The sequence below is a fragment of the Puntigrus tetrazona genome, chromosome 20 (assembly GCF_018831695.1).
Source record: "Puntigrus tetrazona isolate hp1 chromosome 20, ASM1883169v1, whole genome shotgun sequence".
NCBI classification, from domain to species: domain Eukaryota; kingdom Metazoa; phylum Chordata; class Actinopteri; order Cypriniformes; family Cyprinidae; genus Puntigrus; species Puntigrus tetrazona.
In genome coordinates, this window is record NC_056718.1 from 21,373,126 (window position 1) to 21,445,214 (window position 72,089).

The window sequence follows — 72,089 nt, forward strand, 5'->3', positions numbered from 1 at the left end:
TCATCAAAAACACCAGATAAAACACGCACACAAGAACAGAAATGCACTAAATGTCTGTGTTTAAAAACCGCCACCAAACAACTCACACACACCTGGCAGAAAGCGACATGTTCCTCTGCCGCTTCTGTGTGTGTGTGTGTGTGTGTGTGTGTGTGCGTGCGCTCTCGCTCAGATCTCGCTGTTCAGGTAACTGTTGTTTTGCTGCATACGCATGTTTACTCGTTTTCCTCTCCCTCCTCCTGTGGCAGGCCTGTCATCCCTCGCTCCGTGTTAAAAGCGCTCTGAGAGGCAGCTAATGCTGCTCAACAACACGCCTGAGCTTTGAAGAGACACACACACACGGTCCGGGTTACATCCTCGCTGCCACAGTTAGTCACACACACACACAGCGCTGGTCTCCAATTACTGCTTCCACCATTGTTTCTTGTTGATCGGCCGGGCCTTGATGCCGTGTCACAGAGTGTGTATGTGTGTGTGTGTGTGTGTGTGTGCGAATTCCTCCCCCGTTTGTGCTGACAGACGGCCAATTTATGCCGCAGTTACCCAGCATGCATCGGCGGATTAATCAGTGCTCTTATTTGCATAAATCAGCAGTGGAGGCGGGCCTTTGCGTGGCATCGTGCTCGTGGGTTTGCTGGGTGGATTCGGGGGGTCTGATTTGATTGGTTGATCTGGCTGTCAGTATTTGTGTTGCCCTGCAGGTCCCCCCTCCCTCACCGTAGTGTGCAAACCGCACACACACACACACACACACGCTCGCGCTCACAGACGGAATAGGCCTCCTGTCAGAGGCTCGTTTGGAATTCCCTTTAAAGCCGGACGGAGCGTCTGTACCTGTCAGAATGCCTGAGAAGAGATCTCTGTGACTGACTCATACACACACGCACCGGGCTGTACCTCACCCACCCTCCAGACAAATGCCTTCATCTAACACTTCAGAGAGAACCGGCCAGCCAGAGGAGAGGAGAGGAGAAGAGCAGAAATATTTAAGTCCATAACGAGTCCAGCATGGTTGACCCTTTAATTGAGTGTGTGAATCAGTGATTGGTTGTGCTTGGAGTTTGAACAGCGGTTCAGTTTTTCTAGAATGAGAGATTTAACGGCGTCTTTAAGTATTAAATTTAGTCTCCGGATAAATTTACTGAACAAAAATACAATTTAGGTAAATGTTGTTATGCACTACCATTTAAAAGCGGTGTTTCTTCTTTTGTCCTGAAGGGTGCATTAAATTGGCCAAAAGTGACTGTAGAGACATTTATACTGTATTTCATTTCAAGATTTCTCTTTCAAATAAATGCTGTTCATCAACTTTCTATTCAGTGAAGAATCCTGAATACAAATCCCAGCAAAAGGGATCGTTTTCAGAACATTCTGGCCAGGCTCTCTCCAAGTTATGAAGAAACGTTCTTCAAATAATGTTAATAGAGCATTTGTTCAATGTTCACAAAGCACTGGCACAAACAGTTAAGTTCATGGATCATTTAAATTGGATTTGTGTATAATGTTTTTTAATGTAGTTTCTCCAAAATGTTCAGAGGACATTTAAAAATAAAATAAAATAATGTAAAATAAAAATAAGCAGCAGCACAATGATTTCTGAAGGATCACTGGAGTAATGATGCTGAAAATTTTGATGAGATTTTGGTATGCTGATTAAGTACAGAGAGGGATGAAATTAATGTAAATTTGGTCTTTTATTTGAGGTTGTATTGAAACCTATGCCATTTAGCTGCAGTCTATTCCACATAGCATTTTAATGCCCAGAAGTTGCTCTTTAATAACTATTAAGAAACTATTAGTGTTTTTTTCACTATATTTCATGTATGTATCAGTTGTGTCTCAGATGTTTCTCATAATTTAATAAGCACAATACAGCATAACATGCGGTACGATAATAGATCCATAAAAATGAAATTAATTTGAGTAGCACATTTGATCTCTGAGTTCATATTGAAATTGCAGGCATTAGACATTTAAATTGCTCTCTAATAAATACTGCTGTTGAGGAGCAACAGTCGAGGTACTCGAGATATAAAGCTCCTGTGTGACTGTTCTTAGCAGACCTTGTGAAAGCTCTAGATCAGGTGTTTCAAAGGTTTGTTGTGCAGATTCTCAATTAGCTGGGCTGCTGTTCTGGGCAGCACTGCAGTAGGGCAACAGAACAAAGACAGATGCACTGTGGGATACCAAATACTGAACACGCACACACACAAACCTTGCTCAAATAAACATGGAACGTGTGTTTCTCTGCACCAAAGAGAATGAGGATGTTTTTCTTACCTGTGTGCTTCTATTTAGGTGTGTGTGTGATTCGGAACATAAATGTGTATTTCACTGTAACTTAAAACTATATAACTGAATTTTTTGCTAAAATTTTGCTATGCAGTTTCTGAGGTGTTCTGAATTGTTGCTAGAGCGTTGCTATGTAGTTTGTGAAGTGTTCTGAGTGGTTGCCATGGTGTTGCTATCTAAATCATTATCAGGGCGTTCCTATGTAGTGTCTAAGACGTTGTGAGTAGGGTGTTGCTATCTGAATTGTTTCTAGAGTATTGCTATGTTGTTACTGAGGGGTTCTGAGTGGTTGCTTGGATGTTACTATTTGAATTGTTGCCAGGGTGTTGCTTTGTAGTTTCTTAGGTATTCTGAGTGGTTGCTAAGATGTTACTATCTGAGTCTTTACCTGAGTGTTGCTATGTAGTTTCTAAGGTGTTCTGAATGGTTGATAGGGTATAGCAATCTGAACTGTTGCTAGAGTGTTGCTGTGTATTCTGATGTGTTGCTAGGGTGTTGCTAGGTGAATCATCACATGGGTGTTGCTGTCTAGTGGTTGCTAAGATATTACTGTCTGAGTCTTTACCTGAGTGTCCTGGGTGGTTGCTAAGGTGTTGCTATGTGAATCATCACATGGGTTTTGCTTTGCAGTTTCTGAGGTGTTCTGAATGGTTGTTAGGGTGTTGCTATGTTGTTGTTTACTGGCCCCAGTCCCTCAAGTAATTTCTTTTGTCATTTTATCACCCACCCAGCAAAAAACGTGTATCTGATCACAACCCAGCAAACAGCACTAATAAAACAACCATAATAACAATGTCAAAATTGTACAAACCTGCTAATACATCGGCGTTTGTTTGATGTAGCTTGTGAAATGGATCACCATCACCATGTGAAAATCTCACAGGTTTCCACTGTATCAAACACACATGAACACACACTGATTGAGTTTGCAGGAGTTTGGATTGAATTTGAAGGTGTTATTGCAAACAGAGATTTGAATTTCCATCCGGAGCAGCAAATAGGAAATGAGACCAATAACCTTGACTGGCATTTGCTCCTGTGTGTATGCGTGTGTGTTTTATATGCATGAGGATTCTTTCATTTGTGTTTTATTTGCGCTCTTCGGTTGGGGAGATAAAGCTATTAATATATATGGCGATGAGAGGAGAGAGGCTGTGGCATATGCCTGCGAGCAAGAATATTAAAACTAAGAGAACTATAGTGATATCCAGCCCAGCAGTACACACACACACACACACACACACACACACACACACACAAGTCATTTAGGAGACACGCACAATCTGGTGCTGGTTATTGTCGTGTGTAATCGATTTGCTTGGCCGTCTTAGGTCTTAGATCTGAGTTTTTCAGAGGTCTCACATGATCTGACTTTTACCTTTATTGACATGGTAAAAAATGACATTGGCAAATAATTGCATTGTATATACAAACGTTTGAAATATAATTTGTAATTCACTATTACTATAATATGATTATCATTATTAATGATAAATGTTTGTATTATTGTATTTTTTTGTACAATGCAACATTAAATGCTCTGGGAAATACTATAAATATAGTATATATATATATATATATATATATATAGAGAGAGAGAGAGAGAGAGAGAGAGAGAGCATAGAGTATATAAAGAGTAATAACAGTCCTTTTTGGAACTCACTCTTCACACTGTACTTATTTATTTATCATGTTAAACAGACAAACATTGAAATGTGTTTTAAATGGCTGTGTGTATTTTAATCTGATAGATTGAGGTATATGCTGCTGTTAACATTCATAACTCACACTCACTGAAGTATGAATGAGTGAGTGTGTGTGTGTGTGTGTGTGTGTGTGTGTGTGTGTGTGTGTGTGTGTGTGTGTGTGTGTGTGTGTGTGTGTGTGTGTGTTGTGAGGAGAGCATGTGGTGTTATAGAGGGATTAGTGTTTTAATGAGGGGGTGTGGCCAGGGTGGGCGGGGTCAGCCACTGCCTCAGGCAAAGAGCAGAGGGTCACACACACACACACTGGGATGGACACACTCAGGGGGCCTCAATTAGAGGATGGAGGATAATTCCCCCCACCTGATACCTGCTGTCGTCCTGCGCTGTCCTTTTTCTGCTTTTTTGCCTTTTCTCTTTCTTTAACATTCTTGCTTTACCCCTCTTTACCCTTTTACTGTCTGTTTATCAGTCTGTCTTCTCGACTGGAGTAACAGGGAATAGTATTATTAAAGCATCAGTACACACACACACATATATATATATATATATATATATATATATATATATATATATATATATATATATATATATGAATGTATTGTTATATTAAATATATTAATTATATATTCATTTTGTTTTTAATTTCCTACATTAAATTTTATTCTTTTATATAAATATACAAAATACACAGTGTTAATAAGTATTCTATTTAGATTTTAAAAGTCAGTCTGAATGTGATTCATTAGATCAAGCTTCAATATCTCTTTATTTTTAAATGCTGCAGGATCGTTTCTCTTAACCAGCTTTATTTTTTTTGATTGATTTTGTTCAGTGTCATTGAATCATCAGTTTTGCTGATGTTTAGTGGGTTTATGAAGTCACGTTCACACAGGTGTTCACAGGTAACCACGTGTGCTGTTTATAATATTGGTTATTAAGGATTACAGTGAGAATGAATGAAATTAATATATGACCGTTTATTTAGTAACTTGTGATTTTCAGTGTACTTACACTGTTATAATTTATACTATTTCTAGTTTAAAATCACAATTATTAATTAGACTCTGAAAAATGTCCATAAAAGCATGTGTGTATATCTTTGTTGTGTGTGTGTGCACATTTCCTAATTTGCATGTCTGTTATCTCAGGTTTCTTTGAATTGTTTCCGTCCCTCTGGAGTTTGTGTTTGAAATGCTCCCAGATTCTGTTCCTCTCCTTCCTTTATAGTCTGTAACTCTCTTTTTCTCTCCCTCCTCCATATTTTCTGGTCTCTCTCTCTCTCCTCTCGCTTTGCACCTGTTTCCCGCTCTGAACAGCTGCTAATTGGGTGAATCTAATTAGTGATTACCCACAAACCTCAGCGGTGTTTGATAGGTTTGTTCCTCGACCCATAAAATAATCCATCACTGATATGTGTGTGTGTTTGTCTATGTGTCCCACTCCCAATCTGCGTGTAGAGAAAAAGCATTGTACCATCAAAACATTTTGTTCATCTTTAACTCATTAGTACCAACAAACCGGTTTAACTCAACATCTACCTGATGAAATATAGCACAGAATTTTCATCGTTTCGATCATTGTTGTTTTCTAATGGAGCCCTGTAAAGTTCAAAGGTCACTGAGGGGAAATGCAGCATCTGACCTTCATTCTAAACTCTCTTAAATTTCTTAGTTAGCCATTTAAGCAGCAGATTAATAGATTATTAGATAGATTAATAGATTTTACATCCCAAAAATGGGATGTGCGCATTTGAGTTATATATACAGTATATACATATTCCAATTGCATTGCATTCCAAAAATATATATATATATATATATATATATATATATATATATATATATATATATATATATATATATATATATATATATATATATATATAGGATGTGCAATCCCTTTAAACATTTTAAATTCCAGTGTGATAATTTTTATAATTTCTAGAATTAAATTCTGAATTATAATTTATGTTTATAATTTTTTTTTCACTTGTAATTCTTATTGTAGATGTTTTGGGAAAAAATATATATTTTTTGTGGGTGTCCATACAATAAAACTTTGTAAGGTCAGATTTTACACACTGACTGAACAAGAAAAAGTTATTTTAAACGTTAGTGCTGTACCTTGTTTTACAGCATGAATCCATAGACGTTATTATACTCATGTACTCTAATCAGTATCATTGTAATATGATTAAACCGGCTCTTGAGAGACACTGCAGCCTTCCATTTCTGTGGAGAGAGTTGCGTTTGCACACAGCAAAGCATGATGGGATGGATAAAACTGGGACTATTAATCCAGAATGCCCCAAATGAGACAGAGCGAGCGAGCGAGAGTTTTTAAGACTCGTTTTGCTACAGGAAGCTGTCACAGACGTTTACTTTCGTGCCGTTTGCTGCAACAACTTTCTTCCATAAGCCCCCGTGACCCCAGAGACAAACTCACTACGCCTCCATACCCTAAATAACTACAGATTAAAATTTTACACACTCTCTCCCTCTCATGTTCTGACAAAGAGCAGTGTTGGCCTGTCATCTCCGATCTCATCTGCTGAGGAGACATCGCTGTGCCATCGCTCCTCAGTAAACACAAACACACACTCACAAATACGTTCGCACAAACCTTCATCATTCTCGGCACATGCATCATGCTGAACACGCAGCGAGTCTTAAAAACGCTTTAATAAAACCAAAAGAATTAAATGAGAGTTTAGATTAATTCTATACTGATGCACCAGCCGTGTTAAATGGTAAACAACCAACTATATTATTGAAAATTATTTATTTTGATTACTATGCATGCATGCATTTAACAAAAAATACATATGCATCAAAAACATTAAACTTTTATGGTATATGTTACTATTCCTATAATAATAAAAAAAAAGAAATTCATGTTTTTTGGAACTGATTTATTGTAGGCCTCATTGATCTGAACGTATGCACCCCTGTTTTTAAATTATTATTATTTTTTTTTTTTTTTGCAATGTTCACTCAAAAACTGAGCTGCATGAAGTCAGGTCAGTGTGGTATATAACCAGGTACAAAAAGAAATACAAAATCTGAGCTGCTTCTTATCACTAAAAGGAAATAAACTCATAAAAAGACTGAATCCAGTATTATTACAAGACATTATAACAAGAAATTCATTAGCAGTTGTTCGTAGGCCAGTCATTTTTGATTGAACATGTTTAAGTCAATAAGTTTAAAAAGTCCTAACAATAATTAGCGTATTTTTGGAGTTAAAAACACCTGATCTGAAGCTTGTAATTTACTTTCCATAGTCATTACAGCAATCTTTAAACATGCTAAGATCACTGTAGTTGTTGTGTATCATATTTAGTCATTTTTGGGACTATAATGTTTGAAGTTTGAAGGTCATTTAGGTCAATGAACGTGTTTGTTTCTTTAATAGATCGACTTGTCCTTATCCTGACTCCTGTCACTGTCCATTCTAATGCAGCGGTATGGATTTATGTATGAGGAGAGATCTTTATGTTTAATTTATCACTCCTCTCATCCTTTTGCTCTCTTCTCAATGTCTGTAATTTTTTGTAATCATAAAGATGAAAGCACCGATGATTTTTGCCCTTAAGTATAAACAGAACTGGCTGACGACATCAATATCCACAAATCTAAACAAACGGGAGGAGCAGCAAACTTCACAAAAGTGCCTCTTCAGCATGTGTGTGTGTTTGTGCGACGCGTGAACTGTGTAGCTGACCAATTAGACTACAAATTAGACCGAAATCAAGGCTCGGACGGGATCTGGATCGATAACGCTTTTTTATTTATTTACTTTTTTCTTTTTTTTTTTTTTCGAAACCCTGGGATGTTCAAAATCTCGGACTTAAAGCGAAATGAGAGTAAAACTGATTTGAAATGGAAACAGACATCAGAGTGGTTCAGACACACGCGCGCGCAAATTCACCGTGACGTTCAGACGAAGCTGATTCTGCTGGGACGGGGCGCTCTGCTCTGTCGTGGAAATAAAGACGCAACGATAACAGACTCAATAAAACACGAGTACAAGAGAAACAGATAAACATAAAAGACAGAGAGAGTGTTTTAGGGTAAGGGACATAACCTAAAAGCAACACAACTCTACATCTGTGTGTGTGTGTGTGTGTGTGTGTGTATGCAGAAATTGATTGCTCTTTGCTAGTCTGCAACGTCTCAAGACATTGTGAACGCTCCCTTTTTCAGCTCAATAACAATAAAACAGAAAGTCTTCGGATAAATAAGTGCCTCACGCGGGAGGAGCGGGCCATTCTCTTTATTTTTACTGTTGTTTGTCCATCAAACTCGTTTTTTCCGTGGTTCATTACTCCTTCTGTCAATGGCTTCAATTTTCCACTCCTCTGCCCTGACGCAGGGCGAAGGACCTGCACCGGGCTTCACTGTCACTGCCTGTCTGAAAAAAAACACACACGTGAAACTGGGCATAAAATGTGAGTTTATACGTTTATGTAGTAACTTTAAATTTAAGTATGGGTTTATTTAGCTACATTAAATCGCACAAAACCAACCATAAAGGCAAAGTAGCTGTTCTTTTGGGGTTTTTTGGCATTTTTTACATATATGGTTTGCCTAAAGTCAGTCAGTTGTCATTATATTGGGCTTTATGAGAGACGGGGCTAGTTGTCACGCAGGAAAGCTGTTTTGAGGCAGTATTTCAAATCCTTGTTTTGTTCTATGATTTTTTTCCCCCTTGAGTTCTTAAATTGAAAATGAAAATATGAATATTTCTGCTAAAACCACACTGCCGTATGTTCAGACAAGTTTGAGATTGGTAAGATGTTTCCGAAAGATGTCTCCAAAAACAAATGTGAAATATTATTACCATTTTAAAAACTGTTCAGTATTTGAATACATTTAAAATATAACAAAGTAATGCGACGCAGCACTGAATTTTCAGCACCATTTCTCCAGTGTTCAGTGTCATGTGATCTTCACAAATCGCTAATATGCTGATTTGCTGCTCAAGAAACATTTCTGACCGTGATCGGTCTCGAAAACATTCATATTTTTGTAGAAATAAAGATTCTTAGATGGATATGAAGTTCAAAACGCAAGCATTTAGCTATCTGAAATGTGTTTTGCGACATTATGTGTCTTTACTGTCGCTCTAGTGTCCTTCCTGAATAATTAATTTCTTTTGTCTTTTTGCATGTATGCTTTCTAAATATTTGTATCTTAAAATGACATGGCCCACACAACATTTTTGCATGTTTTCCCTTTAAATATTTTTGCTTGTCATTGATCTTTTTTTTCAGAATTGCTTCACTACTGATAGCAATTTAGCTTTTTTTTATAGAACCGTACGCTTTTGAGCAAAGCAGAAAAAGGGGTTTTCGGTCCAGGCTTTCAACAATAAGCCCACCTCAGGAAATCCGCGCTTGACAGCTAGCCCCAGCTCCCCTGCATTAATAACAACGCCAGCCTATGGTTAGTCCTCATTATCCGGATGAGCGTGTTTGCATCGATTCGCTATAAGAGGAGCTGGCGTTGTCTGACGTAAAACGGTTATTGCGTTTAAGAGAGAACGAGAGGAAACGTGGGAGAAGCGAAATGCAGGGAGATGGGTGCTGGCAAAGAGCAAGCGAACTGAAACATGAGGTGAGACAGACGGGGAGCAGGTAGAGAGACGGATATTCTCTCGCTCTCATTCATTCAGAGCAGATCTGATAAACACACGCGACCTCTCCGGCTGTACAGACGGAAAGAGAAGAGCGGCTCTCTCCTCCCACTAAACTTGTCACATCGCATCCGCGGTGATGGGGGGGAGGGGTCAGGGTTGGGGCGTCGCCTCAGGGCTCGTCGCCGAGCAACAAAAGACCACTCAGCTCGCGTTAGCCCTCCCGTCGGCCAATCAGGACTGACGGAACTCGGGCGCGGTCCGCGGCTAGCCTTCAAATGCTAAGTGCTTCATTAGCCACCTTTCATATCGCCGTCGCCCCCGGCAACCCACTTTACACTCACCATCCCTGGGAGCGCGGCAAAACTTCAGACCGCCGTCAGGCCACACACACACACACGCTGTCATCAGTGAATTTTGTGGTTTGCAGAAACGCTCACAGTCACACAATCACAACGCTGAACTCATCACGCGCGCGCGTGACAGCAGAGTACGGGCGTGAATTTGTTGTTATGTGTGTGTAATGTGGTTAGACACCACTGTGTCTGTGTGTGTGTGTGTGTGTGCGCGTGTGTGTGTGTGGCCTGAAGCTCAGCAGATGCCTGAAGCCTCTCCTGTCAGGATGGAGAGATCGGACGGAGAGGGAAACAGGAGAGAGCAGCTCCATCGGGGTATGGCTGTCTGTGTGTGTGTGTTTCCTGTTATCTTCCTCTCAATGTCCTCCTCTTCCTCAGTATGTCACGGTGAAACCTTGAGTCAAACACGCTCTCTTTCCTCAAGACTGAAATCTGGGAAAGCAGCAGCACTTACACAGCACTAAAAAAAGCAGCCTACCTGTATCTTTCCGGAGGTGTACTGTGTGCTAGTGTTTAATGCCATTATATATGAACTTTATAAATAATGTTAAATTAAACATTTTACTCTAGTATTATACTACTATTTGAGGGAAACTTAGGGAAAGCTTTTTACTGCAAGCATACAGGGTTTGGTTGCCGGATTAAGATTTTACATATTAAGTGATCACTAAATAGTTTAATCTACAAACACTAAACAAAATTGTGCTTAACATCATTAACATCACCCAGCAATATGTGAAATTAGCAACATGAAATGTGTAATTCAGGCAACGGCATAAAAATCGATTTACAAGCGAAATAAACAAAACAACATGAGTTTAACTGTCACATTAGAATTAAAGAAATTAACAAGATGTTTGGATGCAGGACTATTGACATCAGCAACAAGACAAATGGTAATTTATGGTATTTTTTGGTAAGTCAAATCACAAGCTAGAATATTTTGCTGTCCTAACTTTTTAATATTTAGCATTTTAATATTTAGCGTGTGTCACTGTCGTTACGTTTCTCAGAACAAACCTTTAACTATTGATTCTTGATCGTGATTAACATAATTAAAAATAGATTATTCCGAGATGACATAGCAAAAAATATAATATCTGACCTGATGTGAATTACCACAGACAACAAATAAAACAAAAAATACACAAAAGTTTGTGAAATAAAATAAAAAATATACTAAAATTTAAGCAAATATATTATGAATATGGGGCAGTCCTTTTGTATAGTTTTTAACTCAGAATATTTTGTTCATAAATAGAAAATCTGTTTATGATGAGGTAGATGAAGTCAGCATCATCTGTTTTTCATCTTTACAGTTTCGTGCTGGTTGTTTAGGCCTGTTGATCTGTTTAATGGTACTTTGAATCTGTCTGAGATTTGAACTATTTCAAATTCTATCCAGGAGATTGTTCCCCGTATTTGTCTACATAGAAATTCTGGGCTAATTATAACAGTCCAGTTTCTCGCCCAAGATCTCGTGTTTATGTAATTGTTGAAGTTAGAGCAGTATGTAAAGAATAAGACGAACGCGCTCAGTCTTTTTGTATTTAGAAATGAGGAACGAGTCTGTGGTCGTGGCAGAAAACTTGTGTTGAATACAGAACGCTGCTTTAGTATGAGATGTGTTTTCTGGGTAATTTGTCAGAGATTTTCTAGACGGCACGTCTGTCTAGAATATGATGAAGAAATTCTTGAAGTGTTCAATAGGCCAAAGATTAGAGTGAGTGTGTGTGTGTGTGTGTGTGTGTGTGTGTGTGTGTGTGTGTGTGTGTGTGTGAGAGAGAGAGAGAGAGAGGGAAGGAGAGGGTCAGTCATACTATATTCCCAGTGCTCCCTCTAGTGGTCTGATTGTTTTACAGCTCAGTCAACAATCCCAGCGTCACTCACAGACTCTCTCATATGCCAGAGCACATGTTCATTCAGCTATGTGAATGAAAACACTTTTTGGAATACGTCTACTTTTATGAAGCTAACCATGACTATTAAGTCAGTATAGATTTTTGCATTTTTTGCAGATTTTAAAAAAATCGTTCTTTGTGAGTTTTTGACCAAATTAGGGAGGTTTTTGTCAGTTTTCTAGGGATGAGTTGTCACTTCTAGGGATAATTTTGTTCCCAAAGACCTAAATACACACACACACATTACACTATGATTCCTAATGTTATTGTTATACCTTATATTTGATGTGTCTGTGTTTGTAGTATATTTGTGTATAGTGTTATAGGATGCATATAGCTGTGAGTGTGTGTGTGTGTGTGTGTGTGTGTGTGAGTGATTCTGTTCCCCTGTGTTGGCCTGAGGGCACCTTCACTTCACAATTAATGGAGAGAGTCTCATGGGAGCTTCAGTCTCCCTCTTTTACATGAAACCTTCCCTCTCCTCTTCCCTCCATCCCCCTCTCCTCATCTTCTCTTCTCTTCATTCTCATTTAGTCTCTTATTTTCTTCTCATTTCGTCTCAACATTTCCTTCGCTTTTATCTTTTATCCCTTCTCCTTTTCTCAAGTCATTTCTCTTCTATTTATTTTTACAGGTTTTCAGTTAATCTCTCATGTTGTCATGGTGTCTCATCTCTTCTCATTTTCCATCTTCTCCTCATTCAGTCTCTCCCATAGTCTCCCTAGTCTCATTTCGTGATTTCTTAGGTTCTGTATCAGCTGTCATTTTCCGCTCATGTTTTTTTTTTAATCTCTTCTATTTTTATTTCATCTCTCATTTCATTCTCTTCCATCTCTTATTGCTTCAGTTTTACCTCATCTTTTCTCAACTCTTCTCTATATTTCCTCTCGTCTCGTTTTGTCCGGTTTCTTCTCATTTAGTCTTTTTCTTTTCTCTGATCGATTCACATTCTTTTCTCAGCCCCTGCTCTTCTTATCTTATCTCATCCCCTCTCCTTTTTTTGTCTCATCATTTTCTTGTTTCCTCTTAATTCCTTCTCATCCCTTTCATTTCATCTTTTCCTTCTTGTTTCATTTCCTCTCATCACTCCTTTCCTCTTGTGTTGTCTCTTCTCAGCTCATTTCTCCTCTTCCTCCCTCTTCTCGCCTCTCAGCTTTTTCCTTTCATTTAATCTCTTCTCTGTTCTCGTTTCTTCTCAGTTGTCCATTTCTTAATTTGCTCATTTATCTTGTATCTCTTATTCGTGTACCCATTTTAATCCGTATTTATTTATCAATTACATTTTTCCCTTTTTTAAATCTATTTAGTCAACTCATCTATTCTAATCGTATCTATTCATTTTCATTTTGGTTTCATCTCTTACATTTCTTCTCCTCTTGCCATTTCCCATTTCACCCTCTTTCATCTTTTCCCACTACTTCCCTTTTCCACTACTTCCCGTTTCACTGTCGTCTAGCCTAATCCCGTCTCATTTGTTTTTTTTTTTTTTAATCTCTAAAAAACGGATAAGAGAACATTTTAACTCCAGAATATCATGAATCTCTCCTTCCACAAAACACACAACAGCACACAACTAAAGAGCGCGACAGGCCACATCACACTACATCTTATTTTATTATTTTTTTTGCATGCATGTATAAAAACACCTTTTCAGCTTGGCGCACGTCTCTGTAGGCCGCATGCGTCTAGTTTGCGTTTGTTATACTATATTAAAGCGCACGTGAAACCTTTTGGTTTATTTAGATGAAGACATTCCCAAAACCGCACCGACGGATCTCCTCAGAACGGAACGCAATCTCTTGGAGCGTTTGATAAGGAGAGGAATGAGGAGAACTCCTCCTCTTTAAACGATTGCATCACCTCGTCTTCCACCCCGTTCCCTCGTTCTCCTTCTCTGCCTCTTGATATCTCCTTAAATCCGGAGAGAACTGACGATTTCATTTCTTCCTCCGTGTGTAATCAACATCAAACGCGCGCACACACTTTGTCTCACCCGCGACGACACTTTCGATCACCTCGCGCAGTCTCACCTGTGTCATCAATTAGAGTGTCTCTCCGCACAATGCATTATGGGAAGGAGTTCAGAGCTGTCAGGCATCATGAAGCGTATCGCGCGCGCACGCAGCAGGAGTAATGCGAGGCGTCTGCGGTGTCAAGCGCTCTGTTTAATGTGATTCTCTCTCTAGTATGCCGCGTGTGTAGCTTTCCGCGGCTGCTGTTTACCATGCAATAATACAACAAGTGTGTGTTTGAAGTGTGACTGCGCTGTGCTCTTGTGCAGGCAGAAGGGGACGGCACGTCACCCCTCATAAACTCATTTCAGACTCAAACCGTGTCTTGTTAAGAAAGACATTGTGTTACTGCGTTTGACCTGGAGCCGGTTAGATTGACAGAGTGAGTTTTATCCTGCAGGTGCGGCTGATTCGGGGAGCCTTTCGTAAAGGTAACGCAACTTGATTCTGGTATGGGTCAAACACGGGGCTACCTTATTTTGCTCTTGTCTGTGAATGTGTGCGAGACTTCCATCTCATCATTCGCTAAACAACCCGGAAGAATAACAAGTGCAGTACAAACCAGTATATGAGCCAGAGGAGAACTGGCCTGGTTTCTCCCAAGGCTTTTTTCTCCATTCTGCTACAGATGGAGTTTTGGTTCCTTTGGTTTTTGCTCAGATTTGCGGCGACTATCATCGCTTGATCGATTACACAGATACTATTTAAACTGAACTGAGCTGGACAATGATGTCTCTGAATTCAATAACGAAATTAAGTGTTTAATCTTGCCATTATACATTACTGACACTCTGTTTTCCTATTTGGTACTGTTAAGTGCTTTGACACAATCTGTATTGTTAAAAGTGCTATATAAATTAAGGTGGCTTGACTTGACTGTGATTATGATAATACCTTAAAGTGCCCATATTTTGGGTTATATTTTGGTTTTTGAGAGTCCCAAACGACAGGTTGACATGCATGCAAGGTCAAAAAACACTTTGATGTTATTATAATATGCATTTATTTTTACCCTATACGTTCAACGACTCCTAAACGTTTAATTCAACTATTTGTTTCTCCAGTCAATTTCATTTAAAGCAGTGTTTTTGAGCTTTTACTGCTACAAAAGTGGCACCTAGTGGCAAAGAATCAATGTACATTTTCATTCAGACCAACGTGAAAAGACCAAGAAGTTGGAGAGCAATATGCAAATTATTAATGTTGACGTCAGCATTAACCCGGCTTGGGTTAAAAATGACTCGTTTCAAAGATTCAGACTGTTTACTGATACCATAGGAATGAATGGGTTAAGACTAGAAGGAATACAGCTAAATCTGCTGGGCATGTACACATTAATAGTCAAAAAATTTTTACACTGTACAACAATTACTGTTTTTCTATAATTGTAAAGGGTAGATTTAGGGTTGTGGTCAGTGTAGACATTAATAAAACACAGTTGAATGGGTTGAAAATGTATTGTTAGCTTACAGTTTTAGCTGTAACCCTTTTGTGCCATCCGCTGAATCCCACCTGTCGCAAATCAATTAGTAAACCCCAAAAGTATTGTTTAGTTTAAAGCTTGTTGTAGATGATCTGATAGGCTGTCAGTTTATTTAATGATAAGCTGATCCTTGTAATAATGAATCTTCTCCATCATTGACCTCCATTAAAAAATAACCTCTGGTCTCCTTTTTCATGCTCTGTGAAAGCAGAAGCGTTAGCATTAGCCATTAAAATGTTTTGGCTAAGGTTGCAGGGTTGACATAAAAAACGAAGTGGATAACACCAGAAGCCTTGCACGTTCTGTTATAAATGGCCGTACCCGCTGTTATGGTAAAAGTAAGGTGGATTAATGTTTGTCCACCAATCTGTTTTTGGAGACTGTTTATAGCCTACTTTTCAAAGTTTTTTTCAGTCTCTTTTTACTTTTTAATAAGTTTGGTGCTTTTGTGAAGGATTTATAAGTGCATGGTATAATAACTTTCCTCTTCAGCTGAAACTATAGACCACACAGCTGTTTAATAGTTTTTAGGGGTTAGGGCTCTTTCTGAAATCTTTAGTCATCACAGTAATTTAATGTAGATGTGTGATGAATCAGTTTTACTGTAGTAACTATAAAATAAAGGAGAAGTTATAAGGTGAACTTTAGCATCCACGTTCTGGTCACCGTCTCCATGTTGAGGCAAAGAATAAATATAGCCTGATTCCTGGGAACAAAGCTTATAAGTCTTTTTTAAGGCCCAGCGTTTCACGTTTTATTTGTTGGATTGATGAAATTCATCCTTAAATGCAAATATAATATGTTGTGAATGTCACAACCAGTGGATCTCAACCCCCTTATTGTCCACCACAACAGTCGAAGATATTACATCCTCTGGTACACAAAAAAAAAATTAACTGAATTCCTTCATAATTTTTTTAAGGTAAGTGGTTCCAACCAAACAACTTTTGTTTAGCTCAACAAATTTAGTTGACTAACTTTCAGGTTTTATTTTAAGTAAAATAAACTTAAACCTAAAATAACTTGTTTTACAGCCACTTACCTTCATTGTTTTTTTGTTTGTTTTTTAAATTAAAGAAAAACAATTACAGTGTATTTCTGTTGTAATATAGGGCAACTTTACTAGCAATTCAAGTTTTGAATAATATAAACTCTTTTTTCATGTTTTAACATTAGTCTATTACATTACGTTTTTATTCATTTGTTTGTCACATACAAATTTGAAGTCGTCCTGCGGGCCCTTAAGTTTGCTGAGGCCTTGGCTTACCCGGTTGAGAATCGTTTCTGCTCTTCTGTAAGCAGGTTTTTAAAGCTTGAACTTTCTTACATGTTCATTTTAGTCTCGAAACAGGTAAAACACATTTTAATACCTGTCAACACTGTGCAGAAATGCTGTTGAGAATACACTCTACAGCTCATTTGCAGGAACCAGACAGCTCTTACACACATTCACCATATTAACCACAGTTTCTGCCAAAATGCCATAGAAATCACTACAGACAGCGGTGTACCGCAAAAACATGTTATTAGGCACCACTGTCAGATAATTGAATGCATTTTACACTGTTGAAAGCAGAACCCATTAAAATTGATTGTGGGTTTTACAATAGTAACAATACCAGTTTTGTACCAAAAATACAGTAAAACAGTAACATATATTGAAATATTATTAAAATTTTATATAACAGTTTTTATTTAATATTAGCTAATATTTCAAGTTGATTATTATTATTATTATATTTAAGTGATTTAAATCAGAATTATCAGCTTTATTACTCCAGTCCTTAGTATCACACAATCCTTCAGAAAACATAATACGCTCAAGAAATATTTATTAGTATTAGGCTGGAAACGTTTGAGTTGCTTAATATTTTTGTGACAGTTTTGTATTTTGTTCCCCAGGATTCTCAGATGAATTTTAATTTCAAATGCACAACATTTATTTGAAATCTTTTGTAACATTCTAAACGTCTTTGACTTTTGACCAGTCTAATGCATGCTTGCTGAGTAAAATCAATTACTCCCCATAATACTCTTGGTATTATGTATCAAGATGATCTGATCAGAATTGATAATGGTAGCATTTTATGTTTCTTATGCTTAGGAGTTCTTCATATCACCTTGTCAGGTTTTTACTGCAGTAATAATGTCATAGTATTTACCGACTGTGTGTGTGTGTGTGTGTGTGTGTGTGTGTGTGTGTGTTTAAACTCAGATTGACTGATAGAGGCTTCAGGGAATTTGCTCGTGGCTTTTGCCTGTAACCTTTATATAAAACCAGGTTTTGATTTGAAACGTCTCGCTAACACCTATGACGCAGCATTTCAGGAATGAGTTTGCAGAGTGTTTCTGCAAAAGCCAGACGTGCGTCTCGTCAGACAGTTGGGTGTTTAGGTTATGTGGCTCACATCGAGAGGCTGAGAGTTTTCGCGCTGCGTGTGTGAGAATGTGATATTGTCTCCGTGTCAAGTGGGAAGGTCTGCGGCGCGTAATTAGAATATGGGCTCCTGTGTTGTGACTGGCTTCTTTGAGCGAGCTCACCTGTGTGCTTCCTGCTCATTAGCATCCTCATGCATATTAATAAGGAGCAGTGGCGCAGCACGCCCTAGCTTGGCCGCAGGGCATCATGGGAGATTACTTGCATGAGTAATCCCGCTGGCTGGAGTTGGTCCAGAACTCCACAGCTGTCCGTCAAAGCACAGGCGGGCAGAAGGGCATCAGGGTGTGGCGGGGCAGGGCAGTAAAGGGCTAGCGTTTAGCATGGGCTTAGCATTAGCTCATGGGGGAGGAAGTGAATCTCCTTCTGCATTGTAATGCGAGGGGCGTTTTTTTTTAAGGTGGTTTTGCTGATTAGCTTCTTTTTAGATTAGGAGTAAATGCCTAAAACTCATGCTGCATGCTCTCTGATGTATCTTGAGTTTCTTTCAACGCCTGGTTCTACCTGTTGTTGATGTCTCAGATTCATTAGCGTTAGAAGACGTCTATACAAAAACACGATAGGATCACTATTTTGCTGTTTCAGGTTTTGAAGGAAGACACTACGGTTGCATTTGTTTGATTAAAAATATAGTTAAAATCAGAAATATTATAAAATATGCTTACAGTTTAAAGTGACGCATTTAGTTTGAATATGTTAAAAAATGTAATTTATCTCTGTGATGCCAAGCTGACTTCTCTGCATCATTACTCCAGTGTAACATGGTCCTTCTTATATGCTGATTAAAAGGTATCATAAGCAACATATTCCAGTATTATTTAGACTGAACTTTATGCTGATTTTGCATTCTTTTTTGGCTTTAGTCGCCATTCATTGCGAAAATGCATGAAAAAATGACCAGCACAGTTCGCATCTTTCTTCCTTTTTTGTTCCGCAGAAGAAAGGAACATCACAAGAGTGAGTGAAAATATATTTGGCTTTAAGTATGATTACATATTGTTTCATATCTCAAAACTCATAAAAAAACTACATTATAGAGGCCAAAATCATTCATGATAAAAATGTCCAGAATAGCCAGGAAATAACCATCGAGGCAAGGGAACAGCCACGTTTCATCATCCAATCAGTCGCCAATAGATAAAATCAAGTCCTTCCCAACTTTTTTCTTCATCGAAAAAATTCTGTTTTAAAAATGTGCTTTTACTAAAGCTGCCACATCAAGTAAACTCAAGTGAAGTACCATTTGATAGAGAACAATGCAAGGTAGACGCAAATATCTTTATTTATACATTTTTATCTCTGTGGTACAGAAATGAGATTTCACATTTGCTGGAATTAAATGTTTGGTTGCAGAAGAGCAGTATTGATCTCTACTGCTCCAGCACTCTGAAGTCTATTAGTGTTTCCACATCATCAAACATATGAAAGTGTATGCCAAATGTGTGTGTGTGTGTGTGTGTGTGTGTGTGTGAGAGAGAGATAGAGATAGAGAGAGAGAGAGAGAGTGAGAGGTAGGGAGCACAGTAGGGTTCACATACTGTGTGAATACTAATTCAGCTCTCTTGGCAGGTCAGGGTCCCTCTCCTCTCGACATTTACCCATCTGCACCGCAGCACACACTCTCACACACAGCTCCTGTGGATTACCTAGGCCGCAGGACAGAGCCGTTTCTATGGAAACCTCATAGCAGGCCGCATGAGTTAACCGTACACCTCTTGTAAAGTCTCTCCTCCAGGAGTGTGTGTGCTCATGTGTGTGTGTGTGTGTGTGTGTGAAGCACACAGCACCGGGTGAACTGCACACCGACCTGTCACTCAGGTAATTACTGTGTTTTTTAATGAAGGACAGAAAGTCTTGCGCTCTTTTCCTGAATATGGTTTTGGGGTAAAGCTTATCAGTGACAGATGATCCTGTTACACATGCAAAAACACCTCGAACTTGTGAACTTTTCACTCATTTCAAACGCTTTGAGCAGAGTTATACAAAAGCAGATCATTCAAAAGCTTTCAAAAGAAGACCCCTCTTACCAAGGCTGCATTTATTGGATCAAAAATAGCAATCTTGTGAAATATTATCACTATTTAGATTCTATTTGAATATAATTGGAAATATCATTAATTACTGATGTGGTGTAAGCTGAGAAACATTTATTATTATTATTATTAGCAACGTTTAAAACTGTTGCACTGTTTCTGTGGAATCCATGATGCTTTTTTTCAGAATTCTTTGAGGAATAGAGAGTTCTAAAGAACAGCATTTATTTGAAATTGATGTAGTAACATTATGAATTTGTTTCATTTTTGCATCCTTGCTGAATAACAGTATTATTTTTTATTTATTATTTTCAGAAGAGGAATTTGTCGTAGTTGAGTAAACTTCCAGTGAACAGAATAAAGTTTGAACAAAAAAATAATAATAATAATAGTAAAACAAGTGTATTTATGAAATTATTAGAATCACATTTCTGATTTTAGTCCTTCCAAAAATTAGCTACATTTAATTACTATGTAAGTGCCTTTTCTTTTTTTTTTTTTTTTTAATTGGGCATGCAACTTTTTTTTTTTTTTCAAATAAACAGCAGTTTTAACTTGCATTGAGCAGATATTTTCCTCATAAATGAGTTGGTGTTTCAATGCAATTTCACAGTATACAGCACTATCTAAATACTAATCAGACCCTTTAGAATAAAGCAATTATACAATGTTATTTTCAAATATATAAATTGCAATTCAGCGGTACATTCACATGTTTAATCGCAGAGTTCCTTTAATTAAATTTCTTGTAATGATACAGTTTTGTTTTGTAGTTTATTATATTGTAGTTTTTTGTATTGGCATGGACACCGTAATATGAATGAAAGCCCCAAAGTAAAATCAAAGTTAGCTGTTAAACCTATCCAAGAGCATGCTGGTTCATTTCTTGTGGTGGTAATGAGAAGAGAAATAAAAATGAAGATGGACGTTGTCATTGAAAGCCTTTTCAGCCATCTGATAATCGCGTGTTAGAGAAATGGTGTTAATGTCATAATGCCTATACGAGACGGGGTGTGTTACAGAGTATCTGACATTGAGTGTGTGCTTGTGTGTGTGTAGGTTACTATTTGATTGACAGGTGAGCAGAGTCTCAGTGCTCTGGGCTTCATAATCAGCAGCTTTATTCCGAGCACAAAGGATTGTGGGAAGAGAGGGATGAGAGAAGCCGAGAAGTGCAGAATAGTAAAATTCCCGGAGGAGAGGAGGGGTTGCCTTCTCTCCTTTGTTTATTTCTTTGCTTTCCTTTGAACAGGTTCTCAGTGTGTGTGTTTTGGGGAGTGCAGGTAGTGTATTTGGTGTATTTTTGAGTATGTGCGCAGCTCGGAGTGTGTGTTTTGAAACGAGTGTTGTTCTCATTATGACTGATAGATCAAAAGCGCGATTAATTTCTGAGCACGTCTTCCCTGGTGCTGTTGCTCCAGCTGTTCAGTGCTCCTCATGCCTCTAAAACGGACGCTGTGATTGGACAAACTCTTAGTCAGTCAATCAGACGGGTGGGTGTGTCCAAGTGGCGTGGCTTAGTGATATTTTTGCATCTGAGGTGTTTTTTCTGCTTTATTTTCTTGTTTTCTGACTTTTGTAGAGCGTTGATCGGTATATGTGGTATTTAAACTGCAAATATTTGTAAACAGTTGTACAATCTGTACGTTAGAACACACATACAGTCGTCGTCTTCATGAAGTTAAGCAGTACATTTTAATTTAAACTGCTATTTCTTCCTCAGATTAATCGCTTTTGCTTGTTTCGGATGAATGCATGAGTGTAAAACGAAGCAAATGTGTAATTTCCGCGCTGGACCATTAGTGAGCCGATGCTACTGCTGCTCAAACTTTCCATCCTCTCCGGGCAGCTGTGTTTTTTCCAGTCAAGGTTTTATTCAAGCCGGCGTTTCTCAGAACTGCTGCTGAACCTCATTTACTTCAGCTCCAGGAAGTCAATAGCATCACTTCTCTTTCCTCTCTCTGCTTTCTTTTTCTCTCTTTCGTCAGAACCACTTAGTATGTTCACAACATTCCTTGGCCGTCGGTCTGTTTATCCGCCTTTTTCGTTGCATCTCTCTCTCCGTTCCTGACCGTGCGTCCACGTGTTTCAGGAAGGATTTTACGGATGTTTCAAATGATTTTGTTGCTCAGTGCCGATCGCAAATAAACTTCGGGTGATTGTTCAGAATCCAGATCGTCTTGAGTAAAACTTTTGTTACCATCGAGCGGTTTTCCTGCTTAGAAGGTGCCACAGATACCGACATTTACAGTTTCCAATCCCGTCTCCTTCCCTGAGTGTTTTTGTGCAGTCGTATAAGTGATTTTCTCTTGTTTTGCCTGCTAATTAAGCTCATATCCATAAACAAAACGACCTCGTTTAACAGATTACAAAGGAATTACACGATCAAAGAGCAAAAGTCGGGATGTATAAGAGAGTAGGAGAGAGAGAGAACGAGTGAGTGAGCGAGTCAGAAGGAGATTGTTTGTGTGTGAGGAAGAGAGAAAGAGATACACCTCTTGCCCTGCTCTATCTGATATCGGAATCCATTTTGTGCTGAATGAACGTAACAGCTAATCCCGCCCTCTGGTACAGGCCTCAGGGTCTCTGACACTAACACACACACACACACAGCAGACACACTGTGCATTTACATGCATTCAAAGAACCAACATTTTGTTGCGTTCCAACATTTTTTACTGTTCTGTGAATGAATACTGACTGATTTGCACTAAGTAACGTGTGCTCAATAGGGCGGGCTGCGGTACGCTAGTCTCCAAGTTTACTTATTTATTTAAAATAGCATGTTATTTGCTCTAAACTTCATTGACGTGAATATGCGACACCGAATTAATATTATCTGTTCTAATTGGATGAAAACGGTGTTGCCTTTGAAGACAGATAAAAGCTAAACACACAGAATGTAGTAGAGAGTAGATCGGTAAAGGTAATCTACTGATAGACACGTGATCAGTTTGGCTGTACTATAATGATTATTAGGCAACAGTTTTAGGGAAATACCTTTAAAACGTAATGTATTAGAATATTACGTTACTTCCTAAAAAAGTACATGATTACATTACTTAGTTGCTTTTTATGGAAAGTAATGTGTTACGTTACTTTTTAATCTTGCTTTTTGTTTATATTATATATATATATATATATATATATATATATATATATATATATATATATATATATATATATATATATATATGTATATATAAGTTATTTTACAGATGTAAAGGCCCTTTTTACAACAAAAACGAAGTGAGAAAGTGCCTCGGGCTGAAGGAAATGTAAATTCAAGTCTGTACGGTAGAGGGCGCAGCTCAAACAAGTTGCATGTAGTATAATGCAGGAGAAGAAAATTCAACATTATTCAGCAATAACAAAAAAGAATCTCAAATGTTTGCACAGTATTATTATTATTATTATTATAATTTATTTTGGAGCCCGGTCTCATCGCTATATAGTAAAGCTCGTGGTATTGATACGTAATGGGTTTTGTAGTGTATATGACACGCGCGTGTTTGCGTGCATATAATACGTTTTTTTTTTTTGTCGTGCGTATAAGCAGTTTTGCGTGCATCTACCTCAACCATAACCCTGCATAGCGTATACAGTCTAATATACATAGTTACGCATAATTACCACGAATTTTCGTTTTTATTTGACGCACTATTCATATTCACTAACTCCATTGATAACTGCAGGATGGGTTATAGATCTGGCTATCCCAACTATAAACAACAACTAACCGTTTAACTGATAGTTTTTGTTATCTTGTGGAATAAGCTTGTTGAATAACCTCTGTTAAAGAGGATGAGTAGGCTAGTAATGACAGATAATCTAGATTAGGTGAAATTGGATTAAACTGAACTGGATTAAAAAATCAAACTACGTGCTCAGTCGATGAAATCTCACCGAACATGAAAGCTGTTCATTTAATATCAGTTTTTTTCTCATTGTGTAGCTCTGCCACTCGTGAACATAATGGAGTATCGATCCTTTTTCATGCCCAAAATGGAGTTTAATACGACTTTTGATGGTGAAATCCACAAGCTGTCCTCTACAGGTGAACCCCATTTTAGCACATGAAGTGCTTTTAAATTAAGAATTGTTTTGAGAAATGTTGTTTGAGAGCTGGTTATTGCACAGTGTTGGAATGATGTTGAAGCTTTACATCACTATAAAACCGACTGAGTCCAGAAGTTTGGCGACCCTCCATTTATGACGGACCTCTGGCTCGGAACTAATGAAGAAATGAAACGATGGCAGAGGTTAAAGACTGTCAACGAGCACATGCTGTATGTAGAATTTATTCTTTAAATATATCAGAAATTCCAAGTTTGTTGAAAAATAATGCTATTTTTATGGACCATTTTTTAAAGAACTTTATCTACATTAGCTATGTGAATTACTGCCATTATTGTTTTAACACATTTTATATTAGCTCGTGAAAGCAATGCTGAGGCCTAACTCGTTACGGTTTTGCGCGCGCGCGCCCGTGCGAGCGTCCGCGCTCTGCCGTTATTTTGGCAGATTGTTCTTTTAATTAACGCTCATTTTGCGCGCATCTGGCACGAGTATAGATTTAAATTAATTTTTAAGATTCGGCTTAGTTCACTCAAGGAAAAATAATACACGGGCGGTCCGCGGTGTTTGTGTACTGGGTGAAATGAATTTTCAGTTGGTCGTTTGTCGAGACACTACATTTGGCTGATTTCTTTTTTTTTTTTTTTTTGACAGATCTAGGGTTGGAAAAAACTGTTAAGCGTAAGTGTAGACTGGTTGAAATCCTCTCGCACTTTTTCATCAACAGTTTGTGCGTTTGAAGCCTTTCGCCCACATTTAATAGGCCGTCCTTTGTATGGAAGGAAGTCCTTACGAAAAGGACCGAACAGACGGAGGCTCTTAGGTAAATGTCGGATCGTGTTGTAATTTTTACAGCTAACCTTTTATGGCATAAGCTGCGTAAAAAATGTTACGTGTATCTATATAGCCGGTTAAACATCTAATGAAATGAACCCAAAAAAATCCCAACAGAGAAAATTAATTTAGTGCACTTCATTAAATAAGACAAACACCACGCGCTGAAACTGACGCTGCGCCCCTCCCCCTCCAAATCTATTAGCATATAAAACTGTGTGTGTGTGTGTGTGTGTGGTAAATGTAGGTCACGTCGATGAGAACTGCACACTTTGTAATTATAATTAACTCGTAAACACCTTATTTCGTGTTTAACAGTGTGGAGAGCCGTTACTTAACGGACGCCGACACCATATTGAGCTTCACTCACATCCTCGACTACATGAACTTCATCTGGCCGCTTGTCAAAATAGTCCACTACATAGTGTAAAGCTACATTATTTTCACTATAAAGCCTATGCACTTAAGTTGAATTAAACCCTTTTTTCTCTCTCTCTCTATCACTACCTCATATTTTAGATTCACTCTATATTTATAGGAGTCATTTGATAACTGGTGCCAAAGTTTGTTTAGGAAAAAGAGCAACGTTCTGGCAAACTTTTTGAGAGCGTCGATTACTTCTTTAAGGAGGTGTTTTTAATCACAAGCGGTGGCTATCAAGTGGATTTTCTGATATGCTGAACTGGATTAGCCATTGCGAAATTGCTAAATGACTAACTCTACAGTTGGATAAATTCACCATGTTTGCACTGATATTTCCAGAAATGCCTAACGTTATTGCAACTTTCTTTAAACGGACAAAACACGATGCTTGATACGGTTTCAAATTAATTCAGGTTTTAAGAGTCACCGGCATGTTTGTCTTGGTTTTTGATTGTTGCTGCTCCAAATGACAGTACTTATGATCTGGTGGCAGCCAGCTGCCAGTCACAGTTTGCGACGCTTTTAATCCAATGTTAAATCAATTACAGTCAACTCTGGGTCAATCTAGACTGGGATGGACACCTCCTCTAAAGTTTCATTTTGCATCTGTTATTTTTATTTCTAATTTTCCACGGATTGCCGGCGGATTTACGTGGCGGAACCGTCTCGAGGAGCATCTAGACCGAACAGATGGACTCGAGCCCCGACCGGTATAGCGTGCATATGCGCATCCGCTGCTTTGCGCGTTAAGCCCTATTAAGACCGTCTACCGTGCAACTGGTGCTTCGCTCAATCCCGCGAGCTCTCGCAGACTACACAAGCGAAAGCTTCTAATCCCTCACGTGAGAGGACGGGTTCTCTCGCGCTCACATCGTGTAATTTACAGTCTGCCTGGAGGCCTTAGATAGATATATATCTGAAACCAGACCGTGTTATTTCATAAGAGCCTCCTGCTGGGCGATTCGTTTGCACAGTCACCTCGAAACCTTTAAAGTGCATTTACGCCAACTCATTTTATTCCACCATCGTGTTTTTTGTTATTCGGCGTTGAGTTTGTTGGCTATGTTTGGCTGTATTAATTTGGCCTACATTTGTGCTGCGTTCATCTGAATCCATCTTGGTGTTGGGTCTTCAAGCATCAAATGTTTCCTGTTTTGTTTGCCACAGAAACGGAGAGAAAGAGCCAACGATGTAGGCCTGCTCGATAATGTCTACTTAAAATAACATCAGCCGTTTTAACTGGCCCATTAAATGAAAATAAAACGAGGCTTCCCTTCCCTCGCGTTGTTTTGCGGTTAAAACATTTATGAAGCGGAATACGTCAGTAGTATATGTGTATGTTTGTGAGAGGATCCTCCCTTTGCGCGAGACACCGGGCGCTCGAGGCGTCTCCGTCCGCCCTTCTCATGCACGAGGGCGCGAGCCCGCGGTAATGGCGGTAATTTGGGTTAAATAAGGGTAGCATCAGCTTTTTAAACGCTTAAAAACTGCCAAAGCCCTCGCAGACGCAAAAAAAAAACCTAAAGGCTCGACTATTTCGCTGCTGGGGAGGGAGGAGACATTCAGAAACGCTGAGAACGAGGCGAATGACTGGGACTGACTTAAACACACATTTGCACGAGCAGAAAGTCTTCCTGATAAAGTGTTAAACGTCATTAGAGGCTTTATTGTCCCACCAGCGATATGTATATATAGCTAGTAATATTTTAGATTTTTTTTAAACATGCTTTGGGTGTCTTTTCGCGCACCTGTGTGGCTCTTAAAGCGTAAATTTGACCGACAGGCTGATTTGAGCGATGACCCCCCACGCGCGCCCCACTCATCACCCTAAACGTGCACAAAACACTTCCAGCGTGGGTCAGACCGTCACCGTCCCGGTTCGGTTAGCGGTGGGCACAGCAGAAACGATAAATGTTGATTGAATTGGTTGCACGAGAATTAAACTGAATCAAAAGTGACCGTGCAGCGCCGAACCGGTCGAGCCATTACCGAACTACACCGTATTAAAGAATCTAAAACAGGCTGCTAAATGAATTAAATAATAATGTGGTCGAATTACTGCACAAAGCGGACGATAAAGTGGTGTAAACAGGCTATTCGCGTCCCATGGCATTAAAACGGTATTTAAATCATTCGTAGATTTGATGTTTTGTGCAACATTATTCATTAACGAAATTGTTCGATTACGATTCATTCATTCAAAAAAAAAGCATTGCGTGACGATAAATAAGAAAACGTAAAAAGGGAAATATCCGTTGTACCATATCTGTAATAAATTTTGCTGCCATGCTAGTGCCTCTCGTTCAGTTAAGCAGAAATTAAAATATTTGATAAAAAAAAAAGAAACAGATCAAGACCACACTGTGAAGCAGTGAAATAACAAAACATAACGTTTAATCGTGCAATCCAAATTACAGTGACACAATACACCGAGTTAAACTTACGTGTTGCTGAAAAAAATCCAAAAAGCAGGTAAATGGTAAAGCCGCGAGGAAAACAGAGACAAATAAAACCGGCCCTGCTAAAGAAAGCGCAAACGACCTTAAAGAAATGTCCACAAAAATCATCAAAAATGTTGAAAGCGCACTTGGTTCCTTATTAGGCGAAGATACAATATTTATTCCGTGTCTCCAGGGATGAGGCTGCTCTCTCTATTGTCCTCCCTTTCCTCAATGCTGATGCTTAATTTTCAAAACTTCTATATTACCAAGGGACCTACGACATCAGCCGGAGAAATACCCAGCAAGTACAAAATCCGAGCCAGGGAGCGCTTTGTGCAGAGGGGAGGCATTTCAGCCGCTTTTACCGACTGCGCGAGGCGACATTTCATTTTCACGCGCTATTTTGGGGATTTTTTTTCTTTCGTTCGTCCAACAGCGCGAGGAAATCGGGTTATTGGATCGCGAGAATGTCAGCCACATTTCCGGGACTGGTGCACGACGCGGAGGTATTTAAACGCATTTCTTATCACCTCACAAAAAATCGTTTTAATTTCATTTCATTCAGCGTAGCGTGGCATTGAAGGGAAATCGCGATCACTTAAGAGTTAAGACTTCTGAGGGGAGTTTGCTGCGAGGCGAGGAGAAATACCGTGTGTTTGTTTCTAGCGAAAATGGCTTTTACTGTTAGTTTTATTCAGTTCTTTTTCTGTGGCGAATATGGCTCTCTGGAGTTCATGTAAAAGTCTCCGTCGTGATTGGAACCGTTTGCTCGTTCTTTTCATATATATATAAATATATATATATGCCATAATTATTAGTCGTGCAGACTCTCTTGTCTTGTGCTTACCTGCTGAGAAACGGCCGTAGACTCTTGGCACAAAACGGCTTTTAATAGCGTTTGCGCGGATGCAGTAATAATAATACAGTCAAATAACAAACTCCGCGGCAAATGATAGACAAGTGAGGGAGGAAAAAAAAAACGCTGTGAGCTCGTGGAGCAGTTTGCAGTGTGTTTCACGCACTCCCTCCCAGGCACGGAGAGATGACATCGCCGTCAGGTACTTTTCTAAAGACACTTTGAGCTGCTGTGTGTGTTTGTGTGTTTGGGGAAGGTTTGAGTTTCCGCCGCGTGAGAAATGCGCGCGGATCGCTGCGAGCGCGTGTAAATGACATCCCTCATATTTTTCTCTTTTTTGCCCGCGCAGATACGTCACGACGGATCAAACAGCTACCGTTTGATGCAACTCGGATGCTTGGAATCTGTGGCCAACTCGTCTGTCGCTTACTCTTCATCGTCTCCGCTCACATACCCAGCTACCGGAACCGAATTTGCCTCCCCGTATTTTCCCACGAACCACCAGTACACGCCCTTACACCACCAGTCCTTCCACTACGAGTTCCAGCACAGCCACCCGGCCGTGAACCCGGATGCGTACTCGTTAAACTCTCTCCACCACTCGCAGCAGTATTACCAGCAGCTCCATCACGGCGAACCGGCGGACTTCATCAACCTTCACAACGCCCGCGCGCTCAAGTCCTCGTGCCTGGACGAGCAGCGGCGGGAACTGGGCTGTCTGGACGCGTACCGCAGGCATGACCTGTCAATCATGAGCCACGGCTCTCAGTACGGCATGCACCCCGAGCAAAGACTGCTGCCCGGGGCGGGTCTGGGGCTGCCGCCACCGGGGGCAGATGACCTACAGGTACACCTCACCGGCGTTTCTACCGTTCAAGCACAAAATACACACACTCAGCGCGTCACCGCCGTCTCACGCGTACGCGGGCTGCAGAGAAGTCGACGCCTTCGGGGATGTTGTGTAGTCACTTTCACTGCCCGAACAGAAGAAACGATTGCCCCAGGGCTTCGACAAAAAAAAAAAAAAAAAAAAAAAAAAAACCTTAGACGTCAGGAGAGACCGAAAGAGATAAACCCGAGGCCGAGCGATCGCTTCTTCGCGGCCTTTTAAAATTAATTTAATAACGTTAGTATTTCGAAACGGCTCGTTAAAATAAAACGATTCACACGGGGGGAAATTGCAACGGGAAACAAAATCGTCTGGTTTGCAGAAATGCGTTGGTTTTTTTGTTTGTTTTTCAACGTGCGAAATAAGAATTTTTAAATCTGTATTTCAACACGTTTGGAAGCACGTTTTTTTCGGTTGATTTAGCCGGTGGATTTTACATATTTAATATAGTGAATATTGAGAAGTCTGAATTCGGCTGCGCGTATGTCGGGCCTCGCTGCTGTAAAGCCGCTGTTTCTTTTTCCCCCGTTAAAAGGCGGATTAAGGGCTTGAAAAAGTGCGAACAAAAGGCAAATCCTCCGCAGTAGAGCACCGTAGTTTATCCAATTTAGGACTTAATGTCAATCAACTGGTTATTTATGCAACAGACATCTGAAACAGCTCAAGTTTAACCGGTGAGTCAAAAATATGTTAAAATCGAAATAATTATACAATCCTTTTAATCCTTCGCTGCGACAGTGAGATTCGGCAGATAAAACGTATTGCATTTGAGAGAACACACTTCAGATAGCAGATTACGTTTTTGATCATTTTTTTTTTTTTTACTGAAATCAAATTCTAATAGTATTTAAATAATAATCCAATAATTGTTTCTTATAAAGATTAGATAACGGTAAAATACTAATATAAAAAGTGTCATTTTTATTGCTTTGACTAGTAATAAAAATAAATAATTGTTGAATAATTATTTTTTCATTTGCGTCATGTTTTGCAGGGCCGTTTAAATAATATGAAAAATAATATCAATAACACCAAAATATCAGCAATACAGAAACATAACGCCAGTGCGGCCAGCCTACTTTTTTTTTTATTCCACATTTAATTTTATTTTGCAATAGCATAATTTGTCAGAAAACATTCGTAAGCTATTTTAAGATATTTTAGCAGAGATGCAATTTTGTAGCGTAGTATTTTTATCACGTGGTTTTTTTTAAAAATCATGCTATTTTATATTTTTGAGCTGTACCGCAGTATAAAGTTTAGATGTGTTTTTTACAAAAAAAAAAACAAAACAATTTAATGATTCGTTTTATTATTGCTGTCGCGTGTTCGGGAACATTCTGCACGCGCGCTCGCACGCACACACACACACACACACACACAAAAAGGCCCACAGGAGAACGGGCACAAAAACACAGAAAGCAACACATACGTCCCGTGAAAAGGTTTTGGACCTTTCTTTGGTGCTGAATGAAAACGCGCGGCCGGTGAAGGCCGTGGAACAGATGCGGTCGGTCTCGCGCGCACAGGCGCATCTTTGAGCCGCTAAACAGATTTGGCACGCGGAACAATAGAAGCTGCCGCACCTTTAACACAAGCACACGCGTAATTTATGCCTGATCCGACGGGTTTGTATATTGATTTTATAATCACTTTAACTGCGGGGAAAAGAAAAATAGAGCATGAGTTTGTTAAAGGGTTATAAGAGCACGCCAGTATGGTGTCAGTATGGATGTGAGCGTGTGTGGGTGCTTTTTTTTTTTTTTTTTAAGGCTGCGTGTCTGACTTGGCCTCCAGACTGGTCGCGGCTCGCGAGACGGATTAACTCTTTTCTTTTGATGCCATCCAGTGTTCCTTTGGCTGATGACATCACTGATAAGAGAAAGCAAAATAATAATCTGTTGGTTTGACATCATAATGTAACAGGTTCCGTTAGCATCGCAGCTTGGCTACCTGCGACCACGTGGTCTGTTTAATGTGTCACATGCCTCGTCGAAACCTAAATACTGATGCAGACGTGTAAGATTGGTTTATTATTGATAATGAAGTTGATGTATGTGTGTATGTGTGTCTAGGGATCTGTAGACGCGCAATGCGGACTCGTGTTAAATGGACAAGGTGGAGTGATTCGGAGAGGTAAGGTCACACACAACACACACACACACACACACACACATGCAGTATAAATAGAGAGCAAGTGAAGCACACACTCATTTAATTTATTTTATAAGGTGTTGTTTTCTAATTATATTTGCACTAACGTCAGTCTAGATTTAACCACGATTTTAATTCTCATTGTATAATATACAGCTAAAGTAAATACGAAAAAATGACCACCGATTAATTTTTTTGTATATTTAGTAGCCTACGCATTTTTGCCTTTTGTCTTTAAAGAATAAAGAAAAATAGCGTTTGTTTTATTAATGTGTGAATCCAAAAATATTGTTTTTTTTGTGTACCAAGAACTGTAATAGTAGCATTTTAATAACGATTTATAGGGAAATAATTTATTTGGAAAATGTTTTGTACATTTTGTTTTCCTTTCATAAGGAATTGCATTAATGTGAATGCCAACAGGCCTACAGCATTCATTGTTAGGCTGTTAAATTATTGCTTACTAAGAAACATAAATTAAAAAAAAATAATGAAACAGAAATAATAAACATTTCAGTGTCGTCGGGAAAATATCGACGAATTTAGTTTAATTGAATGCATGTTATATTCACATATTTGATGCATCCATTTTTATTTCAGGTAAAAAGGTGCAAAATCGTTTTATGCTTTAATGTGTTATATGTGAAAAGGCAAATCTCGGACGTTGAAATTGTATTTTTATTATTATTAGTATTTATGCTGTCCCAAACGTTCGTGTTCCTTTTAAAATGTGCATTACTTGTATTGAAATTAATGTTATCTTTTGTCTCAAAGCATGTTTACTGTCTGACGTCGCAATCCAGAGAAACTATATTAATTAGTCAGAGACTGCATAATTAAGGAACCTATATATTTTTCAGAAGTTCGCCCCCCTTCCCCCATAAAACATACATTTCTCAAGGTCATTCTCCGCTGAGAGCCCATCAAGATAATCTCAGAAGCATTTTAGTATGCTCTGTCTGCCGCGGTATTTTGTAAAATCGCGAGTCTTGTGCGGATGAATCGAATCGTGTTCCACGTTTCTTAATATTTTCTTAATATCAGTCGCATCTTTGTCTGTCTCTTCAAAGCGGCGGCGGATCGACACACGTGTGGAGTTTGCCATAAAGCGAGCGGTGTCTCGGGCGCTTAATTTTTAATAAACTCTGTCTAGGTGTTGGGCTCGCCATCACTTCCAGTTAATGGTGTGCAGGATTTAGCCGCGAGCTCCGCCGCTCCAACCATCACAACCAATAATCATTGCTTTACCTCGCGCTCCGGTATCGATAGCTTCTCGCGCCTCGGGCGCACGCTTTGATATGTTAATGCAGCGCGGCTCCAAATTCAGTGGAGATCATATTAATGTTGTTCACACTGACTGCAGCTTTGGCTTCGTTGAATATTCAGATAACCTTTTTCAAAAGAAATCAGTCAAGAAACGAGGATCCTACTTAGAAAAGTCGTCTGTGTTTTAATCATGATTATCCCTCTTAGCTTTCAGGAATTTGATCAAGCGTCACCCCGCCTTTACGCGCGCGCGCGCGCGCACACCGCGCCGTTTTCTCGCGGTGCGCGTGCACGCTCGCGGGCGCGCGCCTGCCTGCGTGCGTGCGTGCGGGCGTGTGTTTTGGGTGATGAGCGTGAGACGCGCGCCGTAAACACACACCGCCGCTACAGTTGAAATAGAAACAGAATGACATTTGGCCTATGTCTTTTTTTCTTTAATTTTCGTGGCAAACTCGCAAAAAGCGCTTGATTCGCTTTGTGATCGCTCGCGCGCTGCCTCGGGCTACTCTCCCTCGCGCTTAAATACCCGCTATCGCCTCTGGGCCCAGCGCGCGCGACCAGACTACCGGCAATAGCTCTTTTTCAATTGCCCTTGGCAACATAAAATACAAACTACTTTGAATCAAAACATTTTGGGTGGAATTAATGTGAAGTGAACTTGCATGCTAGCAGAGATCTTGGGTTTGTCAGAGCGCTTTAGGGTGACTGATGAGGAGCAGGTTAGAGGCCCGCTAGCCAGAAAACTCTTTCAGGAACACACACGTTCACACACTCAAACACAAATACACACGTGTGGCTAAATAAGGTAGCCGGGCCATTGATTTGAACTTGTGATCTTTACAGCGTAAATGGATCTGGCATGTACAGTGCCTAATAAATAAACGCGTGCTGTTTAATGCGCAGTTAGATGCGCAAAAAAACTAATGCACACAACACAATTATTCACACAGGTGGTTGACATGCAATGCTTAAAACTATTAGAAGTTGCGTGCAAGCTTGATCATATTAACTATATGGCATGTTTGCACTCATCTGTGATCTATTAAAATGAATTGGAGAAAGCAAAAAATGTTTTAGAACTTAAAAGGGTTACAATGCATAAGCTTGTTTGTAGATATATATATATTTTAAGCTCATAGCCATTTTACGCCGCCAGCCTCTCATATACAACAGCACAGCTTCAATGCATAGTTGCAAAATAAACAAAGCATTATGAATGATCATGCATCATGTTACATCGATTTCTTTGCATTTTTATTCAGTTTCCAGCTTGCACATGGCTGATTTTCTTATTTGCAGCCCCCAGACAGACCATGCAAACACCCCGTCGCCGGTCTTTTCTAAAGGTTTGTTTTTTTTTTGCGCAGGTGGCACGTGCGTAGTGAACCCTACAGACCTGTTCTGCTCTGTACCAGGAAGACTTTCTCTACTCAGCTCTACCTCAAAGTACAAAGTCACCATAGCTGAAGTCAAACGTCGCCTGTCTCCTCCAGAGTGTCTCAATGCCTCACTGCTCGGCGGGATTTTAAGACGGTAAGAGATGAACTTTAGACATGAAACTCATGCACACGTTTGGAATTTTAAAATACACCTGGAAGCGTCCGGTTTTAGGAAACCACGTCAAAGAGAAGCGCAATTAGTCAATCGAAATATTTTCTCAAAGCGTCGAGCAATGAATTTCCTTTTTATACATTTGGTTCATTGGCAAAAGCAGAAAGCAAGACAAAAAAAGAGGAAAAAGAGAAGGGACATGGAGTCCTGGACACTTAATCCAGAGATAAAGAAGAGAATGTGGCTGGATGTGTGTGTGTGAGAGAGAGAGATGGAGAGGGAATGAGAACAGTGAAGCTGACGTTCCATTATTGATGAGGGACACAGACTGGAGAGCAGAAATGAGGCCAGTGACGAGAAGAGAGTAGAAAAACACACACACACACACACACACACACACACACACATTCACACACTCATTTTAAACACAGAACAACACATGCTGGGCAAGCTCAGGTTCATTAACGCCTGCAGTAACAAAAGAATCGACAGGAAGACATTCAGAAATTTAGTGTATATAAAGGTAAAACTGAACACCGGTTGTTGAGTAAATATTCGATTACTCTTTATACACATTGCAGCCCGAAAGGAGCCGATGCATGGGGAAAATACGCATTGCGATGCTTAGCCTTAAAAAGTTTTTAAATGACGTCTTTGAAAAATGTAAGGAACCGTTTTAGTTAGTTTAGGATTAATGATTTAAAAGCATTTTGGCCCAAAAAAAATTAAAAGGGTGGCAGCGAAAGCTCTACAGTGGATATGAAATGTGACATGTCGGTTGAATGCAAGCGTGTTGCTGATGGACTTTCTCCATCTGTGTGGGTCAGGGCCAAGTCAAAGAACGGCGGTCGCTGCCTCAGGGAGAAACTGGACAGGTTGGGACTCAATCTCCCAGCAGGCCGCAGGAAAGCAGCAAACGTCACGCTGTTGACCTCTTTAGTGGAAGGTATGGAGTCTTTTGTGCTTTTTTTTGTTAATAATGCAGACTCTCATCCGGTTCATTGGTGTTCTCATAAACATGCTTTAGTTTCTGTCTTGGTTTGACTTAACGCTGTACATCGACTAATTTAATCAATTTAGTTTGAGTTATTTAAAGGAAGCGGAGATAAAATATGATGCAAAATGTGAGCAACTTGTTCTTGTATTTTTGTTGTAATAATTCGCAAGGACCTGTTGAATGCGTTTTTTGCAATTCAACAGGTTGTAAGCGTTTTTATGCGTCCGTTTTGGTTTGCTCTCGCTTGCTGTGGACGAGCTCTTATTAAGATCGAAGCAAATCTATTCTGGCATAAAAGTAAAAGTCTGAAATATTTTTAGTCTACAGACAAAATCTCTGTTACTCAAGGGAAGAGTTTAAAAAATTAGAATGGTGCGAGACAGATTGATGCAACATCCATGCAATTTTTTAGGCAGCATTTAGAGATTGAACTGATTTCCCTGCTCCATTCATCCCTCGTCTTCCTCCTCTGTGTGTGTAGGGGAAGCGCTACATCTGGCTCGAGACTTTGGTTACACCTGTGAGACAGAGTTTCCCACCAAAGCGGTCGGGGAGCATCTCGCCCGGCAGCATACGGAACCAAAGGAACAGAATGCGCGCAAGAAAATGGTGCTGGCCACCAAGTAAGACCGCAGTTCTTCACTGCTTTTAGCCAAATGTGTTCGTGCATGCCACCTAACTGGATAGACATGTGAAATATTACATGTCTAAATTAGAGCTTCGTATGCAGCAGATTTGAATGATCAAGTGCGGTCTGTCTACGTAAGAACTCGTCTTCAAAAACAGACTCACCTTAGAGAATGAGCTTTTATTATTGAGGATCGGAGGAACGGGATACGTGTTTGCATTCGTGTAACATATGAAAACTAAGATCTCATTAAATCTGGTCTATGCATTAATTATGAGGAATGCTGCTTTGGTTTGCATTTTGGAGATGCGTCCTTGTAACTGTTCGAATGGCTCTGTGTCTCTGCAGGCAGATCTGTAAGGAGTTTCAGGATTTGTTAAGTCAGGATCGATCTCCGCTCGGTTCCTCTAGACCAACACCTATTCTGGACTTGGACATTCAGAGACATCTAACACACTTCAGGTATAAAACTATAGCCTGCGTGTAAAATAAAACATAAGACTGTACTTCTGTTACCTCTGTCGGCTCATGAATCTACAGAAAATGATTTGCGTTTATTTACAATTATAAAGTAAAACTATGTGATATGTTTACAATGTCAAGCAGCATTAAAAAGCCTTCCACGTTCAAGTTATTAGTAAGGCAAATATGCTAATGCAAGTATTGTTATTAATCACCATTTTTATGATCTTTTTTAGTCTGATCACGCATGGATTCGGCACCCCAGCGATTTGCGCGGCTCTTAGCACCTTTCAAACGATTCTCAGCGAAATGCTTAATTACCTGGAGAAACACTCGGCCAATAAGAGCACGGGAACGCCGGACACCAATCAGATCAACTCCAACTCGGACAAAACACTTCGCAAAGCCAACGAGGCACAGACGAAAGACGGTAAAATCGAGAAAACGGAATGACTCTGACACAGGAGTGACCGCTTTCCCACTTCCTGATCCGAGCCCTGATGGGCGGGCCTCGTTCAGGGCGTGGCTACTGGGGGCGGGGTTACAGGGTTTTTATTCCATATGCGTTTTATTTATACAACTGGCATAACTTCCTATGACCTCAGCTTTCCCTGTACGAGAGTCTGTCTGTATGTACAAACCAGTCACATCATTCTCACTGCCCGACGACCAACGCGAACCATTTTCGTTATTTTCTAAGTTATCGAAGAAGTTATTTTGCTTAAAGTTTGTCTGTATGTAATTAGTTTAAATAATGATTTTAAAAAAATGCAATATCTTTTATTAAAAGACTCACATTCCATTTCTGGCCAGACCCAATTTGAGGTCAGTTTGAGACTGTAAATTATTACAGGTAACTTTCCCTGTTAGTTACTGTATATTGTGCATGTTAAACTTTGTACACCATCTGAAACTGACGTTCCCCACTGTTGTTCCAGAACACGAACTCTTGACTGCATTTGTAAAAAAGTTATATATAAATATATAAATTCAATCTTTTCTTGTAGGCTTTGAACTACATATATGAAATAACCCTACATGCAAACTACTGGTGTTCAATAAAGCATATTGCTCAAAGTCTTATATTAACCCACCTGACTAGACTTCAATTCTTGTGCTTCTTCTTGAATGTACAAATAATTTTTTTGTGTGCATTTGCAATGGATTCCGCACAGACAACACCTTATTGATTAATCAGACACATGCTGCAACCTAACTACCTGCTGAAGCCAAAAAAACATCCCTCATCTGAGTCGGTCCTAAGTCTTCGGCTGACCTGCCTCTCTGGCTTTTCATCATCCTTCTTCAGGAAATCTATAGGAGCATAGCATTTTTTTAATGAGCCTGAAGACCTTCTGGTTTAGGTTTAATAGATGAATAAAAGCTGCAAAAAAAAGTTGCTTTGCTTCACTCGTTTACGCACCGAAAACGAAAATACTCATACAACAAAAAGCCAAATATTGACAGAACATTACGAAAAGAGATTTGTTTGTACAATTACTGAATTTTATCAATTCTAAATACACTCACAATGCAGCTAAACTCGATTTTTGGACTATTATTGAATACATTATACGAAGAAAAAAAAAAGGTTGATGTGGAATAAATAAGCACCCGAGCAGAACAGATCATTAACGGCACGATACTGCACCGGAAGGCTTTGCAAAGTCAATAACCGACTGACAGATCGATGCGAAGCTTTGCACAAGATAAAAGCGATTCGCATTCATATTCAATTTTTTTTTTTTTTGGAGGAAACCGCTGTCTGATCTCAGTACTTTCAATAATCAGCGACCAGTCGACGTTAACGAACGCAGCCTAAATAGCCAATCCCAGTAACGCCATCTCAGGAAAGCCCGAGAAGCCTCGACGCGTAATTAGCGCGTTTTATTGATCACGAGCGTGTTTTATCGGTCCGGGCAGTTCTAATGCCTGTGTGACGTTCAATACGTAAAGTTCCGCTTTAATGTAATGCGCCGAGACGCGGGCTCGACCTAGTTTACGCGGTGAGTAATTAATTGCAAGTTTAAAAAGTAAAATGCAAATGAAAAGTCCTCATGAGGAAAATGCGGAGAAGCCGGGCTACTCGCAACCAAACAATTGGCGCTTATTCCGTGTAAACAAACACCCGGTTTCGGAGTGAATTATTTCTCAACCGATCAAGTCAGGCTGTTCCGAGCCAGTTAAATTATCATAAATAATAGACAACAAGTTTATTCAGATAAAAACCAAGGTCTAAATATATCCTTACACACATAGGCTGCACTAGATGTTAACGTTAGCATACAGGCTGTAATTATTCTTACTTTCGAATTATTCTTATTTTCGAATTACTTTCGAATTAGTATCAAAATGAGTCCAAACGCCTTTACTTAGCTCCCTATAGTGACCATACCATCCATTTTTATTGCATTTAGACAATGATAGCCCAATTAGCAAAACGTAATAATAATAGACTTTCCAGTAAGGACTTCCCCGGATGTATTTATTATTTTATTTTTAGTTTAGGATTTTACTGGTTGCTTTGATCCAATCAGAAAGGTGTTTGTGAAGATTATTATTTGCGCAGGTCACAGTACAATCCGTAAGAATCTGAAGCACCTGGACTTGGTTGATCATCGCTGAAGACTTCTTCCCTTTTCTGAAAGTCTCCTGGAGAAACTGTGTGTGTGTATTTATCACGTTACTCGCGCGCCATCTCGTGGCCATCCCGTGTAATGCTTGAGCTCGCGCGCGCATCGTGTCAAAATTGCATACTAAATGTATTGTGCATATAAGTGTTCACATTTTTTATGCACATTTAATTTTAGTTTTAAAAAACGATCTAAATCTATCTATTTTAAATATTCTGAGCTATTATGATTTAAAAATGTGGCAAAACTTTTTTGCGGTGCCAGAGACGTTTGTGCTTGTGTGTGTGTGTGTGTGTGTGTGTGTGTGTGTGTGTGTGTGTGTGTGTGTGTGTGTGTGTGTGTGTGTGTGCATGAGAATCTCTGTGTGCTCGTGTGTTTTTGTGTTCTGTGAGAATTTTAATGTGTGATTATGTTGAATTCTAATCAAAGTCTGTGCAGAATGAGCCTACTTTCTCTCAAACTGTTTGGACATCTGTCATGGCCTCTAGACATGCCCAGAGTGAGCGTGTAAGTGTGTGTGTGTGTGTGTGTGTGTGGCTCTGGCACTTTCTCTGTGGCAGCGGGGCTGCTGAAACATTAATCACAGATTATTTTCACTCTTCCATACGTCAGGCAGCATCTTAATGGCCAATGAAACAGATCTGAGAAACTGGCAAGAAACTGGGTCATGATGAGGGAGCTCCGTTAGTCTCAGACAAAAATGTCCCGCAGTACACATTTTGCTGATTTAAATCATTCTGGAAAATATTAGGACATGTAGCGAAATGTTGACAATACAAATCATAGTTCGGTAAGAAAACTGGTAAACTGTGTATTTCTAGTGACCTAGTGACCTCTTGTGCAGGAAGGGGGAATTGTTACGCTCTACATAAACAGAAACACTGCATCACTGGATACTTACAACTTAGTATGTTAGTATATACTAATATCATTTAATTTAGTATTTAAATATATTAGTCTCCAATTTTTGGATAGGAGATTGTAAGTGTTGAATTTCTTACTTAATCCAATAATTATAGCACTGAAGTTAATTACATGAAATGGAATAAAATAATTTAAGTGATTAAATATTTTAATTATACGTTTATTAATAACAATTAATATATATATATATATATATATATATATATATATATATATATATATATATATATATATATATATATATATATATATAGATGCACAATTGTTTTATTGTTTGCATGTTGCAGAGCTATTCTAATGGTAGGCTCCCTTCGTGAAGTACGCTTGAAAGTGTTTGGTACTGGGGCATGTTGTCACAAAAGATCAGCGTGTGCTCGTTCACTCATTATTTTTTAAAGCAACAATTATAGTTTTTTTGAAAGATTTTAAATTGATGAATAATAAACCTACCTCAAAAAATATATATTTGGTCGAGTAAAACTGTCGTAATTATTACTTGCTTATAATTTCACATCAGCCGTATTTTCGTTTATTGTTTTCATTTGTTTGTTTGTTTATTTAATTGTATTTTTTTGCTTTTAGTTTTCGGATCTGCTTTTAGACGTGATGTCAGTTTTTGGTGGATTTGTGTTTTTTGCATTTTAAACGCAATTTTGTCTAGTTAAATCACTGAAAAACTATGCGTCGGGTCTAGTTCCCAAATACATCTTCGGAAAAAAAAAGTTATAAAAACATCCCTCCTTCGCTTTAAGGTAAATGCACGTTTCTTTGTTTGTTTTCGTTTTCACCGTGATGATCCATTTTTCGTCTTCGTTTCAATGAACTGTGAGGAGTGTCTGCCTCGGTTCTGATTCTCAGTAATCAAAGATTAAAATGCTTAGCTGCGTCACAGTTCATTGGACTGAATGAATCGCTTTGCGTTTTCCCGCCCGATCACGTTTGATTCGAAAACAGTTTCTATGGAACTTTTTTCGGAGCTTCTCTGAGACGGCAAGGGGCGGGGCTAAGAGAAGGGTCAGTCCCAAACAGGTGTGTTGGAGCAGGGCTGGAGCTGAACTGGATTGAGACCGTGGTTCTTGAGGATGTCAGAAACTGTAAGCATCGCGGTTACTGTAACGAAGCAGCTTAGGGTCTCGAAACAAGCTAGGTTATTCTATTTCAAGCTAACCTTAAAACGAGCTTTCTTTTTAGTGTTAGAGTGTGCGTCTGAATGGCCGGCAGGGGGCGCAATGGACTGCTTCTCATCCCCGCATCCCTATAGAAGAGGCAGCTTTGGACGCCTGTCTGACCTCGCTTTCTCGCGAGCGTCTTTGAGGTAATGTTTTTCTTAAAGCAATGAGAGATCTGTACCGAGAGATTGCACTTAAGCGAATAAACAATTGCGCGCGTCATCCCATCAAGCGCCTTTTCCAAATGCGCGCGCGAGCGACTTTTGAGATCACCCCCTCAGAGCTATTGGTTATTTGAGGTTGCGTGGTTTTGAAACCCGTTAAATCCCGCGCTCGCGAGTCGACTCCGTCGCGTAAAATGGCAGACCGCGTTTGTTCGTCTCTGCGGTTGATGATGGAGCCGGGGTCTCGGCGAACCCCACACACACACACACACCCGAAGCGGCTTTGCATGCAGCTCAAAGTCAACACACTTAGCGTTAGACGTTCTGCAGCACACACGCAGACAAACACCGTAAAGGAGAATCGGGAATTTTTCTGTAAGCTTTACGTTTTCTGTGAGTGAGTGAGTAAGAAGAGAGAGAGAGGAGAGAGGGAGAGAGAGAGAGAGAGAGAGAGAGAGAGTTGAGATCTTCACTCTTCACATGAATGCACTCGTTATACAGGGATCAGCGCGCGAACATGCTGTGGAAACTGGTGGAAAATGTCAAGTATGAAGATATATACGAGGTAACGAGAAGACAATCTGCATCCGCATCTGCTTTTTCACTGAATGATTTATACAACATCAAAACTGCATTCGGTCGTATTGCTATATTTATATATTTCTAATATGTTTTGTTCAATAGCGGGTTTTTTTGGTTATTTAAATAAGGAAAAATCTAACTATAAATATTTTATTTACACGCATTTTGTCGTAGGCCTATTCATACTAATTCGTTTTTACCCAATAGCTTATTTTTGTATTAACAATGTAGTGATTTAGCGGGTTGTTTGATTTCCTTTCAAACCAGCTATTTGTTTACAGAAGAGTTTTTTTTTATGTATTCTAAAATTTGTTTTAAAAACGAATTGGTAAAAGAGGCACGTTTAAATGATCATTTTTTTAATGATCTATTTTTTGTTTGTATTTATGTGAGGTGCAATTAAAAACTGCAAGGGTTAGCATAAAAATAACAGGGAAAAAAAAGAGAAAATGTCATGGTTTATATGCAGCTTCTCGCGTTATTTTCTTGAGAGCCTGCCATCGATTTATTATTAAGGGTATGGCATCTACAGAAGGAGAGGACGCGGTGTCACGCGTGGGAGTCCCGTGGATTCCCCTGAATGAGCTCGAGCTCGTGGGAGAGACTCGTGGTGGTTTTTGGAAAAGCCTCGCGGGATGCCGACCCAGAGAGTCACACATGGCTTTTCTCTCACAGTCACCGTCACGCGTGTAATTAAACACTTCGACCCCGGTCCGTGAAATCGACCATTATACGAGCTGTTTAATGGGGCACCATTAGTGGAGGACTTCAAACTGTCACCCGGTGCAAAAACAAAAAACTAAACTAAAATTATGCTTATTGTTGCAACTTAACAATTCATTTAAACCGCGGTAAGTGCAATAGTGTTATCGTGAAGTTCATGTTTTTGTTTATCATAGACCTGGGCCTGGTTAAACACACATGCATGGGAAACTATGGTAAGTTTGGAATAGGAAGGGCTTAGTTGCGGTACACAGGCTCAAAATAACATTTTTTTTTATCGTTTAAGTGCTTATTTTTATAATTTAGCCTAAACTTGCCTGTCTAACATTAGTGCCCTATATGGTGGAATCTAGTTTTGCTATTGAGAGTCTTAATAGCTCCGGTGACTACGATGTCGTGTTTATAATGCACATTAAAAGTATGCGAGTAGCGCTCGCGAATGAGGCCTCTGTCCATCTGCCTGTTCAAAGCAGCTGATTCCGGCGATTCGTTTGTTCTGGCTGGAGATAAATGAACTGTGCGCGCACAACAATAACATAAAAGACAACAATGGCAAAAAGGAAAGAGGTCCGGACCCGTGCATGCCGGACCTCAAACAGAGAGGGAATAAAACAGAGCACGAGTGTTTCCTCCTCCTGAATGAACGTCACTTACAGCAGCAGCGCCTTCACGCTCCGCTGCTCCCCACTGCTTTAAGTATTCCCGCAATATTAGAGGAGTCATGAATAACAATTATTCTGAGGAGGTGTAGCGAGGCGGACGGACGGAGCACCGCACTCTGGAGCAGAGCGCCGGATCGGGAAGAACGGAACCGAGATCCGGAGGAACGGGGCTGTGTGGGAGAAGCCGTTTGAGCTGAAAGAGAAAGAAAAAAAAAATCAAGTTTTTCGCTCCGCGCGGTCATGAGGAGTTGAGAAAGGAGCGCGTTTTTTGTCTTCAGGCGAGCGTGTGTCGCGTTGCCGCGTGTACTTCTGCTCTGAACGAGCTCGCGTTTTTTCGTCCAGATGTTAGTGCACACGTATTCCTCCACGGTGAGTCTGAGGACGCCGAGAAAGATACTTTCTTGTAGCCGCGTGCCGAAAAGGTGACATGCGGCGTTTTGCTTACGTTACGAAAATCAACCACGGGTCTATCGTGAAGTGTAGATATTTTTTTGGGGCGCATTTGTGTAGCTAACCAGAGTTACAAATACAATGGTTTAACTGTGGTTAAAGTAGCAAAACCATGGTTACTTTGTGGTTTAATTAGTAAAAGTAATGCATCCGTTTTTGGCTTTATTTGTGGTAAAACTATGCTTGATGTTCGCGAGGGTTCGTGCGTTTTAAAAATGTTTTGTTCAGTTACTACGCACGAAAATGCAACTATTTTGAAAGCTTTTACACTTTCTTTGATCACCGCCGATGCGGGGTACAGCCCATGCCCTCTTTTAAATGCTCTTTCGGTGCCGCTTGGTTCGTTCCAGTGGCACCCAAAAAGTTTATTTCTAAAAACGAGAAGGTTGAAAACAAATGGTTGGTTTGTGATTGTATTGTTTTCTCGTTTGAAGGACCGCCATGACGGGGTACCGAGCCACAGTTCCAGACTGTCCCAGCTGGGTTCGGTCTCTCAGGGTCCGTACTCCAGCGCCCCGCCGCTCTCCCACACGCCTTCCTCGGACTTCCAACCGCCGTACTTTCCGCCGCCGTACCAGCCGCTGCCGTATCACCAGAGCCAGGACCCGTACTCACACGTCAGTGACCCGTACTCTCTGAACGCCCTTCACCAGTCCCAGCAGCACCCGTGGGGCTCCCGGCAGCGGCAGGACGTGGGCACGGAGAGCGGAGCTTTACTGCCGCAGCCTCGAGCCTCTTTACCGCAGCTCTCGGGTCTGGACCCCCGGCGGGACTACTCCACCGTGCGCCGACCAGACGTGCTGCTCCACTCCACGCATCACGGGCTCGAGGCAGGGATGGGAGATGGTCTGTCCCTTCACGGCCTGGCGCACGGCATGGAGGATGTGCAGGTGGGTTATTTTTGTTTTGGCTTGGAAAATAACTTCTTTTGTCGGGATGGAAATTGCACAGAGCAAAAATCATTTAAGCATGTTTATTTTTATTTTTTTTCTAAAAACGTTGTTTTTGTTCGATCCAGCTTTGGGTCAAATATAGTGTAGAAACAGCATTTTTTTAACGATTTCATTTTTATTTTTTTTTGCATTTTAAATGATTGCAGTAGCTCTATGTAATTTTCTGACCTGTTGACATTTACAAAATTTTTATCAAATTCGTTTTTATCTGTGAACGGAATCAGCACAAGTGTTTAGTGGGCTAATTCTAGTAGAGCTTGATGTTATAAATAGCCTAAAGGCTTGCTTGTTACCAGAAACGCGTTATGTTGTGGTTGTAATCACATTTTGTTTTTTGAAACTATATTTCAACGTTATAAATAATATTTAAAAGCCTGCTGTTTAACTTAAAAGTACTGTTGCAATAAAAAGGACAACTTCACCTTAAATCTGTTAAGCCATGCTCAGTTTACATTTATAACCATCTGTTTTTTTAATCAATATATCTCTGCATACATCAAATTTCATTTATGCGTTTATGCGTTCATCTGACTGGACAATGATTGGGCTTATATTATAGAATAAGGCTTATATTAATAAAGAAATACATTTTGTATAAAGATTATTAAATACAGTTACTTTTGGCGATGCTATCGAAAATTAATTCAGAAAACGTACATGGAAATTAGTTAGTGAAAACATGTGTATGAGACCTAAACTTAATTAAAAAAAAAAACATTTTCAAATTCCTGATGTTTAATATTTGGATTAATATAATAAATATATAATAGTAATGCATTTAAAAAAAATCAGCCTGGACTGGAAATTAGTTTTATTTATTTAGATTATTCATTTATTTATTTATATATTTTTGTCAATGACCCCGGTGGAATCTACTGGTATAAACAGTAGACAATTGTTCTGAAGTGATCTGTATTTTTGTACTTGCTTGCAGCGTTTGTTTTAAAAGTTAAACGGTTTCTCGTTATGCTGCCTTTTCAGGCTATGGAGGACGCAAACAACGGGATGAACATCCTGGATCAGTCAGTCATTAAAAAAGGTAAATTGAAAAATGTCTGGAAGAAACGTGTGCTGTATTTAATTATTTGATCATTTCGCATTTTCAACGATCACTGGGTTTTGGGGGGGTGACAAATGCCGGTAGAACGGAATTACTGTTCTGTGGATTTAGGGCAAAAAGTCATTTCAGGTGAACACACCTTGGCACACCTTTCCACGCATGCGCAGAACCACATCTGGTATTTAAATGATGTCACCTGTCTATTTTCTTAACCTTGGGCGACGAGCTAAAGCAAGTGGGACTGGAGGCCATTGGGTATTTTTAGAATCATATTAACGTTATAATCGATGCGTTATTTGTGTTACTACAAATAATTTATTCAGCCAACAAGCGACCAACTTATCGTCTATTATAGAAAGTTATTATCATCCGTCTATTGTCTTTTAATCATTAAAATAGTGACGCGGATTTTATATAGCGCACCACTTTGTATAATTTTTTTGACATATTTACTCCGAGATAAAGCCCTCGTGGAGTCAGTAAGAGCTCAAGCAGCACTCCCCGGGCTCGTGTTAATATTTGTCCGTTATGAGGGACGTTCGCCGGTAATTTAGTTAACGGAACGCGGGCCTCCCAGAAGAGACGGCCTTTAAGTGGCCGCCGTGATGGATGGTTTTCTGAGCGCGGATCTCGTGAGCTCGTTTAGAGCTCGTTTTCTCTATTATCCCCTGTAGAGACCTCCGCGGGCTCGAGCGCTCGTTACCCCATTAGCGCTTAAGTTAGTAGACGTCTTTGACGGCCAGCTTTTGGGTTCGTGTGGAGGGGAGGGGGCTGGTTTGAAAAATAGGTGCTTAATGTTATTAGCACGTGTCCATCGCCAATCGATAATATAATAAACGAGCGTTGTAAACGGCGCTAAAATGTCACCGTGGAAACAAAAGCTGTCAGGAAGGTGTAACTGAATTGAACGGCAGTGCCTGGAAGCATTTCTGAGTGCAATGCTAGCAGCACAAATTGAACCAGGCCTTTATTCTTTAACGCCGTCGTCGTTACATAAACTTGTTTGGATAAAATGGCCTGTTACGTTATTGAAAATACCGCGCAATTCTGGCTTTCTTTCTGTTGCGCGCGCGGAATTAACGTGAGAAAGCAGGAGCGCGCGCCGGCAGCTCCGCGGGCGCGTGCGGGGTGACCCGGGCCAGCCGAGGGCTCGAGCTCACGGCGCTTTCACGTGCCAAGATTTCACGTTACATAACGTTCCCGCAAGCCTCAGCTGTCCGTAACTAGCCTTAAATATTATTTTAAAATAATAACACCTCCCGCTACAGAGTCAGGCGAACGCAACCGGTGCTCATGTTCAAGCCCGTGCTAAAACCAGAGGTCTTATTATACGTAGCTCAATTTTCTGTGTGCGCAGTTCCGGTCCCGCACAAGAGCGTCGCTTCTCTGATGATGAACAAAGACGGCCTCATCGGCGGCATCTCCGTGAACGTCAACGAGGTCTTCTGCTCGGTTCCCGGCCGCCTGTCGCTTCTTAGCTCCACGTCCAAATACAAAGTGACGGTTGGCGAGGTCCAGCGGCGCCTCTCTCCGCCAGAGTGCCTCAACGCTTCTCTGCTTGGCGGGGTGCTACGGAGGTGAGAGCATCGATAAATCAGCATCCACGTTATTAAACAAAAGCCATATTTTTTATTTTTTTATTAACACCTGGGTTAGGACCACGTCTGCTGTTTCCGACCGGAAGTCGAACACGTTAGCCGTTGAACGAATTTCTTGTTTGTTTGTTTTTTTGGGGACGGTGTTGAATTGCTGCTGTCTGAACGTGTCTGCCTTTTGAAGATTTCACTTTTTTCCACTGTGCTTCTTTGCTGCCGACCCCGTCATAAAACACGTCTCTAACTGTGCCTTCGCCGTCCTCAGGGCGAAGTCGAAAAATGGCGGTAGATCGCTGAGGGAAAAGCTGGAGAAAATCGGCTTGAATTTGCCCGCGGGGAGACGCAAAGCAGCGAATGTCACTTTACTGACGTCTCTAGTAGAAGGTAAAGCAGGACATCTGATTCTTATTTCTCATTTAGATATTTGTTTGAGAATTCAGGGCCTTCCGTTAAAAACAAAACAATAGCCAATTATAATAGAAAACAAGCCCCGATTTTTTTAACGCACTTAGTTTCAGTTTAATCGTGGGTCTCTAATAGTTTTACAATTTAAGCCTAAAATGAAAATGTGAATTCACGAACACGTTAGGCTAGATAACGTACCATTGCCTTGGGAGTTTCTCTAATCTGATTTATTTTCCTTAGGCGGTGCAAATAGTTAACAGATGCGTAAGCGGTAAAACGACGCTTTAAACAAGTGCAAGCTAATTTTACATAATTATTGTTGTGACCGTCTGATTGTTTCTGCACCGCGATGTTTCATTCGCTTAATAGGCTGTCTCTCCCTCCAGTTCGTTTGCAGCTACGGCCGCAATTTAGCATAAAAAATATTAAGCGAGGATGTGGAGTAATTCCATCTCACCATATTGTGTTTATTTTTCATTTCCAGGAGAAGCTGTTCATTTGGCTCGGGACTTTGGCTACATTTGTGAAACTGAATTTCCCACAAAGGCCGTGTCTGAATATCTGAACAGGCAGCACACGGATCCGAACGAACTGCACTCGCGAAAGAACATGCTGCTCGCCACAAAGTACGTACGCGACGTGCCACGGTGACTGACATTTGCGCGCATTCGTTGCTTTCTTTGGAAGCTGGTATAGACGCCCTGGTCTGAACAAATGCGTAGCCACATTTCGAGGTGAACGCCGAATCCATCACGGACTGTCGTTTTGATGGCTGTCCGCTTAGTGCCTGGTGCGTTTTGACACGTTTAGCTGGTTTCTAATGAGGCAGTTCAGGTCCGGCAGAAACACGCGTCTCTTATCCATCTCAGCCTGGCACCGAGCTAGAAACTCATTATATTTAAGTGAAATGTTTCAAGTCTTAAAGTGCCAGCTTTCCCCTTGAAGTTTTGCCTAAGGTCATCCCTCCTCCCTCGCCTCTCCTTTCACAGTCTGTCTGTCAAAGTCCCGTCAGTCAGCCCGCGCCCCCGCCCCTGCACGCGCCTCGGGCTCTCGCGTTCTGTCGCTCTGGAATGAGAGAGAGGCGCGCCGCGCTCTCCCGACTGGACAACAAGACTGTTTGTGGTTCTGAGACGCGAGAGCGAATGTGGGTCAAAATCTGACAAGTCCAGACAACTGCAGATGCCGCAGCAGGGCTCTGCAACGCTGCCAGTTGGAGGCATTTGAACTGTTTGTCACAAATGACCTTTTAAAGATTGAAGTGTGATCGTTTGCTCAGATTCTTATTTGCATTGCACCTCAAAGCGTTGTACTAGCATTAAAACGGGACACGAGCAGTTTTGGATGCATGCTTTGAAAAAGATACGAATTTAATATGGTTTTTCTTCATTTGTAAAATGGTCCGTTTAATTAATTAACCTTACGTTTCAGACATTATAATATGATTTAAATTGATACTCGTATGGTTGTTGGATGTGTACTGGTCACAATACTCATAGTTTCAGAGAAGCGTGGAGGTCAGATTTTAGGAGGACCATGTTATCAGGCCATCTGGGCATATGGCTAAAATATCTGCCTGTATTTTTCTATATGATTCCCCAAAGCAAGAAAAGCATGAATATTGAGAGCGCTGCCTCTTTCAGGAAGCGAAATATGCTGAGAACGGAATATTCCCTAGTAATGACAGATAAAGACGCTCTCCCAGAAGACTGAAAGTTAAACTGATGGCTTTATTCTAATTGATGGGCTTTGCTCTCAGAAGTAGAAATATGCAGGCTTTGCTCTGAGGATTTCAACTTCTCTCTTTCCTTCATGTGTATGGACAGTGAACACTGGAGAGTTTCATTTTAAAGTAGACGCCAGCCTTTTAACGAAACATATTTTTGGAGACCTTTTGCTCGCAGTGTCGTTGGGTATAAGAAACGTGCCTTTTACCCATGATTCCCAGAGACACCACATAGCGACTGAACTATCGCAAGCTTGAACCTGTGTTTTCTATTACTCAAAAAAATTATGAGCATCTTAAGCACATCACCATTATGTGAGATATCGAGATGGACAAACATGGGCCTGATATGAACAAACGATTTTATCATATTTTGTTTTAGTTTGATCTCTGTGAGCCTATAACATGTCACCCTTTTTTTTTTTTTCATTTTATCAATTTCATCATAAATGTCCAAATGCTGAAGTCACAGTGTTTGTAATTTATGGATGAGGGTTTTCAGAGTTGTTATGCAGTGGCTTTGATATTATGTATGAGTTCTCCTTTTATAATCAATATTTCACACTCAGTTAAAAGAGTATGTAGATTTATATATAAAGAAATAAGTAGGAATATCCATGGCAGTAGAATGACAGTTCTTTTCAGCTTCTTTGGGAGTCAGAAAGGCTTCTTTTTTTTTTTTTTTAATGGAATCATGGCTGATGTCTTTTCCATTTGATTGTTTAATTCAACTTATGACTTAAATTCATTTCTTGAAAAATGTATGCTGTAATCCATGAGCGAGCAGGTCGCGTTTCTTTAACTGATACTGAAGATCAAGCACGTCCTTTCTGATATATGTTCTGATAAATGTGAATGAAGAATTTGTCATGCTTGATGTGCCATGAAAAAATGTCATGACATTCTCTGATTGGATCACAGTTGTGTAGATGGTAAAGCAATTGGATAGGACACAGTTAGTGGGATTGATCCTGAAACCCACCTGACTAGTCTTGCTGTAGGCAGAGCATGTCTAGACCCCACATTGTCCCATTAACAGAATGTTGTGCATTTATTGGCATGTTAAGTCAAAGTTGTTTTGCTAAGGAATAAGGAATAAAATATAGCTTCTCCGTTCACCTTGTGCAAACACCCAGGAGCGTTATCTTTTATATCAATACTAATTGTGAGACATAAGTCATTGTTGTTTCTGAGTGTTTGAAATATACAATTAGCTTTAAATTACCCAGCGGTCCCAAATTCAATGTCAATGTTAATTCAACATCTGGTCTCAATGTTAGCAGCTGATGTTGAAATTTTGTTGTTTTGAGGTTGCAATAAACGCAATAATATTAAACATTAATAATATAATACAGTATATAGTATAAACAATTTTATCGGACAGCATAAGTCCAAAATCCAATGTTAAGTCAAAGTCAAATTGGCATCAAATACTGACGTCAACCAGATTTTTATTCTCAACCGTAACCCAACTGTCCAACGTCAACCTGACGTTCTATCAACATCCTGTGTCTGCTGGGTAACCTCTAATACATTAAGTCTAAATGAAATCAAAATGTGCAATATTTATTTTGATGGCACATTGCTAGTCCTAATATAAACAATCCGTGCAAGTTAATACACTGAAGAAAAAACGGTCATCTTTAATCAAAATCTGATCAATTGTTTCCGCTCTGAAATGGCATTCCTTCTCCGATGACGTCAGTTCCAGCCGTAGTTGGGACACAAAATCCTCAACCTCACCTAGGTTCAGGGGCGTGGTTAGATATGGGCCATTCATACAAATTGGCAACTTGTAAAATATGAATGATTTGCAATAATAGCATACAAATTGTTATACAAATTTGTATGATCGGGCTTTAATTCTAGTGCATCGCTATACACGTGCATTTGTTGACCAAACCATGCCTTTTTTGCGGAATTGTGCATCTGCTCAACACAACTTGCTTCTAAAATAAATGTTTTGGGAAAGAAGCAGCCATTCACCCCATTAAAAGTCGCAGTACCATCAGAATGATTTTAATGCTGATATTTTAAAAATACATTTGTTTTAATATCCGTAGACTGCTCTCCAATAAACCCTGTATAGTTAGCTGCGGCTGACACTTCTAGCAAGAATTGTTTGTTATTATTAGAAAGTGTGGATCGTTTTTGATAATGGAAGCTAAAAATTGTGAGCTCTTTTTGTTTCTCTTGCGTAAAGTGTCATGCTAGTTATACCTCAGTCCATCACAGGTGTTACATTCATTGTAAGAGTCACCATCTGAGAGCCAGTAAATACAGTTTTAGTTTACATTTCACAGCCAAATCTTTAAAACGTTTACAGTTCATTATTCATCAGTTCATCATTTTCTTAAAAAATGAAGGCCATGACTAATAACTAATTTTGGTTCCCCAAAGTGTTTTAGAACACGTTGAACTATTTGAAATATTCTTGATGGAACCATCAATGCCAGTAAAGAACACTTTTGTAAATTTGGTTGTATTTCTTCTGTATCGATGATGGAAAATTCTGGGTTTCACCCGTCTCTCTTCTCTTCCTAGGCAATTGTGTAAGGAGTTCACAGACCTGTTGGCTCAAGATCGCACTCCATTAGGAAACTCTCGGCCCACGCCCATCCTGGAGCCAGGAATCCAGAGCTGCCTGTCACACTTTAGCTTCATCACACACGGTTTTGGCTCTCCTGCCATCTGCGCCGCCCTCACGGCTTTGCAGAATTACCTGACTGAAGCCCTTAAAGGCCTCGACAAGATGTTCCTGAACAACCCCACCCCCAACCGACACACACCTGCAGACGGCTCCAAAGGAGCTGGAGAGAAAGAGGAAAAACACAGGAAATGAACTGTGGAAATACGATATCAAGGAAATCGAGTCATGTTCAGAGATTCTATAAACTCTAGTTTTATGACATTGCGTTTTACATTCTGGGTTGAAGGTGGCAAGTGGACAACAGATCACGGGAAAACGAAAGGAACGATACGTTAAAAGAGACTGGAGGACACGAGTCTGCTGTGACACGTTCACCATCTTCATCTCATTCGTGTGCGAGTGTGAAAATATTCAAGGAGTGTTTGTGAGTGTGTTTTTGTGTATCAAAAGTATGACATTTTACATGATGTTAGATGCAGGCTGTCCTTTACACACATGCTCATGAATCTGATACCTAATATTTGAGTGTTCATCGGTGTAATGGCCAGCACACGGGAGGACAGGTTTGCTTGGGATACCGGCGGAGACACTTTTAACTACTATATTTAATTATGCTTATTACAAAATATTATAGGTGCAGAGTTTTGCGATATTAAGTTCACTCCACGCAACTTTCGCCAAAACTACACCTACAGTAAAACAATCATCTTCTGTCCATTAAAAGTGGTTGCACAATGACAGATACGCTCCACGTGGATTTCAAAGAGGCAGAATATTCAAATATAAGAGATTTTATTGCATTTAGTAATACAGGCGGTACGATGAAATTGAGTGTTAACAAAATAGGCTGTAAATGTGCAACTATTTATGCTGCAACAAGCATCGTGCTATTTACGTTACAATCGATCACAGATGTTACATCCAGTATGATTTATGACAAAGATTCACCGTCTGACAGCCCATAAAATACACATTTACCTTACATAAACGCAGCAATTCATTACAAATTAAGTTCTCAGTCTGATTATTGATATAAAGATTACAAGCCGAGATTTAAAAACACTGAGATTTAACATATGCTTCGAAACACCTTTGGCAATATTCAAAAGAGCTTGTCTACTAAATGAACAGGGGGATTTTGTATTTTTGGTTGTATTTCTTTGTGTTTGAAACTGCTATTGCTTGTGCTGTCTTGGCTATTTGGTTGTGAAAATGTGAGGACATTTTCAGTTAAGTTACTTTCGACATGGCAATCATCTTAGCCGACCAACTGAATCAACTATTTCACTGATAATCCATCTGTTGTTTATGTATTTTTTTAATATATGCTGACATTTACACAGAGCTAAATCAACAAAGAAAACACATTTTATGGCCTAAATATTGTTTATTGGTTTTACAACCCTACATCAGCTGAATGGAAGCTTGCTTTGACCGAAAAAAAAATGACTCTTGAAAATAGACATAAAAAGGGTCCCGGAATTCGTGCGCTTTCTCGTAGGCCGCATAGAACTGAGGTGACCGCGCGTGCTGGAACACGGCCACGCGCAGCCTTTCCGCGCTCGGGAGTGCGCACTTTCTCAGTTCCGCAAGCTGGATTATGGCCTGTCTGTCAAAGTTAATATTTGGTTAACTGTGTGAGGAAGGTTCTTTTATTTATGTTTGTATATATTTATTTATGCTTAATTTAATGGGCGTTTGTACATAGGAATAGACTGGGTCGTCTATCTGTGACTGTCTCTGTGCGTGGGTGAACGCTTGTTTTAGATAGCATCTTGTATTTTTTGTTTCATAGATACGGTGTTATGTGGTGAAGGCTAGAAGTTGGTTCTTGTCTGGTGATTTTCATTTACCTCGAAATAAGAATAAATCGTGTGTTTTATTGTAGTTGTTGCTGTGTCGTGTTAACGTGGTCTACGCGCACGAAACATTTCCAAAAGCAATTTTAATAAAAAAAAAAGTGCCTAAATTTCGAATAGCCTACCTAAAATTAATGACCAAATAAATAAGGCGTTTACGTAATGATATACCATTAGTCCATGCAATTATTTTATCTGAAAAGTAGATTTTTAGATAGGCAAGAAGTCAGGCAACATGCTACCTCATAGGCATTATTTCAAGACAATAGTAGCCTAATATCATTAGTTTTTGTATAATCAAAGGTAATAAATAAATGTAATCATAAACTCCTAAATTCTTCCTCAAATAAAAACACATTTTTCTTTATAAAGACAGAAATAACTATCTTATTTACCTTTAGCCTATTTTTTTCTAACATTTTATTAATTCAAGTAACAGAGCAGAAGCAGGGCCAATAATAATAATATGAAAAATAAATACATTGCATGTCAGTGGTGATAGTATTGAAATATTTTACGACAGTACAGACCATTAAAACTTTGTTGATTAGCGGCAAGGATTTAAGCTACTGTCAAAATGTAAAAATCTCTCACGCAAAGACCGATATGCATCTAACATTATTCTAAATATTATCAGCCTACGTAAACATCTCGTAATGTTTTCATCATCACGCCGACTTGTAACGCAATCAGCAGAACGGAAATGAACAAAACTCGGAAATGACAAACGGAAACGAGAACAGCGATCCCGCATCTTCCCGTCTCGTCTCAAGGCAAGCAAAGAACGCCCGAATTTATCGAAAACGATCCCTTGAAGGCGCGTGTTCGCGGTCGCGGCGGTAAAGTGAACTCATATCCCGGCCGCAGGTCAGACCCCCGCGAGTCCCCGCGCGCATCAGCTCGCGCTGGTGTGTTTAATGCGGAGGAGCGCGTGGCCCGCGGGTTCCGTCGCGTGACTCGTCATGCGTGAAGTATTGTGACCCAGGTGCAGCACCCGCATGTCCGCGAGCGACGTGGATCTCCGCGAGATTCACAGATTTCTCTTCAGCAGAAAAAAAGACTAGCCTCGCTCTCACCCACGGGACTTGAAACAACACAAGCCGAGATCTTTCATCCTTCCCTCGAACTCGGTTCTCATTACCTCTAAAAGAAAAAGAAAAATACGATACGCTACAACAAAAACCCATAAGGCCAAACCAATAATATCGGTGCTTTTATACTCGATAATTATTGATATGTTATTTTTTAAATAATAAAGATTTGAAATAAGCGGGCAAGTTTTTTTTTTCAAAGCATAAATATAAAATATGCCCTATGGGCTCTAACTGCTAATAAGACCCAACTCCGCGATTTTATCAAACAACTGAAACCTTTTTAAATTCTTTTATACAAAGATGCAACCAATCCATGGCTGGTTTGGAGTAGGACATAGACCTATGTAACTAAAAGTTTAATTATCGGTCATTAAAAATCTGTTTAATTACCTCATGATCAAAAGAGGGAGGAGTAAAATATCAAATAAAAATCAGTTTGATCGTCTTCATGACTGAATCGGTTTGAGGTGGTGCAGTCGTCCTAAGACGAAAGGTTTAAACCTTGTGGTGGAAACTGTCTTTTCTATCATATTTTTTTTTCTGGGATGAGAGGGCGAAGAAGAGCTTTGTTTGAGCGCAGGTCCCTCTGCTCGCTGTCACGCAATGGACTGTAAAAATGGTTTATCCAGACACGCGCCAGGCGCGCGTAATTCCTGCTCGAGGCGCGATGGCCGCAGGCAGCGCGAGCCTAACTGATCAACCTGGATATTTCATTATTCATTAATTTACTGTTTAACAAATCCCGCTCATTATCGCGGGAGCGACCGTTCGGCGGCAGTTGGTGTCAGGCGTGGAGAATTGGCCCATTTGATCCTGAGCTGCTGTTTTTTTTTTTTCTCTCCGCGCGCGTGTGTATTATTATTATTATTATTATAGGCTATTCAACGTCCCGAAACAGCTCGAGATCGTCATGAATAATAAGCGGCGCGCGCGCTTGTCAAAGCCCGTTGAGCGTGACACAGCCCGTGGAAGAAAAAAAAAAAATCAAGGCGATTTTAATATAACCCCCCTCACCCCAGTCACTATTTGGAAAGACAAAACAACACGCTGATAAACAAATGGAAATATGCGATTACTACGGCAGTGACACGCGGACGGAGGGGCGTCCAGAGCAGAAGGGTCTCGTCAGACAGTTTAAAGGTTGTTTAAGCGAATATATTTTGGAAGACCAAACACGTGCCCCAGCTACCTGACAGATAGCGCTCAAATAAGTGCGCTGATGCATCCCACCTACCTGTGCGACAGCCCCAGGCCCTGCGAAGGGCAAAATCTCGGCCAGCCTTTTTGTAGCCAATCATAAACGCGCACCGCCTGTCAATCATTTCGCGTCTTCGGGTTTGCTTTGGAGAACGCGAGCATTTAACGAGAGGGGGTTTGCTTGATTTCTGGAGTAGTTATCAAAAAAAAAGTTTTGTCTTTTATCTTTCTTTTTGCATTTTAGGATAATCAATAGAGTTATTGCAAGTGTTTTGTGATCGCTTGTTATTTAAACAACCACCATTTAATGTAAATTTATTTAAATGCACTTAAATATAAAATGAACCTTCTACAAATTTATTTACAAAACGTCAGAGCATCACACTGGCAAGCCCAGAGACCCTATAACAGCCCTTAAGAAAAGATTAAAAATGTATTTCCGCTAAATAATTTCCTTAACAATAAAACAGATAATTTTTTTCTCTCTTTGCTGGCCCTTTTCTGCTCTGGCTTTGCTTTAGAAATATCAGTGGCTCCTGTAGGACGAACGGCTCGTGAGTTTCCTCATTTGTAAGTCGCCTTGGATAACAGCGTCTTCTAAACGATCAAATGTAAATGCAGGCCTCTTACAGTAGTAAATGGTTAATCATTGTCATCTTTCATTAACTGAGCATGCTCTCGTTACCGGTGGAAGCGCACGGTCTCTGTATGCATAACTTCAGTTCTGTTTAATGCTTCACTGAATCAAAACACCCGCCATGACCTCCTCATTCACCGCTGCTTTTACCTCAGCTCTGCGCTGGAGCTCTTCCTCCAACAACGAGGTTCACTCAGAGTTTCGAATCAAAGAACACACCGAGGTGATCACTCCAGGTAATGCATTTGATTTAAGATTCTTCAAGGGTTACTTGCCTTTGCTTTTCTTTGTTTTGCATTGAAGTTTGTCTGCGAGCAGAAAGAGAGAGCGGGCTATAAATGTACAAGATTTCAGCTCCTCTCCAGGTAGCAAACATTCATAAATACACACGAGTTACCAAGGCAGGACTGGTTTTATTTGATGTGTGTTTGTGGTTTTGGCTCATTGGGTTTGTGTGAGTAAATGATTGATTATGTTTGGCTTTGATGTTTCCTCTAACACACACACACACACACACACACACACACTAAAAAGCAAGCTTACAGTATTTTTCACCTCAAACTCTTTCTTTCACTTGCCATCATTCAGCATCTCAACTGAAAAATACATACAGTCAACAGATTTCCCCCCCTTTTATTGTAACAACTTTGTGGATTTATTAGGGGAAAAAAATTAAATGTATTCAACAAATATTCCAAATTCTGTACTTTTAAAAATAAAGGTTCTAAAAAGTGGCCATGGAACCATTTTTGGTTCCTCAAAGAACCTTTCAGCGAACAGTTCCTAAAAGAACCTGATTTCTTTAAGCGTGAAGAACATTTTAATCATCTAAAGATTTTTTTCCACTATGAGCTACTTTTTGGTTCTAGATTGTTCTAGATTGCTTCATGGAAGCCAATAAAGAACCCAGCATATGTATTAGTAACTAAATGGCCATGAGGATGCTGCTGATTTGACCGAATGTGTAGTGAATCAGGTTTGTGTGTGTAATTGTGTGTTAGTTTGTGAGTTAGTTGCTGATGCTACTGAGAAAAGAGAAAAACAGGTCAAGGTTATGAATTCAGAACACACAGAAACAATCTACCGCATCACATTTTAAAGGATTAGTTTGGGGAACAATGAAAATTCTGTCATCATTTACTCACTCTCGTGTCATCCAACAAACTCCCGCTCTTTTCCATACAAAGGAGGCATATATAGAATCAGATATAATGGTACTTTATTTAATCCCTAAAGAAAAGCAGAGGCATTGCAGAACACATAAATTACACAGCAAATATAATACCATACAAAAGTAAGAGAAAGATGTGTCACTGGCGGCTGTCGAGCTTTCAAAAGGACAAAAACACTAAAAGATAATCAATGAATGACTTTTCTGTCTGCTTGTCATGCACATATCATGTTATGCATCATATGACTCAAAAAGATTGGATACTGTCTAGTGCGGTCGTATGAACTATTTTTATAGCGTTTATATATATATATATATATATATATATATATATATATATATATATATATATATATATATATATATATATATATATATATATATATATATATATATATATATATATATATATATATATATATATATATATATATATATATATATATATATATATATATATATATATATATATATATATATATATATATATATATATATACATTTTTTTTTTTTTTTTTTTTTACTTTTGTTCACTTTATGCTTTGATTCAGAGAAAAATGGCATAATAATGAAACATCATTGTTGGTAGATCGAAATTTATGAAAAAAAAAAACCCTTTACTGTACAAAAGAGGTAGCAACACGTTTTCCAGATTGATTTTAAATGTATAAATGCAACGAAGATGCAAAACAAACAAACAAACAAACACATTTTACACTGTCAGGTGAAATGTTCTCTTAATCTTGAAACCGAACGAGAGACATTTGTGTGCAGAAAATGCACCAGCGTGTTTCATGTCTCACCTGTGCTTCAAAGTTTGCTACATTTCTCTTCAGGCATGTAGTACTTCATTTCCCACACTGCACTGGACTTTCTCCATCCTCTGAAACACAGACTGCTATGTGTGTGTGTGTTGTCGTGTGTGTGTGCCTCCAGGTCTAACTAGCTAATGCATTGGTGATCTCTCTCTATAATGCCCCCCACACACACACACACACACATTTTTGCTCAGGATTTAATGGCCTCTGTGGGTGGTTGGGGGTGATAAAATGAACGCTCACAATATAATACAGGCCACTGTTTGAATAAGTAAAATATTATCCTTGTGCTTATGATGAGCTTTATAGTGTTTGTCCGGAACAGTCTGTTGAACATACAATTACAATTATAAACTCTGATGAGAGGAGCAAACCTCTCTCTCTCTTTCTCTTTCTTTTGGCTTTGCTGCGGTGACCTTGTATGCTGACTAAATCCATGCCCTTGGCTACTGTTATTTACACATGGATGAACACACACATACACACACAAACCAAGGCACTTTTTGGAAGTCTGGCTGGTTGAATATGTGCTGTTGTGTGTGAATGCACATGTGCAGATAGAATGGCCATTTGACACACAAACTATAGTGATCAAAAGATGCTGGTGTGTGAGTGTGTCTCTTGGGTCAAGACCTGAATATGTACAAAAGTTTTAAGAATCTATCAAAATGTTTGCTTGGAATTGTAACATATGACAAGGAAAGAAAGAAAGAAAGAAATACATATATATATATATACTGTATGTGTGTGTGTGTGTATATATATATATATATATATATATATATACACACACACACACATATTTAATGTATTGCTTACTAGTTTACGTAACCATATACAAAACATATTTCAAAATTAATTAAATTTGACAAAAATCTTTCCAGACATCTGTGAACATATTAAAATAATAAATAATAATAATAATAATAATAATAAATTTATTTAATTTAGTTTATTTTTGAACAACAAAAGATGTTCTTTTGAACTTTCTACTTAACAAGAAAGTTTCCTCTAGAAAATAAGCAGCTCAGTGGTTTTCAACATAATCAGAAATGTTTCTAGAGCAGTAAATCAGCATATTAGAATAATTTCTGAAGGATCACGTGACACTGAAAACTTTGCATCACAAGAATAAATTACATTTTAACATATATTAAAATATAAAACAGTTATTCTGAATTGTAATATTTTACAACATTGCTATTTTTACTGTATTTCTAATCAAATAAATGCAGCCTTGGTGAGCAGAAGAGACTTTTGAAAAGCCAATAGCTATGTATTTTACATATGCATAAATGAATTAGATATGTAATTTTTAATGAATAGTGAGGAAGTAGATCTGTAATTGTACTGTAATGTAATGTGTGTGTGTGTGTGTGTGTGTGTGTGTGTGTGTGTGTGTGTTTGGTTCTCAGCAGTGCTGATGTCCAGCAGATGTATATCTTTGGCGACGGCGGTCCTTAACACTGATTGCTTGAGACATTCCTTCATAGAAGAAGATGCTCAGCAGTGTGGACAGCATATATGTGTGTGTGTAAGTGTTTGTGAGAAACTCTCTCTCCCCCTCTGTGTGTGTGAGACGAGGATGTCTTGTGAAAGGCCCATCTGCCCTGGTGTCTGCCCACCAGTCATACTGCCAGCGCAGGCACTGCTGCGGACGCCTAAACTCTCTGTGACAAGGACCCCTAGAGTGCAGAGTGCCACCCAGCATAAACAACACTGGCACCGCTCTCGCATATGACAGCCTGCACGTGCAATTCGTTGATGCGCTGTGCCTTTTTACCTCTTCAATGATATTCAGAAAAATAAATCCCATAGTCAATTTGTAGCCCTTTAAAAGACATTCTAGTATTAACAGAGCTAATGTGGATCAGTTTGTACAGCTAATTATTTTAAGTCACCTTAGATAAAATCTGCTAAATAAACGGGATTTTTTTGTAATTGAAACGTTCGACTGACTTTTCAAAGAAACTAATCAAAAATATGTGTAATATGTAATATGTGTAATCAACGCTGGGATGCTAATTGATGCCTCGGTGGATGTTTTTATTAACTTTAAATGTAAAAACTTAAATTTGTACTTATATTTTTATATCTTGTGAACTTTTTTATCATTCATTTATTATTTAAATATTTTAAAGCACCAAAGTGTAGGATATATTAATAAACTTGTCTTGACTGAAGCTTTTTTTCTCTTAAAGGAATATTATTTTAATTCATTTTTTAATTCAAATAAAACAAGAAAGCACGCTAACTAACCTTTTATATCTAAAGTTATTCCATTTCATAACTGTGTTTCACAGAAGAATTAATATGCCTGCTTTTATAAAATCAGGTTTTATATTTCGGCTTTTAAATCCTCACGAAAATTGTCCATTTTCACTACCAATGTAAATTAGTCATCATAAACTCTTTATACAAATAAGGTGCAAGTCAAAAGCCATTTTCGTGGTCATCAACATTACTCTACAAATACTACAGATTGAGCTTAAAGTCTATTGAGCGTAAACCATGTTTAAAGAGACACAAAATGTCTAAAATCTAATTTATTCATGTCCATGTTGTCAAATTTATGATTTGCATCTTTTTGTGTCAGATTTATAACATGCACTAAACAACCTCCATGAGTTTCAGTGTTTGCCTATTCGTTCTCGTCAGGTCAGTGGAACGTATTAAGAAACCCAAAACACAAACAGCAAAGTCAATCCAAACTAAACAATCAAGAATTTACTCTGATGTAACATTATTACATCATAGCCTGTTATTTCTGGCCTTTACCTCAATTAACCAAACAACGACGAAAAGTACATCATATGAGATGAGAAGTATTATCAAATCAGTGTGAAGTGAAACCTTAAGCATTCTTGGAGAGAATGTAAAACGTAGTTTTCTATCAAATTCAGACCTAGTGTGTATCAGAATGCCATTCTTCAGTTAACTGGAATGTGATGTTGTCTTCCCCCCCTTTTCTTTATGTGTGTGTGCGTGTGATTTGCACATTCAGGTCATTCTCTGTCAGTCTCTGTCTGAACTCTGATTGACAGCTGCAGTCATGCTCCCTCGGGGCAGCTTACTTGCTCCTACATGCATCTCTCTCTCAGTCCATCCTTTCCTCATTTTCCTCTTTCTCTCACTTCCTCTCTCTGTGTCTCTCCAGCACGTAAACTCAGTTGCTCATGTCAGAAAGTGCTTGATACGATCCTGCATTTACAACAATCAGCCATTATAAAACACACACACGCTTAAACATTTCTAGTCAACGTCTCAGTCCCACTGGGGGAAAATCACCGTTGTGATTAAGCACTCGCAGAAAGGGGCTTGAAAAGCAAAATCAAAAATAGAAATGGCAATCTTTGGGGCCGCCGAAAATAAATAAAACATAAAATATCAACGAAGAGTCTTGTCAACATCAGTCACGCAAGTTGCATGACATGTTTGGGGTCCGTTACATCATACAAGTCTCTTATGCGCTTATTACTGCATTTATATGATAAAAAGGCCTATTTGTAAATTATTTTTACAAATGCAAAAAAAAAAATATATATATATATCATATCTAAATCCATTTTAAAATGTCATTTAAGCATATTCCTGTGATCAAAGCTTAATTTTGAAATCATTGTAATATGCATATTATAATAATAAACGTATTATTATAACATCAACACCAGCATATTAGAATGATTTCTGAATGATTTTATGTGACGCTGAATAGCTGTTACCTGTTGCACTCTAGTCCGGCCAAATCACTCAGCTTTCTTTTTGTTCTTGGAGATGTAAAATAAATGTTTGCAGATTTAGAAACTGCGTGCGATTCATTGCATACGTGAACTGCCAGATGCCCGTTTGACGAAGATTAATTAATCACAACCGATTCAACACAGACGACAGAAAAAAAGGAGACAAGACACGACTGGTGAAATACTGTGAGGATAAAATAATATTCGCAGGTAAGTAAATGATAATCTTGCTCTTAAAACAATGAATTTTAAGTAGCTAAACTGTAGGATTTATGAGGACGTGGCGTTGCTATTCGGTCGAAAAGGTGCCCTGAGTTTTTTTTTTTTTTAGCGTATTGGCCAGGCCTACGAAACTAAACCAAACAATTGGCTGTTGCAAAACTAGGGCAATTTCATTTTTTCCCCGCGGTTTCCTTCTTCAAAACACCCGCTCAAATGTGTGAGAGTAGCCCAACTGCGGGACTTAGCAACAGTGGTTACTATGCAGTCACCAGGGCTTTGCTAAGCCGTCCCTAAAGGTTTTCTTAGTGGTTGCTAAGCCATTGCTAGCTAGGTCCCCCATTGCTAGCTAGGTCCCTCATTGCTAGCTAGGTCCCTCATTGCTAGCTAGGTGCCCCAAATAATGATCTAATCAATTTGAAAAGTTATGAACTTAAGTTTAATGCTGAAGATCAGGGGTTTGTCAGATCTCTAACCCAAAGCATAAGCAACAACGATGACGGAAACCTGCCTTAGCAAGCAAACACTACTAACGCGTGTGCGTCAAAGGAGCATCGAATGTGTGTATGATCAGACTAGTGTGTGTATATGAGTAGGTGTGTCTAATGTCTTAATAAGAGCTCTTTCACGCTGCTCTCTGTTGTTTGTGATGTGTAATTGTCTCGCTCCGCTCAGGGTGAGAGTCCGATCTGAATCCGGAGCGTTACGAGAGCCGTAGTCAATTCTGCTGTTAAATCCGTTAAGAGCCGAAAATTAATTACCTAACCAGAGCAGGAATGCTTCCAAAAGAAGGAGCCCGCGTGAGGAGACGCAGAGACAGGGAACAGAAGGAGCTGAAGGAACGCTACGAGTCACCAGACTTCACGTTAAGCTTGACTGACTAATTATTGCTTATAATTTGCGTTTGGATTAATTAACTAATTAGCTGGGAATGTCTGAAGGCGTAGCGCAGTCTGTGCATGTCAGGCTGAAGACTTTAATTATTGTGATATTTTTAATTAGAATCTGCAGCTGAGTGAGGCACACATACACACGCGAAAGACACACACACACACACGAAGCACACAAAAACACACACTTTTACACAAATAATAATATAAACAACAAACACGCGCATGCACAAAAATAAGCAATGCTACACATTCCTTAAGATCAGGCAGAGAGCAAGGTCTTGGGTTTGATTCCCTGGGAATGCATGCACTAATAAAATGTATCACTTTTGAAAAAAGAAATCAAATTTCTATTTTTTTGGAATTGATTGTTTGTGAACCTTATTGTTTTGAGTTTGTCAGAATTGGCCAGAAAACTGAGATGCATAAGCTCAGATGAATGATCACTATGATCACTCAGTTCCTGAAAAAAATACCTGTGCAAACTGAAAGTTGGCAAAAAGATTGAATTCAGTATTTGGTGATAATATTGCAAAATGTTAGTAATTGTTAAAAAGCCGTTTTTTTTTGATCAGGCCAAATATATAGGTGAATTCTGGAAAATTTTGACACATTTTTGCTATTAGGGAGACTGGAAAAATTATCCAGTTATCGTAATTTAACACCTATATATTAAGCACAGGAAAAAAGATACATGCAAATAAAAACATTCAAACACAAAACTTAAATATGCAATTTATGCAACACATCATAATGAAAATAAAGTCCTGTGTATAAAAGCTCTTCTAATTAGTTCATCCTTTTCTTTCTTTCTTTTTTTTTGATGTTGTTTAAATAACCCTGTAATTATTTAACCCAGTGCTGGTATAAGATGCAGAAAGCTGCTGATAATGATGGTGTTGAGGTAAATTCGGACACTGCAAGATGTCTCCGGCTTCCTTCTCCCACCCTCCCACTTTCTGAAAAGAGAGAAATGTGCATCGTCGACAGGATTCGGCTGTGCATCTGACTATTTTCCATCACAAGGGGCCAAGTTTAGTAAACAGGCAAAACTAATGAGGCACTTTGAGCTGCGGAGCGGAGCTTCAGCCCGGGGCCCGAGAGCCCGCTCGCACCTGATGGAGCCGAGAGACATCAAAGCAGAGGATTACAGCAGCGCCAGGGGCCACATTCACAGACTTATTATACGCCTCGTTCCTAATCCGGTTATCTGCAGAATATGGCTGTGTTTAGGAGGCCTTGGCCTCACACACACACACACACACACACACACACACAACATGCAAGTACAGAGTCACATATAGAATGCAAAAAAACACACACACAAAAATAGACAAGCGCACGGCCACAAACACGCTTAAGAACACAACCTCAAATTCATAACTAGAAAGCTTTCCAAACGCTTTATGTAATATTCATCCACTGCTCATACATGATGCTTGAATCCTTCATAAGGTCACGTTACTCTCCGACAGCAGGAATCCATCTGTCAGCGCGCCTCCCGTGTGTGTGTGTGTGTGTATCTTCTGAAGGACTCGCAGCCCTGGGCACATTTGGATGTGTTTCTGTTGGTCAAGTCGGTGCCGTTGGTCAGATCTGAAGAGAACGCAGGACACAGTGAAATGAAAGACAAATGTTTATGGGTGAAAACACGTCCAGGTCACATTTCACTCTAAAAAAACATGCTTTGCATAAAGAAAATGAATGTTTTGTGACATTTTTTTGCCCAAATTTTCATTATTGTAACGTGTCTGAATGTTTTATTTTTGAGCTATAATGTTTAGAATTCCTATTATTCTCAGTGAGGATTCTCATTAGATTCTCATTACAGTAATACAATATTTTCCATATTTAAATCAGCATAAATTAAAGGCAATACTACAAATATTACCATGATGCATAAATAATTTGCAATTTAAATGGTATTATTCTTTCATTGAAGTAATGAGAAAGATTTATTTTTTTGCATTTAGGTAATGCAAATTGGAGTGAGAATAATTCTGTTATTTACTCACCCTCAACGTCTTTCCCATTTCCTACGACTTTCTTTCTTCTGTAGAACGCGAAAGAAAATTTTCGGGAAAATGTCTGAGCCTCTCTTTTCTGTAAAATGAAGTCAGCAGAATTTGATGTAATAATGGCTTGCATGTTAGCATCTTTGTTTATGCTTTTCTGATATTTTCATAACCTGTTCTTCATCCATTTTCATAAATGTCTTCTTAAAATCCATGTACGTTTGGAATGACATGGGATTGAGTAGGGATTGAATTAGCAATGAACATGGATATCTCTAAAATTGGCGTTAATATAACTTCCCAATGCAAACTACTCTTTCTTTTGATTTTGTGATGCACTATGACCTGGATATCTCTTCGGAAGATTTCACGAGAAAACTGACTTCCAAATTAATTGAGAAGAGTGGAAAGACAACACGAAATATGTAAAGTACTAAGCAGGAGAGAGAAAGAGAACAGATAAAGGGAAAAAGAGAGAAAAAGAAGGAAATTCTGACACACAGTGATTCAAACTGTGTGTGTGTGTGTGTGTGTGTGTGTGTGTGTGCAGTCCGTCTGCATGTGTTAAAGTGTGTGTTTAGCTGCGAGGAAGGTCAGGTTCTGGCAGAGTTTAATCCTTGGATTGCCGGTTCTGCCCTCTGGTCAGTGCTGATTATCTCCCATAATGCAATGCTGCTCTCTGATAATGATTCTATGGACTGTTTCGAGACTGTAATATTTTTTTTTTTTTTTGTGCATTTGGTTTTTTGATGATATTTAAACTTTATAATATTGTACGTCATTCAACAACTCTGTCTCCTTCAAACTGAGATGCTGAGCAGTTGCTTCCTAAATGTTATTGAAATGCAAATCCAGCATACTATTAACCGAACAATAATGAAAAAGTATTTTAGCGTAAATGTATATTCACATATGGAATTCTGCCATTCTATTAAAATGAAAAGGAAAGTATTTAATCTGACACACCTGAAAATCAACTTGAGTACACTGCATTGTAGGATATGTTACCCTGTGTGCTCTTCTGTATGCAGTGCATTTTGTCAATTTTAATAGGGTGTTGATGCATACAAAAAAATTAGCATATTATGTACAGTATGCATGTTATACACTCCAAAAACAGCAGGTCGAGTATGCTATTTCAACAGAGCCATTCTCTCTCTAACACACACTGGAGTGTGGTAGAGTTATAATTAACCTTTATTTATATTTTTTGTCATGAAAGCAGCTATTAAGAGCCCTAATCAGGGTCTAAAGGGAATTGTGCCGCACAGAGGAGGACAAACTACCTGCTGCGGGTGCGAGTATCACAGTATCAGAGCACCGGTCAAAACACACTCAAACTCTGCTAGCCCAGAGCGAGCGAGAAAGAGAGAGTGTGGGAGACAGCGAGAAAGAAAGAAAAAGAAAGAGAGAGCTAGGACAGAGTGAATCAATGAATAATTCATAAAACGTTGTTGTAATGTTCCGTCCGAACCCTGCAGGCCTGGTTAAGGTCAAGGATGGCTACAGTGTGTGTGTGTGTGTGTGTGTGTGTGTGTGTGTGAGCTTTAGATTCTACAAAGCCAAATGGAATAATTCAGAACTGTAATGTACAACACAATATTTTAGCCACCTCGTATAGCATTGCAAAGATTTCAACCTGCAGTCTGAGTTGTATTTTAAACTCTTCTCTCCTGCTAATAGTTCTCCTATGTGAAGTTTTGAACAGATTTGAACAAACCCCTGACTCTACATGTGAAACCATGCATGATGAACAAGGTGAGTTATGACTTTTCTGAAATACTGGTTTTTCACACGGTGGATGATTAAATGGGCAAAAAGTCTGATAGATTTACCTTGAATAAGGGCGAGAATTTATATCTGGATGCCAGAAAAATCACATTGAATTAAGGGTGGGCTTTTTTTGACTAGAGATAGCAAACAGCTACCCAGAAAGTCCTAGCAACACCTTGGCAACCACCAATAATGTTTGTATGTGCGTAGCAATGAGTTAAAAGCCACACGTGCTGGGTTTCTATTACAGATTTGCACAAAAAGTTAGCACAATTTTAGAAATGTTGATTTTTTAAAAATCGTTTCCCTTAAATAATGTTTCTGCGATAAGTCTTGGCGACGAATGTTGGTAGATTTATGTTATCACAGCCATCGCGATAGCCATTATTGTTAATCAAAAGAGACGTAGACATGTGCCTTTAACAAAGCAGTGGAGAGAGCCACTTTTCCATTTGGTATATTATCAATTAGCAATTTTAATCTGCGCAATTTGATAGGTAATTGAAAGCATGACTACAGAAGACTCAGCAACTATAAAGCAAAAAACTACACAGAACACCTTAGCAAATATATAGGAACTCCCTAGCAACCACAAACAACAATCAAGCAACTTCATAGCAACGAGCAAAAACCACAAAAAAACCACACTTAGTTATTTAACAGCACCACTTAGCAACCGCCAATTATACAGTAACTACTTAGTAACTGCAACAAAGATTTAACAATTGCATTAGCAGCAAGTTAAATACCACATAGAGCACTTTAGTAACAACAAAGCTCCCTAGCAACCAACTGCATAGCAATGAGATAACCACACTGAGCACCTTAGTGACTACAAAAGCAAATCCCTAGCAACCACCAACAACACCCTAGCAACCACACTGAATCCCTTAGTAACAACAAAGCAACTCACCAGCAACAACCCACTAACAACTGCTTAGCAACGAGCTTAAAAACACACAATGTAATATTTTTATGCATAGGAAAGAATCGCTCACAAATTCTTTGTGAAATGGTGTAATGATGTAAAATTCTTTGTTTTAGACTTTATTTAGCCTGAATTGAACTTATTAAAGAAGCAGCTGTGTGTTAAAGTATTCATGTAAATAACGATAGCAAGTTCAATTTACAGCTCAGTCTATGGGTGTAATGGGAATGTTGTGTTTGATTTCCTGTTAATGGATGACATTTATTGATTAACCAAGGACAAAGAACCTGATAAAACCAGCTCAAATCAGCCTAAGATAGTTTGGTGTTTTCAGCATTGAGGATTTGATGGGATTTGATGGGGTTTTGTGCACTCTTCAACTGCTCAGGACCAGTTTAATCCTACTTAGACTTAGGTTTAAGATCAGTTCCATATTTCTTTCTGTCACGTTTTCCTCTCATCCGTCCAAGATTTCTTTTTTTTTTTTTTTTCATTTTAACACAACACACAGTTTTTTTTTTTTTTTGCACTTATTGCTTCAAAAACTTCCAGCCTTAATAATTTGCGGCACAAACAAATTAATGCTGTTCTAATTACACATTTGTGGTCATTCCAAACAAACACGTAAACAACGAAAATCTGATTACAAGTGCGAGATTATTTTTCTTCTCATTACAAGACGAGCAACACGCGATATGAGCAATGGAGAAACCTCCAAGCTACACATTAACACCACACACACACACACACACACGCACACGCACACACACACACACGCAATAACGAATGCAATAACAGCAACAAACAACAATAACAATAATAAAACCTTTGGAAAACGTTTCATAAATGATCAGTGTGTAATTAGTGTAATCTATGATGCGGCCTCCTTATGGAGAACTATTTGCGCTTTCCTCGCCTCTGTGTGTGTGTGTGTGTGTGTGTGTGTTCTCACGTGCCCTGCAGGGCCGACCTTCCAATCATTATCTGTCTGTCTTATTACCCCGCCAACCCAAGCCCACTTTTAAATAAAATATGCAAAGGTTTCTTAAATGATGACCCGGGGCGACGTGGATCTCCTTTGCTGCTGTACAGGCTGTTAATCTGAGAAATGCAAATTCTCTTCATCTTCCTCCGCTGCTTTATTAACTTTTTTGAATTTAAAATTCCACGAACAATGAGTTCTGTCAGCTTCTGGAATTATATTTTCCTCTTTTCTTTTCATGTGCTCGCAGAAGCGCGTTTCACCAGGGGAAATAAGACGGTTTCATCTCCTTCTCTCCATTTAATTGGCTGCTTTGCAATTATTAGTTTTTGCTGCTAAAGTCTTTTTTATTTCTCTTCCTGTTTTCTTAAAGCCAGAGATGTCAACACTGGTTTGTCGATGTGTGAAACAAGACTGGCGGTCAGCGTTCCTGCCGCTTTGCCACCCCAGAATGAGAACTGGGACGGTTTTGGTTCCAGAGCGGGGTTTATTTTGCTGTATTCCCTCTCCTCTTCATTCTTGCACTCTTCTGTCATTGAAGTCTGGCTGTGTATAGCAGCTCATGAATTCAGCAGGATTACTCATGCCGATGTTTCTTAGGACTGAAATCTCTGATGGCACATGAATAGTTTTTTAATGGTAGAAAGTCAGATGGAATTCTATTAGAATTATTCTTTTAGAATTTTTTTTGTACCGATTATCCCACAAAAGGCTAATCTCCTAGTTCATACAAGTCTTTTCCTACAAATTTCACTTCATACACACTAATTATAAAACCACAGGGTGTGTTTAAAATAGTTTGAGGTAAAAATCGACCAGAAATTGATCTCGGATCACATGCATTTCATTGCCAATCATATATTTGCTCTATAACAGTCACTGTTTGCATACACCATTTAAAAGAATGAGCATGTTAAATCATAGCTGTCACATAATTGTCTATGATTTAGTATCATTTAGTATCACTGATATGCTAATATATATCAATGATATATCAATATTATTAAAATTGCATTTAATATATTTTCTGTTTTCTTTTTTAATTTTTGTTAAAGTATTAATATTTTTGTTGTCTTTTTTGCTGTTTTTATTAGTGTGTATTTTTAATGTATATTTCTTTTATTTAAAATATAACTCTTATTTTTTTATTTCAGTTTTAGCTTGAGTTATTTTAGTATTTAAGCTAAAAGAAATTTTGCCAGTGGAAACTTTAATTTAATATATTATACAAGCAAAAAATGGTCTTACAGATAGATTCATTTCACATTAATAATAATAATAATACACAAACCTACACATACACTGTCTTTCTCCTTTTAGAAAGTGACACATACATACAGTCGTGCATTCATTCACATGATAACATATTTATATCCAATCAGATCACAGCGTTGGCTTTGATATGCTTGTGATTGGCTGGCACAGAGTAGGTGTCTTCTGAATCCTCCCAGAATGCACTTCAGCGGGGCTTCATTAAAAGGTGGCTGCAGGGTGAAAGGAGCAGTGACCACAGGTGGTTTGAATGCTGTGTGTCCTGAGGGAGCGAGTGTGTGTGTGTGTGTGTGGGTTAGTTTGTCTGATCTGGGGTCCTGTCTAAACTCAGGGGATTTAGATCTGAACTGTCTTCCCCCAAAAACATTCCTCATTCATGAGAGAAACGCACACATACACACACACACACACACACACACACACACACACACACACACACACACACACACACACAGCCATCAGACCTCATGACCAGCTGTCTGGTTTGATCAGTTTGCAATAACATATTTAACATATAAGTGCAAATGAATGGAAAATGTATTTACAGTAAAAACACTTTAAACAGGTTTAAAATAGCTAATATAAGTGTGTTACTTAAAAATGTGTTACTTAAGCCCCAAATCAATTGTTTTATTTATTACAAAACTATATGTTGACACATGTAGACTTTTATTTTCAAATTTTAAGTTTTACGACAAGTTGCAAAGCAAGTCGTTTAATACATGTAAGTAACTGATGAGTTCAGTGAAGGATTTGTTAGACTGATTCAAACTGGTAACGCATTCAGTTGAGCTGTTCATTAAAATAACCTGCTCATAAGAGTCATATTTGGATAATCGGACTACACTAGACATACAGGTGTCTGTCATTAGAATTTTGAAATTAGAATGTTATGGAAAAGTTCATTCATTTCGGTAAATTGACTCAAATTGAGAAACTCGTGTATTAAATATATTCAATGCACTTGGACTGAAGTAGTTTACGTCTTTGGTTCTTTTAATTGTGACGAATTTGGCTCATATTAAACAAAAACCCACCAATTCAGAGTTCATTTCAACAAATTAGAATGTCTCATAATACCAATAAAAATATTTTTTGTGAATTGATGGCCTTCTGGAAATTATGTTCATGTACTGTAGATGTACTCAATATTTGGTGGGCGCTCCTTTTGCTTTGATTACTGCTTCAATTCGGTGTAGCATGGAGGTGATAAGTTTGTGCACTACTGCGGTGGTATGGAAGCCCAGGTTTTTTTGACTGTGGCCTTCAGCTCATCTGCATATTTTGGTCTCCTCTTTCTCATTTTCCTCTTGACACTGGTTCAGGTCTGGTGTGTTTGCGGTCCAGTCAACCACGGTCATTTAAC

General features: G+C 39.2%; 2 protein-coding genes and 1 long non-coding RNA gene across 7 annotated transcripts in view; 2 read left to right on the top strand and 1 right to left on the bottom strand.

The window, feature by feature from the left end:
- The first annotated feature begins 27,899 nt into the window (after positions 1–27,899).
- Positions 27,900–37,524, top strand: tfap2d (transcription factor AP-2 delta (activating enhancer binding protein 2 delta)). Of its 2 annotated transcripts, none has more exons than XM_043218787.1 (8): positions 27,900–28,138; positions 28,838–29,335; positions 31,453–31,513; positions 34,165–34,330; positions 35,176–35,294; positions 35,827–35,968; positions 36,322–36,435; positions 36,672–37,524. In XM_043218787.1, the coding sequence occupies exons 1-8, from the start codon at positions 28,100–28,102 to the stop codon at positions 36,886–36,888; spliced, it is 1,356 nt and encodes a 451-aa protein (XP_043074722.1). In that variant the 5' UTR covers positions 27,900–28,099; the 3' UTR covers positions 36,889–37,524. The 2 variants fall into 2 exon arrangements, with proteins under 2 accessions (XP_043074722.1, XP_043074723.1); XM_043218788.1 differs by lacking the exon at positions 27,900–28,138 and adding an exon at positions 28,157–28,690.
- A 4,211-nt stretch (positions 37,525–41,735) lies between these two features.
- tfap2b (transcription factor AP-2 beta) lies at positions 41,736–54,015 on the top strand. Of its 4 annotated transcripts, none has more exons than XM_043220446.1 (7): positions 41,736–41,890; positions 44,177–44,632; positions 45,677–45,734; positions 47,092–47,332; positions 47,616–47,734; positions 48,240–48,381; positions 52,023–54,015. In XM_043220446.1, exons 1-7 carry the CDS (start codon positions 41,810–41,812, stop codon positions 52,318–52,320), a joined length of 1,395 nt encoding a protein of 464 aa, XP_043076381.1. In that variant the 5' UTR covers positions 41,736–41,809; the 3' UTR covers positions 52,321–54,015. The 4 variants fall into 4 exon arrangements, with proteins under 4 accessions (XP_043076381.1, XP_043076382.1, XP_043076383.1 ...); XM_043220447.1 differs by having other exon boundaries at positions 47,113–47,332; XM_043220448.1 differs by lacking the exon at positions 41,736–41,890 and adding an exon at positions 43,177–43,661.
- Positions 54,016–64,566: 10,551 nt separating this feature from the next.
- Positions 64,567–72,089, bottom strand: part of LOC122324488 — a 40,139-nt gene continuing 32,616 nt past the window's right edge. Inside the window, exons 2-3 of the long non-coding RNA XR_006247184.1 lie at positions 65,769–65,856; positions 64,567–65,349 (exon numbers count right to left, since the gene is read on the bottom strand). This is a non-coding gene — a long non-coding RNA (uncharacterized LOC122324488). The remainder of the gene's footprint in view (positions 65,350–65,768; positions 65,857–72,089) is intronic.

Bases quoted from the DNA above. Each gene is read 5' to 3' on its own strand.
- tfap2b (XM_043220446.1), top strand. From the start codon at position 41,810: ATGCACTCGTTATACAGGGATCAGCGCGCGAACATGCTGTGGAAACTG. The intron at 44,633-45,676 runs GTGGGTTATTTT...CTGCCTTTTCAG, and splicing joins ACGGCATGGAGGATGTGCAG to GCTATGGAGGACGCAAACAA. The intron at 45,735-47,091 runs GTAAATTGAAAA...TATTATACGTAG, and splicing joins TCAGTCAGTCATTAAAAAAG to CTCAATTTTCTGTGTGCGCA.
- tfap2d (XM_043218787.1), top strand. From the start codon at position 28,100: ATGTCAGCCACATTTCCGGGACTGGTGCACGACGCGGAG. The intron at 29,336-31,452 runs GTACACCTCACC...ATGTGTGTCTAG, and splicing joins CGGGGGCAGATGACCTACAG to GGATCTGTAGACGCGCAATG. The intron at 31,514-34,164 runs GTAAGGTCACAC...TTTTTTGCGCAG, and splicing joins AGGTGGAGTGATTCGGAGAG to GTGGCACGTGCGTAGTGAAC.